Raw genomic sequence first — 72089 nt, forward strand, 5'->3', positions numbered from 1 at the left:
CTCTTATGCAAGCTTTAGCCAGATATTGCCAACTACCACAGTCTGCCAAGCCCCACCAACTCCCTGAAAACCCCGGGGAGTACACTGGGCTGTACCTAAATCTCTAAAAAGGTTTTTCTTAGTAAGTTTATTTTTTCAGAAACTTAAGTCTTCCAGATTGACCTATGCCACATAAGCCCTGAAGCCCAGAGTTAACACTTTCTACAAGAACATCAACCAGTTTTATGCCTCTACCCCATAAGGTCAACACCATTTTCCAGCAAAAGAAGTTAAAATGGTCATTGTCCAGATATCCCTGAAGATTGAGAAAAGGATCAAATGAGAAGGAGGAGGTTTAACTGAGAAATTTGGATTTAACCTATGACTGCAAATACTGACTGATTATATAGATATTTATTTTCAGTGTCTAGTGTTTTAGAATAGCCAGGAGGAAACATCTGAAGTTGTTGAACTGTATTCCAGTAGCCATGATCTTCCATAATGATTGTATAACTATATAGCAAAACGAAAACAAAAACAGAAACAAAAACAAAAAACAAAAATGTCTGTTGTCCATGTTTGCATGGATTTACTTCTGGATATTTTGTTCTGTTCCACTGATCTATGTATCTATCTCTGACAATACTACACTGTCTTAGTTGACCTACCTCTATTGTAAGTCTGAAAATTGGGAAGGGTATAATACAGGCAATTAATAAGAGGGAGAGTAAGGGGTATTGGGTTTTAGAGGTCCTCTTTTTTCTTTTCATTTCTTTCCTGAAGTAATGCACCTGTTCTAAAAATGATCATGGTGTTGAATACACAAGTATGTGATGATACTATGAACCACAGACTTTATACTTTGGGTGGATTGTATGGTACATTAAAAAAGAATCTTAATTACACTAAGCCATTTAAAAAGATAATAAATATAGGTTTTCTGAAAAATAAGGGAAAGGTTTTTGAAAGGAAAGGAAAAGAAATATTTTACCAACAGATCCAATATATTACAAAAGTGTATATATGAGAGTTGGTTATACAAAAGAATCAACAGTAATTATTTGATTGTCATTTTTATATTCAACAAATACTTTATAAGTTATTGGTATGTTCTGGTTCCCATGGATGTAATGGCTAGCTGGGGTTTGGAAGTAACCCCTTAATTTCTGTGGTCTACATTTTGGCCACTCCTTTGCAAACTGACAAAGAAGAGGCATTGTGGTTTACACAAAGAGGATACTTAAATCCTCCAGTTTGCTACAGAAGAATTCCACTGATTTTACCCTAATAGATTTAGAGACTCTCTGGTCATACCTGAACAGTTCCATTCCATCTTCCTGTTTGCCCCATATCAGGGATTCTAAATATTTAAACTCTATTCAGAGCTTAGGTTTTCTGGGAACAGATTTGCCCAGACTGATTCAGAAATGACATCCAAGTGTGTTGACTTATCTGGACTTCCCTATTCCTCATTGCTCCACAAACTTGGGGTTATTTTGTGTGTATTTGTGTGTGTGTGTGTGTGTGTGTGTGTGTGTGTGTGTGTGTTTGTGTGTGTGTGTTTGTGGGTTTGAGAGAACCCCAGTGCTCTCATTCTTATCTCTTTGATCTTTACCCAGTAAATAAGGGGCTCATGGTAGGTGGTACAAGTAAGTAGAGGTTTGACAGGAGGATAAGGCTATGACTGGGCATGTGGGAACCAAAGTGGTAGGTAAAAAAGAGAAGAAAGCTAGAATACAGAATATCAGTATGTCACCTATATGAACTCCACAGTTTCCAAGGGGCTTTGTCTGTGTCTCCCTTCAAGGTAGTCAGAATACTGTGTGCAGGATTAACTAGTAGGAGAGTGAGACAAGGATAAAGTCCAGCCCTGTGGTGAGGAGAGCAGCTGTGAGCCCATAAATGCTATTAAGGGTAATGCTATTGCACGCCAACTTGGCAATTCCCATGTTCTCACAGTAGGTGTGATGGATGATGTTGGTTTGGCAAAAATGCAACCAGAGAATGAGAAGGACAACAGGGGTGACAACAGGGGTGACTACAGTCACACTTCACCCCACCAGAGCCAATCCCACCTTGCCAATGAGAGAGCCTGTAAGTAGGGCTGTGTAGTGGAATGGTGCACAGATGGCCACATAGCAATCAAAAGCCATGGCCAGAAGAACAGCAGATTCAGATAGCAACAGAGCATGAACAAAAAACATCTGTGTGAGCAGCCAGGAAATGTTGATGGAGAAGGGCCCTGCCAGAAGATGAGAAGCATTTTGGGCACTGTGACAGTACAAAGGAGGACATCATTGAGTGCCAGCATGGCCAGGAAGAGATACATGGGCTCATGGAGTTTCCTGTCCCAGGCCACCACTGCTATGACCAGGCCATTGCCTATCACAGCCAGAAAGTACGTGAAGCTGAAAGGAAAAGAGATCCAGATGTGGAAGTCTTCTAATCCTGGGATACCAGTAAGCAGAAAGGCAGTGAGTTAGATGTTGTTACAGAGCGGCAACCAAAGTCTGTTACATGAAAAGTGGAGAAAAGGACTGGAATGAAAAATAGAAGAAAGTAGATTTTTATTCCTAGTCAAATCCTGACCATTCTTTTTGGTATGATAGACTGCAAATGTAACAATTCCATGTATATAATTTATGCTTCTCCAGCTCAACAATAATTTCTTAATTACAAACAAGATGTGATTTCTCTCTTTTCTCTCTATAACACTGTATAAAAGAAGGATAGAATTACTACCCCATTCTTCTGTGGCCAAAATGAATGGCAGAAGAAGGGTTAGGTGGTAGACTGATGAAGAACTGGAGACAGCATGAAGTTACAATTATTGCTTCTCATCCTGGGCTGCTCATTATGTTCCTTTGGCTTAATTTTTCTACAATAAAGAAAACAGTTCTACTCCTCTACTTCTCATTGAAATTTTTGAAGATAATTGTTGAAATAACATTGAATAAATTGTTGTGCAAAAGTTGTAATAGTATCATACACTAATAAGCACTGACTCACATGAATCATGAAATTGAGCCAAAGGAGACAAGGAAGATTTCAGAGGGCAGAACGTTCTCATTCAGAACAAGCTAATCATAATTATTCAGTACCTATCATTGAAAGAGTCTTACACATAGCAGAATGACTGCCATTTTCATGTCCATCAACAAGGTAACAAAAGTGAATTTTAGAAGTTTTTATAGCAGGGGTTGTTATTTTAATATCTCAAATAACATTATAGAATAGAAATAGTTTTTCTTTAAAATATGCCTTAAATTTCAAAGTATGCTCTTTTGGGGCCTATAAAACAGCCTCAATTCAATTGTCCAAGTTTGCAATCCAAAACAGTAATTTTTACAAAGCCACTTATGTGTTTATCAGAACTTTCAGACTGCAAGTCTTTGGAAGTTTCAAAGAGTTATGCATAATAAATACTACTGCCTTAAAACAGAGCCACCAAAATATGGCATTTGCACAGGCCTCACTTTTCATGAGTGGGTGTCGCACCACCAAATGGACTTAAAACTACCTTGCAAGATATCTAGCAATCATCCTTTGTGTTACTTGAAATCCTAACCAATATTATCCCAAGCCTTAATAAGTAAGGGAAACACACTATCACATTATCAATATGTATTTCTTATTCTCTCTTTCTTTTTCTCTCTTTCCTTCTGTCCAAAGTTGGATGAGAAGAAAAGACAAAACTGCTGGTCAAAGAGCACACACATAGAATAGATGTGTTGGCTTTAATGGAAGGTCTTATAATTATCTTGTTAAAACATGGAGGACTGAGCACAATTTCATGGGAGCCTCTTAAAACTGAGACTGTGCTTCATTTGTCTGGGTGTCTCCTAGGAGTTCTTGGCCTTTGCTGTATAACAAACACCCAGACAGTAAATGTCAGCATATTTTAGTAGAAGATATATCACAAGTCAGCATAGTAAAGAGCAAAACAGCATTAATAGTAAAAAAAAGTTATTAAAATTTCAAACATGCATCAATGCTTAAAATGTGAAAAACATTTTACTAAAAACTACTCTAAGCACTTTACATGGATTATCCAATTTAATGGTCACAACTACTATATGAGGAAGCTACATTATTATTCTTTTCTACATAAGAGGAGACTCAGGCAATGAAGGATAAACTTTCTCAAGGTGACATCGCTAATGAATGTGTAAACTTTGTTTTCAAACACAGGGATCCTAATTCCAAAACCCCCAGTTTCAACCTTGAAGCCACTTTAATTTACCTTTTAAATGAATGGCTTTTCTAAACCATTAGGAACATAAAGGGAAGATCCTGAATTTCTTCTTGGTACCTGCCACAGTGGTAGCCCTAGGTCTTGGATACGATGTCAAGACCAGCCTTATAAGAACTTAGAGGGGGATATTTATACATCTCTGTGGTATGTTGATATCTATTTAAAAAAACAAACAAACAGGGAATCATCTCTTGGCCTAGGAGGCTTTGGTTATTATATAGGCTTAAACCAGAGAACCCACAGTCTGTATTTGAATTAGCTGACTAAAGCATCTCTTTCACACTTGTGAAATTATAGTTTCCAATTTTGAACTGCATCTGATAATTTTATATCCCAGTCCAAGTTTCTGAACAATTGTGCACTTTTTTTTGCCAGAATAGTATTTAGTTTTAAGAGAATACTATAAAATTACCAGGTATCCTTTAATATGATATTTTCAAGTTTTTCTGAGGAAACTGTGTGACTGAACTTTGAAGAACTTATACTTTTCAAATGCAGCTATTTTTCTTTTTCTTTTTCATCTTTAGAGTGATAAAACTATGGTTCCAATAATAATATATTTCTAATCAGGGAGATTATAACTAGCTCTCCAACAAAACAGGCAATTTCCCATTTCTGTTGGTAAATTAGCACAATCTAGTATCTATTACTTCAATTTATGGGTCTAAAACCAACCCCTAAATTAATAGGACTCTGAAGAAGTCATGTTTAATAGCCAATCTCATATTATACTTGCAGATCAAAATGTTGATATATCTAATAAGGAACCTTACTTTCTTGGCAAAATACACAATTTTGATATCTAGAAACAAACAATTTCCCTGAAATTGGTGCCTAGAAAATTTAATTAATAATCTTGATTCTCCTTATTGATTGTGGAATCACAGCCAAAGAGGATGGTCATAATGGCAGCTTTTATAGTGATTGTGTCCTTAAGGAATGCAATTTAGATCACTGTGCCTTCCTGGCAAGATGGTTTTTTTCCAGGCCAACAGGGGAGTCTGTTCTCTGGGAAATGCAATTTTCTGGATTCTGGCTATAATTTCTAATGATCTCCTCCTATAATATCTACTCCTTGAGAATATAAAAGGAATTCAGCTTTCAGACTTACAAACTAGAAGTTCACTATGTGTTTACTGCAATACAAATGAGAACTTAGAAAAATATAAAGAGAACTAATGCCAATGAGGGAGTAGTGGATGCATGGAAGAATTTACAAAACAAACAAACAAACAAACAAAAAAACAACCACAGTGTGATGTCACATATTTTCTCACAGTTTCTCTGCTTCAGGAGCTCAGGCACTCCTTTGTGCTATTCTCTGCTCAGGGTCTAGCAAGACTGCAGTCAATGGATTTGCCAGCCAGTATTTTCATCTGTAGGCTCTATTGGAGAATATATTATTCTGCTATTTTCCAGGTTGTTGTCAAAATTTATATCCTCTGACTGTGAGGCTGAGGATCTGGGTTTATTTTTGGTGGCACTAGAGGCCAATCTCATGTCCTAGTGAAGACCATTAGTTCATGGAGGTCATCTGCAGTTCCTGTCATGTGGGCTTCCTTAAAATGCCTCCTTATTTCATCAAGCCTTGGAGGAGAATCTGTACTTCCAATCTGCTAAGATGGAGGAAGTGGCATCTTATCACCTTTGCATATATTTGTTCCATTCTATCGACTGGAAGCCTGTCACAGTTTGACTGCACTCAAGGAGTGGGGCTTACACAAGGTGTGGACAATGGTAGGTAGGGAAACACCAGGGATCACCTTAGAAACTGTCCAGTCACTCTGGGTGTAAGCTTTTGCTCCTTAACAGCAGGAGCACAGTCCAAGTCATTGTATATATTTATATTTAAATATTCTATGCTATTACCAGATGATTGTACTGTGATTTAAAAATCCATTTCTTTTTGGACATAGGCATATAAAGATGACTATAATGAGAATGATTGTATCTCAGTGAGGAAAATATCTACCATTATTGGATGATGTAAATTTAAATCAATGGATAAATTTGAAAATCTTGGAAGGAAAACAGTTACAATATAATAAAGAAAGAATTTCTTCCCAAATCTGTTTTATTGGGCTTGCATTCTATGGTCATGCATTGAAATGTATCTTCTTACTACTCTAAAACACCTTACCATACATATATATATGGTGGAATGCACTTGGCAAAACCTTAGGCTCATGCAAATTCAAGTACCCATATTTTCCGTGTCTGTACCTAGATACAGATTCTCCAAAAACATCATTCTGGGCAAAACCAGCTTGTTTTCTTTTGTTCCATTATTTTTTTAAAACTTTTTTATTCTCTATATTTGCTCTTAAAATACTTTACTTTCTTCAAAATCAGACCTCTTCTTCCCACAAATCTTGGTAGATTATTTTGCTGCAAAATCACAAGGAAAAAAATCAAAGAAAGCCACTAAATTGTGTAAAGTCTATGACCTAATTACACTGCTTTTTTTCTTCCTTCCCTCCCATAGAAAACATGGCTTAATACATACTCCAAACTCAATATTAAAAAATCTATAGTTTGGCATCAATGCAATAAAAAAATTGAAATAGGTATACAAAGACAATTTAGGGAAAACTGCCTTTTCAAATATTGAAGCACATTTTAATACTTCCATAGTAAAAACAATAGAATACTGGGGGAAAATTCATAACCCAAAAGTTATTCATGAATGCAATTATAGCACATAGAATCTCTTAATACATCTAATATTTGGGAAAAAAAGAAAACTCCCTTCAGATTCTAAGCTTACACAGTACATCAAAGTGAATTTCAGATAAAGAGTCAAATTACACATTAAATTTGAAAAATAAAAAATAATATTGGAGCATGAAAATAAGGAAAAATTTACATTGAATAATATAGATGCAGCAATTCTACAGATGCAGTTGCTATAACCAAAATAAGATGCCACTGGCAAAAATAATTTAGATGGGTCTTCTAGAGTAGCATGAGATCAAATTAGCCATGTCTGAATCATTGTGTCAACTGCCAAATTTAATATAATGAAAATAAAAGTAGAAATAACAGGTTCCTGTAGTAGAGAAATGAGAGTTCAATTTCTCAGGACACTAAAAGAATTTCTTTCATCAATAAAAAGTGAATTGATTAAAAATATCTATATTTGAATCTGATAAGTAGAGGTAAATATATGTCCATTAAATATAATTCCCCAATATTCACTAAAATATCATGTTTAATAAATTCTTTTGAATTCTGTGGTCTCAGCTAGTCTAAAAGTGTTCTTTTGAGGAAATTGAATCTGCTTTCAGTAGGATGTTTTTCCATATCTTTTTGAGGGTAACAGTAGCTTTTCTTTTAGCAGCTGGTGATATAACAAGTTCACTCATAAAATATCTTTTAAAGAAATGATTTAGTGACAAGGGCTATGAGTAGTAATGAGAATACATTCATGAGTGTGTGTGTGTTTATGTGTGTGACTTGAGAATTTATATACCATATGGTCAAAAAGAGTCCAAAATTCATTAAATACTGAGTAGCTGGGGAATTGGGACAAGTTGATGGTAAAAAGCAGTAAAATAAGAAGATTCCTATGGTGGGTATAAATGAATAATTATGATGTTACTCAGTGGTTGGACATGAAAACCCATGCAGATTTCTTTCATATGTAATGTTCAGTTTCAAAATTAATTATGTGTGTGTCTCCATTTCCTTTTGGAATGTGAACTCACAGGCCCTCATTTTGAAGAGCTCTGGGCAGTCACCTACTCCAATTCACTCATCTGAATTTACCCTGAAATCCTTCTATTGACATTCATTACCTCCAAGGTTGGAAACTATTGAATATTAGTCAGGGAACATTGAATAATACAAAATGCATACTGCCTTTCCCACTGAAACATGTTAACGTAACAGCACAATTAACTGATATTCAATATGTGCCAAATTCAGGTTTCAGGCTCATCTTTGTAGCTGATCTTACAAGATGTCCCTCTTATAGTAAATCCATCTTGCTCAGCCCAAAAATGCAATTGCTGGTCCCTGGTGCCCATAAAAAATGATGACATTTTTCCTGCTCTGGGTTATAGGCCTGAATTTTTGTCTATTTTGTGGTTTTCACCCCCAATAATTTGTGACCATTTATTTATTCCTTTATTCTTTCAGTACATATTTTGTGGTCATTTATATGCTGAGCCCCTTGCTGGTATGAATATGTCAGTGAACACAACGGACATGTTACCTGTCCTATCTGAGTAAGAACTCTACTGTGAAGGGAAAAAAATAAGGAATTTTTCACAATTAAGATAAGACCATTGAGTTCCAAAAATGAAGATTTTGCAGTATTAAAAAATGTGAAAAGTATGAAAGAGGAAATAAAATAACAATGGGAGAAAAGTGTGTCTATTTTCCAGAAGGTCTAGACAGAGGTGAGGTGAAAAGACACCAGAATTTTTAGAGGCACAGATGAGACACATTGCATTTATAACCTCCTACTTTACTGTCAACCCTACAGAAATATTATGCATTTCTTAAGCATGTGCAAAGAACATGCTTCTAAACATGTTATGGAAATTTTGGTGTTATTTTTGGAGTGGGTTTAGGAAAGCCTGGGTCAATCAGGAAAATGTTGATGTGAGTAATATGTAAGGCCCTCACACCTCTCAGATGTTAATGTTCTGATGCATGAAGTACCAATTTTCTCATTCTTGGCTAGACATGGGGCATATGAGCCTACTTAATGCACTGCTGTTATTTCTCCATTTTATGTCATTTTGATAACTCCAGCAAAACAAGAAACTAACTATAGTGGATGCTTTCCAAAATAAATGTACTTTTCTTTTACCAAATATCTTTGCTGAAACACTCTCCAACAGCTATTAGGAATAAACAAGCTACCTTTATTTCATTTTCTTACACATAATTTCATAAATAAGTTGAATGCTGATAATAATTATAAACCCCAACCAGAGTACAAAATGGAAGCCATTGCACCAGTTAAGCTCTGAATTAACCTGTTTTATAAATTTGTTGCCTATTTTTCTAAGCTGTAGTTGTGTGCACCATCAGTAGATATCAGAGAAATTAGGAAATATACATAGAAAATAGTAAAATACAAGAATAAATTTGTAAAGCAGTTTCTAAGCTCCACAAAATATTCAGAAGGTAAATCTGAGAAAATTCAATGGGATCTCAAGGAAGGACAGAAGAAAAATAAGTTTTAGCCTTACAAAACTTCAGTTGTGTAATAAGAAAAGGTATGGGGGAAGTCATTCATCAGGATTTAAATTGTGGATTATGTGGATTCAAAGTACACAATGTGATATAGTGCATGGCTGGTTTTATAAATTAAAAATCTTCCAATATATCTACTCATTTCCATGTGTATTAGGTACTCTTTATTTGTATAATGATTATTTATTTTAGCTAAGTTATTTGAGGGAATAAAGTGTCATCTCTGCTACAATTACAGTAAATTCCCCAAAATACGGGTGCATATCTCTCAGGTCTTAATGCAATATACAACAGGGTTGAGAACAGGAGGCACTAACAGGTAAACATAGCCCATGATAACGTGCACCACAGGTGGAATACGCTTCCCAAATCGATGAATACTGGACACCCCCAGCATAGGGACGTAGACCAGCAGCACAGCACAGATGTGGGAGACACAAGTTTTGAGGGCCTTGAATTGCTCTTCCCATGAGGCAATGTGTAGCACAGTGATCAGGATCTTCAAATAAGAGAGGAGGATGAACACAGAGTCCATGCCAAAGGTGATGAGAATGATGATGAGGCCATAAATGCTGTTGATGTGGTGGTCAGAACACAAAAGCTTGATGATATCTGGGTGCAGGCAGTATGACTGGGAGAGAACATTGGCCTTACAAAACTTCAGTCGCTTAATGAGAAAGGATATTGGGAAGATGACAACCACAGTCCTTAGGAAAATTCCCATGCCTATCTTGGGAACGGTGGCATTAGTCAAAATAGTAGTGTATCTGAGTGGGTTGGAGATTGCCACATAGCAGTCAAAGGCCATGGTCAGCAGGATGCCTGATTCCATGAGAGAGAAAACATGGATGAAGAACATCTGGATGAGGCGGACATCAAAGTTTATTTCATTCACACTGAACCAGAAAAGTTGGAGCAGGGTGGGCAGGGTGGCAGCACAGAGCCCTAGGTCACTCCCAGCTAGCATGGAGAGTAAAAGGTACATGGGTGTGTGGAGTGACTGTTCGACCTGGATAACTACTAAAATGACACTATTACCTACAAGGGCAATTAGGTACAGGGCACAAAACAAAATGGAGATCACTGGATGGGAAGCCTCCAGGCCAGGGAAACCAGTCAGGAGGAAGGGTCTGTAGTCACTGCTGTTGAAAAAGTCCATTGTGTGTAATTAGGTGCACAGGGTCAATCATCTTTTACTCTCAATCCAGAAAGTCTGGATTAGCACATCATCACCATAACCCTTTAAAATGAAAACCTCTATCTCATGAGCTTATGATGGGTGCTACATAAATGTCTTTTGTTGCCTTTTCAAACATAGAGTCAAAGAGAAACATGGAGGCCCTAGTAAACTTGTTACAAGGAATCATAACATAAAATGCAAATCAACTATAATGTCCCCATATATGACTAATTTAAGCAAGACATGAAATATTGTAGGTAATCATTATCTCTGAAATTGACTTCACAGTTTTCAGTATAAAATGTGCTCTGAGAGGACAACCTAAAACTAGTTGGGTGACTAAAATCTAGGGGAACAGGTACAGAGTAGAAATGTCTTCCTTATTCTTAGTTCTTAATATCTGTCTTCATGCACATTAAGAAAACGAAGTTGGAGAAACAAAGGGAAGATGTGGCTGTCATCCAAATACAGCCCATGCAATTACAGACTATAGCAGTCTCACATTACTGATTAAATTAGAGTCTGTTTCTACCAGTACACAACCCAAGATCCATGTTAGGATGAAATGCAACTCCAAATTTTCTCTCTCTCTTTTTTTCTCACAACTGAGTTTTAAAAGTAAAGACAGTAAAAAAAAAAAAAAGAAGACTGAGGTTGGTGGAGTCCGTATTCTAGCTCTATCTCTGATGCTTTCTATATGAGGTTGGCTAAATTGTTTCTACTTTCTGAATTTCAGTTTAATTAAATACAAATGTGGGATTAAATAAGTAAGAAATAAGGGATAAAAGCACTTGGAGAATCCCTGAGACAAAAGAAAGGATGACAATTTGGAATCTATAATAATTTGCATAACACATTTCAGATGTGGAGAAAGTTTTGGCTTGAATGATATGACGAAAAAAGGATGGAGAAATAAGCAATGTTTAAAAAATTTTATATAATTTCCAATTAATAAAATAAATGTGAAGATATTAATTTTGAGAATGTGTGTATGTATGTGTGTGTGGTTGGGGATGGTCAAAAGTATGGTTAAATTCGTATTTTTAAAAGATAATTCTAGGTGCATTGTAGAGAAATGGTTGCAATGGAGCAGTTTATTAATCTCAGTAGTACCTTCCCTTTCTCAAGGAAACCATAATTTGTAATAATAGTTAGCCTTACTGAACAGAATAATGCTATGTCCCTAGAATTTTAATACTAACACTTCACAAGATCCTCTCCATAAAATTTATGAAACCCCTATGTAAAAATGTCTGGTTAACCCTTATTTTCCAGGTGAGATCTTGGGCTTAGAGAAGTAATCTGTCTGTCCAGAAACAGCTATTAAGCTACAGGACTGAGGCTTTAACTCAGTAAAGAAAAGAAAATGTGTAGCCCCTGAATTTTGCCATGCATTGTGTTGATTTCCTTAATTAGCCACATCACTACATGAAAAGGAAAAGCACATGATCTTGGGTTCAATAATTTTGTCTCGTTGGACAATTTACTTAACCTCTTCAGGCCTAAGTTTTACAACTATAAATTAGAAATAAAAATGATAGTGGTAGTATTTACTGCAAAGGAATGTTGGAAGGATTACATTAGGTAATTCATATCAATCATTTAAAACCCAACCTGGTACATAGCACCTTCTTGTAAATATTGGTTATTATTATTTCTCAGCTGACAATGCTGCATGTTTCTTAGCTTCACTTAAACACCAAATAGATTGGATCTCTGGTTGCTGACTGTAGAAACAGTTAGGAAACATTTGAAGGTTATTCATTTCCTAAATAAAATCCCAAGAATACTTCCAAGATAATAACATGATACCCCATACTTATTTACTGAAGATCCATCATTTACATTTAACATCTCCATTCTTTATTTTGGAAATCTGGTGAATCACAGAGAAATTTACATATTTATAAAGAGGAAGTGAGCTAAAGGCTCAAGAGGAAACATCCTTCCATGGGCATTTGTCTAACAACTTATATAACCAAACCTTGGGAAAGAAATAATTCTAGGGATAATAATCACTTTTTGAATCCATCCCTTCCTTGATACCTCAGTTAGTAATGAAAGAGATACCTGGTTTCCCACGACAAATAGTAGGTCAGCATTTGTGGACCAAAGGCATAACAATTATGTTCCTAAACTTATATCTGGCAGAAGGAAGCTATATATCTTTGTGTGTGTATGTGTGTGTGCATGTGTGCATTTACCAGCCTGTTTCTGAATCCCCCTGAGCTCTTTCGGCATGAGAATCTTGCTTCCTTAGACAATGTTATTATGAGTAATTCCCTAGAGTCCACCACCAGGTAAAATGTGTTTGAATTGTTTTCCTGTTTGTATGAGCCCTTTGGATTCACATTAAAGACTCATGTGGATATTTTCTTCTGACCCTTTATAAGACATAAAAATGAACTTATTACCCCTACTGTTTCACTCCCCAAACTAGGAATTAATCTGTATCATTTAAGCCAATTTTTATGCAACTAAGTTCCAATGGAATGGATATTTTCTTATTGAATACGTAGGCTTGTCTTCATTCATTATTTTAGTAGTTATAGAATTTGAGAAAAACTTTTGCGTGGTATCTTGAGCTCTTTACCCTGTTTATTTAGAGAACTGCATTTTGTGGTAGAGAGGAGAGATCTTTGAGCACATAAAGAAAAACCAGCCATGGAGAAATACAGTTTCAATTAAATCTTTGTGATATGTAGAGTAATGCAGGGTAAGGTTGATGACCTGATGATACTTATGCTAGTTAAGGAAATATGTCTCTAAACCTAATTAGTAGGGAAATTATTGAAGAAATTTTGAATGTGAATTTTTATATTTAATAATAATGATAGCATCCAAATTTTGGCTCTTGAAAAATGACCCATGAGAAAGGTATAGGAATAACATATCAAAGATTTAGATGGGCTAATGACTTCTTTCTTACAAAGCATGGTTTTTGGCAGGAAAATAAATGACCTTATTAAAATATAACATTATGTGGTTTGTAACTGTAAATGGAATTTTATACTGATTAATGATTTGAAATTATTAAGGTTTTGGAACGAGTTGACAAACTGATTTTCCATTGACTCTGCTGATGCATCAGTCTCCTAGGGGCTTTTCATAAACTTCCTCCTTTGATTTAGTTAGTAGCATTACTTTGTATTTCCATATCACCTGGAGTATACATGTATGCATTTATTTACACGTATGTAGCTTTGTTTGTTGGTTTGTTTACTTTATCAGTCTCTCCCACCAAACGTATTCTTACTGTCTCCCATTTACATATCCACATTAGTTATTATTGTGTCTGGTACAGAGAAGACACTCAGATAATGTTTCCTGGCTGAAAGGATTAATAAATTGTAGAGTCCAGTGGATGTAGCATACCTGCCCACATAGGATGCATAGGTAAATGCATTATTTGGGGTCCCATTAAGGAAACAGAATTCATGCCAATTATTTTAACAGAGAACATATAACATGGTATAAATTACAGAGGGATTAGCAACTCAATCTCAAAATTCCAGCATGAGGATTGGTTTCATAGGATCACTTCTTTCACCAAGAATCAAATCAGTCAGAGAAATATTTAAATAACTAGTTACTAAGGTAGGATGATCTGAAAATAGAGGATAGCCAGGCAACCCAGAAAAGAACAATGACAGAAAAATACCAAATATTGGAGAAACAAAAGGAAGAAATGGTGTCCTGAGAGACAAGGAGTCAAATGAAAAAAATGGAAACTGGAGTCACAGAGGGAAGGAACTGCCCACTGGGAGATGGAGCTATGGAGGAGAGGCATCCAGGACTCTGCGGTGCACCCACAGCAGAGAAAGGGGTAAAGGGTATTCTCGACATTCCCCAAAAGCTAGGTGGCTCTATTAGTTTCACACAAAGTAGATATTAGAGAACATAATAACCAAATTGGTGATAGAATTGTTCAGATTTGGTTCTCTATTTGTTCAAATTATCAATGAGAGAAATTGTTGAAGTCTGCAAGGGTAACTATGGATTTGTCTAATTTTCTTTTCTTTCTTTATGTACTTTGATGCTCTGTTATTAGGTGCATATACATTAGGATTCTTATGTCCTTTTGATGAAATGACCTCTTATGAAATAAATTATTTATCCCTAATAATATCCCTTGTTCTAAAGTCCACTCTGTGTGATATTAATAATTTCTCTAGATTTTGTTTGATTGGTATTAACCAGGTAAACTTTTTCAAACCTTTTATATTTATCTCATGAGAATTTTCACATTTGAAGTGGGTTTCTTAAAGACAGCATATAGTTGGACTTTGTTTTATTATCCATTCTGACAATATCTGCATTTAATTTGCAGGAATCTAGATAAAGTTCAGAACTTAGTTAATAATAATATATCTATGTTGGCTCATAAACTGTGAAAATGAATCTTAAGTGTAAGATGGTAATAATAGGGAGAATTGGGTTTGTGATAGATGAAGATTCTGTACTTTTTATGAAACTTTTCTGTAAATCCAAAATTATTGTAAAATAAACAAGTTTATTATGAAATAGAAATGTTAATCTTGCCACCAAATATGATCTGCAATTCCAAGGTCAGGGTGTTAGAATAGTGGAAACCTGACATAAAAGATAGGACATATGAGTTGCTGCATTCAAAATCTTGACCATTCCTATTCCCCCAAACCATCTGAGCCTACAGAAGTGACACAGCCTTGTAATTAACAGCTATCACTACTGCCTTCTTCAGAGATGATGCAGAGACTCTGTCCCTGTGTCCTCTCAGGACATAACCCAATGCCCCCCTTGGCCTCTAGATCTCTACTAGGATTAAGTCTCAATGCAATCTGGCCAATGACATACTGTAGACCTAGGGAGCATGTCCTGGTGGGATCCACAAGTGAATGTAATGGATTGTATGCTGAGGTGTTTGATCGAAGCATACAGATTATAAGGTCAGAAAGAGAGTTTATTCTGCTGAGCTCATTCTCCCTAGACTCACAATTTAATGCACTGACATGGACCTCAGAAGATGGTGCAAACACAATTCTATGATGACTCTTTGAAGGATGGAAATATGATGGCTCATAGCAAATAAGACTGAAATGCCAGAACTGTGGGGGCTTGAGTTGGAAGAAAGGATTAAAAAGCCTATAGAAGTGGAAATGTATGTATGACCAGTAAACTTTCTGCATGAATATGAACAATGTTAAGAAGGATTGGAGGATTCCCTATAACCAAATCCATAACAAATGTGCTGGGGAGGGAAATACAAATGTCACTAAGGAGTTCAGTGGTAGATTTTATGTATAGGATTGATGAAGATGTAGGCTGAATGCTAATGATAAGATGACCCTGAAACAATGCCAGTTGCTAGTGTGACTCCATCAGAAGACAGGTAGACATAATTACATAATGAAGGGCAAGTGCATACATGACTTGAACTCACAGATATTTGTGCAGATTGTTAATAACATGGTACCTCAAGGACACAAATGGATGGGAATTCAATCAGAGTGCTACTCAATTTATAACATGTAATCAAAGTGGATAATCAGGAAGTCTGAGGATAACTGTTCCCAAAACAAAGTACAGTACCTTGACTGGCTCTTAGATTTCAACCAGTCTTTGGTCCTGGTGTTCACTGAGCAAAGAAGAGGTAGAATACCTAGGAAGAAGGGAATTATAGTGGCTCAGCATGTGTAGACAGTTAAAATTCCTCCATTCCTCCTGAAAAGGGACATATGGCCATTTACTTAGGATACTGTGAACTAGGGACATAGAAATACTCAAATATTTAGATACCTGTGTGATGCATATTCTGAGTTGGTTTTAAAAGTTGAAGACACAAAGCATCATCATGCCTCCCACTTCATTAGTGTGAGAATTAAAACTACGAAACTCCTAAAAGGAAACATAGGGAAGCATCTTCAGGACCTTGTATTAGGCAATAGTTTCTTAGACACTACACCAAAAGCAGAAGCAACAAAATAAAGCATAAAGAAATAGGACTTCATCAAAGTAAAACAACAACAACAAAAAACACTTGTGTATCAAAGGACTTCCATATGAAAGTAAAAAGATGACCTACCTAATGGGAGAAAATATTCATAAACCATATATGCAGTAAGGATTTATAATCTAGATTATATAAAGAATCCCTACAACTCCACAAACAGATACAAGAAACCCAGTTAGAAAATGGGCAAAAGACTTGAATAGAAATTTCTTCAAAGAACACATCCAAATGGCCAATAAGCACATAAAAACATGAGTATCATCAATAGTCATTAAGGAAATTCAGTCATAACCATGAGATACCATTTCACACCCACTAGAATAACGGCTATTATTAAAAATGGAAAAAGAAATGTTGGAGAAAGATGTGGAAAAATAGAAACACTCATTTCTTTTTGTTGGGAATATAAAATGTTACAGCTGCTGTGGAAAATAGTTTGACAGTTCCTCAGAAAGTTAAGTACAGACTCACTATATGTCCCTGCAAACCTACTTCTAGGTGTATACACAAAAGAGTTGAAAGCAGGGCCTGAAACAGATATTTTCACTCCATTGTTCATAGAGGCATTATCCACAATTGCCAAAAGACAGAAACAACTCCAGCGTCCATCCACAGATGAATGGATAAACAAATGTGGTATATACATGCAATGTCATATTGACCTGCAGTAAAAAGGAACCTAGTTGTGATACACAGGACAATGTGATGAAACTTGAGGACATCAAGTTCAGTGAAATAAGCCAAACATAAAAGGACAAATATTGTATGATATCACTGATATGATATAATTAGTATAAGCAAATTCATAGAGTCAGAAACAGGAATACAGGTTGCCAGGGTCAGGGTGAGGGGAAGGAATAGGGAGTTAAATCTTAATTGATCACAGTTTCTGTTTGGGGTGATAGAAGAGTTTTGGTATGGATGGCAGTGAAAGTAGCACAATATTTTGAATGTAATTCACATCACTGAATTACATAATTGAATTTGATTATAAGGGGAAATTTTAGGTTGGACACATGTTATTAGAATAAAATTATAAAACAAAATACAAAACACCACTGTTTATACAACACAAATAAGATTATACAACACAAATAGTGATTATAAAACACAATAGTTCTATTTTTTCCTCATGAAACTCCCCAAAAGAGTCCTCTATATTGAACAATCCATGACCTTATAATTTGCCCAAGTATTTCCTGGTCCATAGATGAGGCCCTTAAAAATATGGACTCTAGTTAATAGTATAATTATAATCATATCATTCCATCAATTGTAACAAAGATACCACACTTAAGCAAACTATTAATATTAGGGAAAAATTCATTTGCAATTGACATATATCAGAACTCTGCATTTTCTGCATGATTTTTCTGTAAACCTACAGCTTATCTAATAAAAAATTTAAAAATGTAACCCATTAATCTATTCATTCTTTCATCCAGCAAATACAAACCTAAACATTAATATCTGCAAAGTAATCCATTCAGAAGAGGGAAAGCAATGGTGGACAAGAGAGGAAGAAGGCCTGTCTTCTTGGGAAGTATATTTTAGTGGGGTGTTTCCAAAATGCTTCTAATGTCATTGAACCCCAAATCTGCCCATCATCCCATTTGCCAAAAATTCTTACTCATCAGCTCTAAGGCAAAACACTATGTGTATATTTCTACATTTGTAAAGATTTTAAGCAATATGTTTAAAGTCTCATCTCCATTTAGTATACTTATTCCTTTTAGGGAGCTTTAAGTAATTTGAGCCCTGCCTCCATAAATCTATACATGTATTTGTATAATCATAAATACAACTAAGGTAAGTTATATTTCTATTTCCTAGGCCTATAATAATATATTGAACATGATAGGTGCTGAATTAAACTTTGTTTAATGAAAGACTAAGTAAATGAGAAGGTGGATCATTTCTTCCCATGTTTGAGATGACTTCATGTAGAAGAGGTTGGTGTCTCCTTCTTACATTCTTTTCATCACTATGTGGCTTGTTATATTTTCAGTGGCTCAGTACACAAGAGTTATGATTAGAGATGATCCTGTTTCTCTCTGTACATCAAAGATTTAATGACGCTGGCTGACTCTGATGCCGACGCCACCCAGTTGGAAGAGATGCAGCATCCTTAGTTGAATCTGCTTGGTCTTGATGGTGTAAACAACTGGATTGAGCACTGGAGGTGTGAGAAAGTGGAGATAGGAGAGCAGCACATGACTGCCTGGGGAAGCCTGCTCCCCATATCTGTGGATCATGCAGAGGCCAATCATAGGTGTGTAGAAGAGCAGCACAGCACAGATGTGGGAGACACAGGTGTTGAGAGCTTTGAGGTGCTCAGCCTTGGAGGCAATAGACAGCACTGTTTGTAGAATGAGCCCATAGGAAGGACAGTGAGCACTGAGTCCACACCCAGAGTGGAGAGCACTACAAAGAGACCATAGGCACTGTTGATGCGAGTGTCAGCACAGGCCAGCTTCATGACATCTGGGTGCAGGCAGTAGGAATGGGACAGCTGGTGACTCCAGCAGTAAGGAAGCCTCTTTAGCATGGCAGGGGCCAGGATAAGGAGACTGATACTGTGCACTAAGATGGTCAGGCCCAAGCTGGCAATCTGAGGGCTTGTGAGGATGGTGTCATAGTGCAGTGGGTTGCTGATGGCCACAAAATGGTCCAAGGCCATTGTCAGCAGCACAGAGGACTCCATGATGGAGAAGGTGTGGATGAAGAAGAGCTGCACCAAGCATACGTCCAGGGCCACCTTCCTGAGCCCCAGCATGTAGATGGTGAGCACGGTGGGCAGTGTGGAGGCAGACAGGCCCAGGTTGGTCGCTGCTAGCATGAACAGAAAGTAATACATGGGCTGGTGAAGGGAGGGCTCTGACCTCACCACCCACAGGATCAGGCTGTTCCCTGTCAGAGATGCCACATACATGGCACAGAGAGGGATGGAGAGCCAGGTGCGCACAGCCTCCAGGCCCGGGAGGCCTGTGAGAAGTATGTGCCAGTGTGGTTGGAAGATGCCATAGTGAACTGTAGGGACAGAACTCCAAACATACGTGGAATCACGGGCCCTATAATCAAATAAATTGGTGGGTCAGAACATGTAATGGAAAACTATTCCTTACAAAACTCCACAAAATAGTCCTCTATATTGAAAAATTCATGATCTTATAATTTGCCCAAATATTTCTTGTTCCAAAGATGAGGTCAGTGCTTTGCACTCTGAATTTTGTTGTCTGTAGCTGAAGACAAAAGCTGGCTCTTGACAGGAGACACAGGTAGGTACTCACAGACCTTCTTCATAGAAAAGTAGACTGAGGGGTGAGAGGTGAACTTGGCACTGATCTGCTTTCACAGATATTTGTTCCTTTTTTTCCTTTTGTAAGTTTTATTAATGATTTTCCTACCCTCCACCTCTTTTTCTTGCAAGTGCCTGCATGTCTTCACACGATGTTAATGCACTTTCTACCCATGACTCAAAAAGAAAAAATAAATGTAAACTAAAGACTCCCATTAATTCTTAATTTGTTATATCCTCATATCGATCTTCCTTATTATATCCAGGTTAGATGCCTGCATTTTCATTCATTAATTAAACTGACCCAGGCACTGTTCTACAGGTAGAAATAGAACTTTAAAAGAGTAATAAGGCTCCAGTAATGAAGGAAACATGAGAGTCAAGACTATTTTAAATATGTGAGGAAAATAAAACAATATGGAAAGAGAACATGATGTTATATTAGACCAAGAGTTTAGGGAATAGCTCTCTGAGGAAAAGGCATTTGGGATAAACATAACAGCAAAGAGGAGCAAAAAAATTGAAGACGTGTGCATGTATGAGTGTGTCTATGAAAGGGACGAGATTTGTAGAGAATAGTGAGGAAAAATATCAAATTATTAGAATTTGATTTAATTATGTGACAGGATCTGCTGTAGCTCGCTTTGTGATAGACATATGAGAGGTTAGAGAACAGAGAGATCCAGAACCAACAACACTTAAGAAAACTGCATTTCACCTATTAAAAAAGACAAAGCAAACAAAACCAAACCAAACATTAAAAAACAAAAAACAAAAACCAGAATTCTCTGCAGTGCTGAATATGTATCTAATGACTCTGATTGCCTTAGACAAAGAAGAAGCCTTGCTCCTCACTGTTAAGCTCGGGCATGGTGCAGGCACGGCCAACAGCAGAAACAGGTTGGTTGATTGGGATTCCCCAAAGAACTTAATCATAGATGGTTAAAGAATAGAAAACTTATGACAATTGTAATAAACAAGAATGCTGTTTAGTGGCTGGTAGTTTGTTAGGAAAAGGACTCAACTGATAAGGGAATCTATATTTTGGTAATCTCTGCTGCTCCAGGAAGCTGGGCAAGTTGTTTTACCTTCACATATAGCTTTATGAATTTCTAGTCATTTACCGACAGATGCAACAAATCTGAAACAAGGTGAAGAAATAATATACAACACTGGCTGAGAATTATGCATTCAAGTGAATGGTGTGAATGTTCTTTATGAATTCCCCTTCCTGCTTGCACTCTTCAGTGTTTTTCAAACTCAGAGAAAATCTTTAACATTTCTTTAGCAAAGTGGAATATTCCTTGCTTCACTTGTAGTTATCACAAGCAAAGAAACAAGCAAGAAAATGCTCTCAGTGTAAACAGAATCAGGACTTCTAATTTTATTGCATTTACTCAGGCTTCGAGAAAAAGAGCGTTATGATTAAAAGGCACTGAGATGCTTATATATGTGGAATATGTCTCAATTATTATTTTTTATATTTTATATTCACCTGACTGTCTAGAAGAAGAATAGTGTGGTGAACTTGTGTTTGTTTGTGTTTGATTTTGTTGTCATTTTAATTTTTAAGAAATACTTGTTGAATAAAGGCATTTAGTGATAATTAGCATGATAGTGTGGTTGATAAGACAGGACACCTGTTTTTAATCCTTGCTACACCACACAAACACGGGGGGTGAGGGGTAGGAATCTATGGACAAATAATCTTAACTCAGAACTTCTATAAATTGGCATATAGTATAAAATTAATTTCATGTATATATTTTCACCCTTAATTTATTCATATAGTGCACAGAGTCTGCTAAGGACAATTAAATGTCACTGAGGATAGGGTTAAGTGAGAGTTATTTCACAGTGTACTATGAGCTTCTTGCATACAGTAGCTGTTCCTTTTAGCTGGTAAGCAGAGTTTTCTATCATCTCTACAGATATTTGGCTTCATGGAGCAGACAAAGTGGGAAGCCATGCTGGATTTTCCAATATCAATGTCTATTTTCTTGTGAAATCATATTAGGATTCAGGTCAAGAGTATAAAGAGCCCATAGAAAGCTGTGATAGTAATAAGACAATGGGTTTCATGTTCACAAAACATTCTCTTCTCACATTATGTACATACACTCATGTAAACTGCATTGATTTCAGTTTTCTCATCTTCTAATAAAAGGGGAATAAGGAAATTGGACAAATTCTTACAGTATGCCAATATCTAGAATTATCTGATGAGACACTACAACAATCAGTAGCACAGTTATTTGATGTAAAGTATTCCGTACAGAGCCTAGAAAGTAAATAATAACTGTCAATGTTTGAACTTTAATTATTTCTAAATGTACTTACCATGCTCAAAATGCAAGGAGCTCTTTCAAGGATGATTCTTCAAGGATTTACAAATAATTATAATTAATGTTGATCACCCTGAGTTTATTGATTCAGTCTGTATCTTTCAACCTTCCTTCTTACAAGAAGACATAGAGTGTCTTTTCAGACTATCTTCATACGTAGCAATTCCCTGTGCCATTTTTTCCTTCATCTTAGCTTTTCTCCCTTAAGTGGCAGAGAATTAGTCTGCCTAGCAATTCAGGTATACACATATAAGGCTGTATTTAAGAGATGGAAGACTTTTAACAGTGATTTAATAGTCCATCTCCAAATTCCACATTTAATTGTTTTCCTCTGCTAGGACTGCAACATTTGATGATTTCTTGGAAATTTATCCAGGAGCTCCAGGATGTTACCTGAAGGTGAAGAGCCTCATTTATCTCTCTAATTGTTTGCTAACCCATCGGTTTTCAGGATCTTAAAACATATTAACATTGTTCTTAAATGGGCACTAAAAAGAACCTTGGCAGACGACTTTTGCTCTTTCCTTGCAATGCCCCACCGTATTGACTCACCCACAAGGAGACATGGGCTGAAAGCAATTCTCCCCCTTCTCAAGAGTCCAATGGCAGGGATACCTAAATGGAGAGTAATTTTACAGCAAACCAGCCATCCTGGGAATGATCCCCTGAAGCAACTAACAGGCACCATGGGCTTTGGGACAGCAAATGACTTTAACCATGACTCTGTCAAACAAATTATAAAGAGACCCACTGTGATTGGGAAATCCTTGGGCCCTGCCCAAGTCTGAATGTTTTGGTTACTAAGTTCCCTTATATTGTAGTTAAAAAGGAAATGGTGTGATTGAGAATAAAAACTTCAAATAAGACAGACCTGAGTTGAAGATGTTTTCCACCACTTACAGTTACACAAGTTCCATAAATTCCCAGAACCTCCTTTTTCATCGGTGCAAAATATCATAGTATAAGCATTGGGAGGAAGTGGATGTAATGGTTAACAACATTGGCCCTGGGGTCAAATTCTATGGGTTTGTATCTCAACTCTGTCTCTTAATAGCCCTGAGTCTTTGAGTGTGTTATTTCACCTCTCAATGACTCAGTTGCCTCATCTTTGAGGTTTGGATAATGAGGGAAACAAATGTATAGGACTATTGTGAGGATTTGATGGGATAACTCACCAAAGAATTTATAACAATGCTTGGCATACTTACATAATAATCAATAATATTTAATATTTATATGAAATACAATTCATATAATTAAATTATGTGAAATAATATTGTGAGTATTTAATGCAACTTTATATATGTAAATCACATACCATAGTTCTTAAAAGTATTCATTGAATATTTAATCAATAATAATAATTATTGTAATTTTCATACAAGTACAATAGATACACTTCTTCTGGTTGCAGCAGAAATAAGAAAATGTTAGTAAAATAAAGACCTTTCCAACTCTGAGGATGTGTCTCTGTAGTTAAATAGAAATCAAAATACTAAACACAGCATTGAATAACAAGGCAAACAATTCATGCCCTCCATAATAATGTATTGTTTTACCATAAAATTGTAAAGCAAAACAAAAATATCAGTTTTTGTTGTGGGCACAGTACTTTGAAAAATGTTAAGTATGAATGTTACACTATATAGAGTACTGAGAAGCCTTTTAACTCATAGCTATATGCCAGCAAGAAAGAAAGTATATTGAATGTATACCCTTCAAATAAGCAAGTCTAATCCTGAGCAAGATGTATAAGGCATATGAGACAAGACTTGCCGACAATGTACAGCTGTGATTCCTGGTATGAAAGGAAACAATAGGTGAACTGCATATTCACCCTGACTTTCTGCCTGACAGCACTTTACTAGCTTAGACTGGGAAGTTGAAGGCAAATGAAAGCAAATCTTTATTTACTGAAGAGAGAGAGAAAAGAGATCAGATTTCAGATAGAGTGAGATGGATTAAATTTTGGGGCAACTACTGGATAGGAAGTCACTGCAGAAGGGAGGAGCCTGCTTAGATATCCATTTGAGTTTTTGACAAAATACCAAGGTGCACGTTTACAGGGCATGACTCCAGAAAGTTTGGCAAAGAACAACTTTTGGGAGGTCAGGATGGGCTCTAAAGTTGAATAGAGATTAGGGAGTTCATACAATACTGGGACATATTGGGGTTTCTGCAAGAAGAGTGGACAGATGTCTTGGAATACTTTGGGCTTTAATTTGAAATCCTAGAAACTCCATACCATACCATAATAAACACCCCCTTATAAAAGCTAAAACCAAAATGTAAAAGCATCAAAATGATCTTTCAGTAAGTTAACTGACTGCCAGAAGAAATCTTGACACTCTCTTTACATAAGATATATGACCCAGATTACCAAAAATGTAGCATCAACAATACCCAATACATGCAGAAAAAAACTAGACAAATAAAGTGGCAGAAAAATATTACTCAAAGTCGAAATAAACAAAACAGTAATATGAAGTGATCCAGGATGTGTAAAAGACTCTGGAATTAGAAGAAAAATCCTTCAAAATAGCTGTCTTAGATATATTTAAACATTCAGATAAAAATATAGACATAATCAGTTACCAGATGTGGAATAGAGAAATGAAAACTATATAAGTGAAGTCAATGATAATTAGAGAATGAAAAATATAATATCTAAATTAAAAGAAAAAAAATCACTTCATGACTTTATCAATATATTATCAGCATGTTGAAAACAGAAGAAAAATGAACTTGAAGTGAACTTGAATTTCAGTGAAGTATGGAGACAAGTAGAGAGAAACAATCCAAGCTAAAACAAAGCGGAAAACCACTGAAATAAATATTGACAGGGACTCGGTGAACTATGTACAAGTATCAAGTCTAAGAAAAATGTATGTCTAGTCAGAGAAGGGAAAAAAAAGGGAAATTGGGACAGGAAACAAGTTTAAGTAATAGTGGTTGAAAAGTTTCCATTATTGCACAATAAGAAACAATGCACAAATTCGAGAATATCAATAAACCCTAAGGGTCCTTAGCACTGAGAAAATTCCACCTGGGTACATCATATTCAAACAGCTGAAAATCAAAGACTAACATAAATATCTTAAAAGCAGCTAGAGAGTAAAGACATACTACAAACTAGAGAACAGAGATAAGAATGGACTCTGTATTCTCATGAGAAAAAAAATGCAAGGTCCCAAATAATGGAATGCTTATTCTCTTATTATTATTCTTTAAATTTTTCTTTTGAAAAAATGTTATATTTACAGAAGATCTGTATACCCTTCACCCACTTTACACTAGTGTTAACATCTTCTATAACCATGATAAATATTTTAAAACTGAGAAATTAAGACTGGTACAATGCCATTAACTAAACCAAAGACTATATTCCTATCTTACTAGGCTTTCCACTAATAACCTTTTTCTCTTCAACAACCCAATCCAGGATACTACCTTGTATTTTTTCATCATGTCAGTTTTGTCTCCTTCAGTATGGTTTCTTGTTCTTTCCTTGGTCTTTAATGACCTTGACATTTTGAAAGAAATATACTTGTCAATTATCCTGTAAAATATAGCTGCATTTGGGTTTATCTAATATTTTTCATGGTTAACTTGGAGTACGAATTTAGGGAAAGAACATCACTCATCACACTGTATCAGAGAATACATCATGTCAACATGACATATTACTGGTGATGCTAACTTTGATTATTTGGATAAATTGATGTCTGCCAAGTTTTTCACTATATAGTTGCTAATTTTTTTTCACTTTCTTACTCTGTTGTTTAGATGAAAGTCATTGAGTCCCACTTATGCTCAAAAGGATGAGAATTAAACTCTACTTAAAAAATAATTTGATCCATTTCAGTAATTAATAAATGTTTCAGGAGAGTAAATTGAAGCTATTGAATATCCTGTTTCTCCTTAAAGTTTAGCCTACTAGTTTTAGCCTTCAACAGTAAATTGTATTGGTAGCAATTATTATTGTGTTGTTGCAATACTAATTTTATATTTCCCTCATTCTTTCCACATTTATTATTTGGAAGTTTTCTGGAAGGATAGGTTATTCCTTCTTCCTCATTTCAGTTGCTTATTTATATCAGTATGGGCTCACTTTCAGATATTTGTTTTTTGCTTTGGGTTATAATAGAATAATAATGTTATTTAATTTGGTCCTAAATTTTTTTCCAGTTTTCATCATTGAGATTTCTTTCACATTGAGTCTCTTTGACATGACTCTATTTTTTTTTTATCACTTCTTTCTGATACTTCAAAATCAACTCATAATTTCCCTTCCCCAAACCCAGAAGCATCCATATTTCCCCGGAGTCCCAGTTTCTTTTACCAGATAAGGGTACTTAGGAATCAAGATCTTAGTGCTAGATGTGTTCTTGCTTTTTGAGTGTTATCTCTTCCAAGCCCTCTCAGTGGACAAAACTAGGAAATATATGTAGGCACTAGGTATTTGTGTGTGTGTCTCAATCTCTACTCCAGCACCAAGAGGTTCATACTAGACTCTCAGCCTTGCTTATTTCACCACAATTCTATGTTTGCTAAAAAAAAAAAGAACAACACACACACATAGAAAAGTAAACCATAAAGTGTGAACTTTGTTGTATGCACATTAAAAATAAAATTAAACAAAATATTGGGGATTGCAGGATGAAGGCATACTTGACAAATGGTGCCAACTTCATTACAAATATATTACATAATCTCACTGCACTTCATGAAAAACAGATGACCTAAATAACTTTGAACATGGTGTTTTGATTACACAGAGTAATTGTAAATGTGAAAAGAGTTTTACGATAACAGAGTACTCTCACCATATATTTGTGTCTCAAAGGGTTAAGGATCAGTAACATTGAAACTATTTAACATTGTACTAGAGATGAATCAATATGAAAATTAATTGTAGATAATGGGATCCAGATTCTCTACTGTCAGATAAAGAAATTACAAGTAAGAAATGATATTTTTAAAGTGCTATATGAAAAAAAAAAGCTTCCAACCTATAATTCCGATCTAGTAAAAATTATCTCAAAATTTAAGGAGAAATAATGGCATTTTTACATTAGCAAAGCTGCACTAGAAATAATTTAAAGTTCTTCAAGCAAAAGGAAATGCTCTCTGGTATAAAATTGAACCTTTGATAAAGAATGCAGAGTATTGCATGAGGTAAATATGAAGGTAAGTATATTTTGATTTTTTAATAATTTAATGACATGACAATTGACTAGATATTGCAAATTGTGTTATAATCATACAATTAAATACTATTCAGTAATAAAAAAGTAAACTATGGAAACATGGTTGAATCTCAGTATAATAATGTTGAATGAGAGATCTTAGTGAAAGAGGTGTGATTGAGCTATTATGAGAGCATGAACTATGGTCACCTGGTCCAAAAGAGAGTGTGGTGGGAGAGTAACAAAAGGTATCTTTAATATGGTGATGCTAACTGCACACATTGAGTGGGGGTGGGGGAGTGTGTCAAGGGAAGAGGAGCATTGGGCATGGCAGGCAGAGCTACAGGATAAACTGATGGTCACGTACCAAAAACCATAAAGAGTTTATGAGGCATTTCAATGATTTTTGTGGTTCTGACATGCAAAATTTAAGGCAGGATCTGTTGATAGATGAGTCAATTAAAGGGGGATTTTACTTGCCATGTTTAAACAAACATTCTCATCTCTTCTTCAAGTCATCACTTCATTGAAGTGTCTCTAGAAGTCTCCCAGTTCAAATGGGTCCACCCTCCCTGTGTCTGCCCTGTAAATGGTGCTGCCTGCCACCAAAACACCTGTCACACAATGGGGAATTATGTTTACTTGCCTCCTCTGCTAATTGACTTAAACTCTTCACACTGAGGAAATTATATTCTATTTTGTTTTATTTCAATAAATATGTTTTCAATGAATGACTACTTAAGGAAGAAATCAAAGATTGACAATACATCTTCTTTCTTATTTTCATGCCAACTTTGTAGATAATTTTACAATACAATTTGACTGAAAGTATTTCCATTTATGTGAAAGACTTACGTGACCTATTCCTGGTTATATTTTTAAGAGAGCAATTTCATCAGATAAGTTACCTAAATATCCTGCTCAGAAAGAGAGTCATGACAGAGTGTTGAAATCAGGCTCTCTAGTCTGATAAGGTTCTTAAGATTCTAGGCAATTGTCATAAAATTGGCCTCCCAAAATACCTACTGTGATTATTTTTTAGTCTTCCCTTAAGGATTAAGGGACATTGAGTTGTATATAAAGTCTCTCATTCAAGAAGTATAGCTTCTCATATTTTTTAACAAGGGCACAGAATTTCCTATGTATCTATTAGGAAGTGAGGAGCAATGATTTAAGTTCATCCAAAGGACTAGAAAATACTGGAGGCTCTGTCGACCTCTCATGATAAAGAAATACTATGATGCATAGTATTTATGTTGTGAGTCATTACACTGCAGTTATTACAACCTTTATTTCTTTAAATGTACATAAATATTCTGAAGTTCTGTTATTTGTTTCACATTTTTCCAGTGGAATACACATCTATATTTATTGTCAAAATCAGAAGGAAAGCATATTTTGATTTTATGTATTCAACAAATTTTCAGGAAGTACAGCAAAGTAACTTATCTTCACCTTAATTTTGGTAGGATTCTGTTTTCATGTGGAAGACATCTTAGATAACACTGAATTCTACTCTGTGATCTTGATTTTATCTGTAAACTACATTCTCTCCTGAGGCTGCCAGTTTCCTCTAGAATAACCTGTGGTAGTTTGAAGCTGTTATGTACCCCCTTAAAAAGCCATGTTCCTTTAATCCATTCCTGTGAGTGCAGACCTATTGTAGGAGGGACCTTTATGTTAGGTTATTTCACTTGAGATGTGACCCATCCCACTCCAGGTGGGTCATAATCCTTTAAATGGAGTCCTTTATGAGAGAGTAAAGTACAGGAAAAACAAAGAGAAGCTCACAGCGGAAAAGCCCCCCAGAGTAGCTGAGAGAGAGAACCATGAAGCAAGAAGCTGAAAGCAAGGAAACCTAGGAGAGAAGGATGAGCATACACCAGCCATGTTTTGGATAATTAATTAACTGATAGATCAAATGGAAGGTACACTCTGGATCAAGATGTCATTATGAATATTTTGTCCCTGTGGCTCTGAGGTTTTTGGGGTGAAGCATTTTCAGGATGCATACTCGAATCTCTTTGGTTTTGACACTGTAGACAATTGGATTGAGCATTGGAGGCAAAAGAAAGTGCAGATAGGAGAGAAGCATGTATACAGGAGACAGTAGCTTCTTTCTAAAGTGATGCATCATAGACAGGCTGACCAGTGGTGTATAGAATAGCAATACAGCATAGATGTGGGAAATGCAGGTGTTGAAGGCCTTCAGAAGCTCAGTATTGGAAGCAATATTCAATACTGTCTTCAGGATCAGCACATAGGAGAGGAGTATGAGAAGAGCATCCATCCCCAGGGTGGAGAGCATAACAAAGAGCCCGAAGCCACTGTTCACATCAGTGCTGGAACTGGTCAGTCTCAGCACATCAGGGTGAACACAGTAGGAATGAGACAGAGCACTCACAGGCTGGAATTGCAGTCTTCCCAGAAGCACAGGTAAGGGCAGATGGAGGGCAACACTATGGACCACAATGGCCAGCCCAATGGTCCTGATGTGCTTGGTTGTGAGAATAGTGGCATAACATAATGGCTCTCAGGTAACCACACAGTGGTCAAAAACCATGGCCAACAGCACAGCTGACTCAGTGACTGAGAAAGTGTGAATGAAGAAGAGTTGCACAAAGCAGGTTGAGGCTTCTATCTTCCTCTGGCCTAGGAGAAAGACAGCTGCCATGGAAGGTAATGTGGAAGCTGAGAGTCCCAGGTCAGCTGTTGAGAGCATGGAGAGGAAGAGGTACATGGTGTGTGGAGGCTAGGCCCAGTCTTGACAATGTACATGATGGTGATGTTACCCAGCACAGAGAGAACATAGATAGAACAGATAGGAATAGCTGTCCAGGAATGAGCACCTTCCAGGCCCTGGAGATCCATCAGTATAAAGCAGAAGCTGCTGGTATTAATGTTGCTAGGAATTTCCATAGTAACTGTGGGAAGGGATTGCTCTGGACAAATTGGGAATAAAACATAGAGTTACACTTTCACAGAATTTTCTTATCATCTCATCCCATAAGGACCAGTCTACAGAGTAACATTGCCCTTCCTCATCTCTTCTCATAGTACTAAATCCCTTCTCTTTAGAGGTTTCCACTAAAGAATCATACTGACTCTTTGGTCATTTGCCCTATGTTTCAGCAGCATATATGAGCCATTCTGATAAAGAAGATATATTTCTCATCCTGAAGACACTGCATAGTTTTAATAATACATGAGACAATCTATGATGAGAACATAGGACTCATGTGCTTATGTTAGATTATTTATGCTCTCAGAATAAAAGATTCTAAAGGAAACTGGATGAGGAGAATTGTATTTAGTGGTTTGCAAGTTTGAATGCAAAGTATAAAATCATAAACATTGCCTCTGAATTCCTGATACTACCAGATATATATTTTGTTCTGAAAGGGGCTCAGGACATCAAAAGTAAAAACTAGGAAAGCACACCGGAATGGGTTTGGGTTTGATGAGCACATTTACTGGGTTTAAATTCCTTCTCAATTCTAGATACAAGGTATTATCTACAAACTGCTGAGAGAGATGGTACAGATATGTGAGAGGAAGAAGTTGAAGATTACAAAGTATTTACACTTAAAAACAAAATATTGTGTTCTCAATAGCCTCTAGGTTTACTGAGCTACTTCTATGTACTCAATGTTAGGGATACAATGGCAGACAATATATAGTGTTTGCCTTTGTAACCTACTGGTAAACCCAGAACACATCCAAAAAGTATTCCAGGAGAGCAATGACCATGAAACAGATACAAGGTTCTGACAATTTTTTTTTTTTGCTTCCTACTCTCTGCAAAATCTCTTTTCTAAGAATGAGCCTGGGTACCTCAAGGATACTTATTAGAGAGGGAAATAAAGTGTTAAATGTGAGTATATAGAACTATGAGAAATCTTACTAAAGTATCTGGTCATATATGATACATTTGGTCATTTATCCATAGTTAATATTAAATGATTGGGTTTTTTTTTAGTTAGTGTCTTAGGGAAATTCTCTTAACAATGGAGACCTCAGTATTTTCTTTGGAAGTACATTATTTGGACTGTGTCTGAAAGAACCATCTTCATTATACTTTAATCTTTTTCTATCAAGTGGTCCCAGTGCTGCTCTGTAAAGTCATGAATATCTACAATCCTCACACTACATGTTGGACTAATCATATGTCTAAGGAAATCACAGCATAGAAATTCTGTGAAAGATGAGCAAATGTGACAGAATTGAAACAAGTATAGTAATCAGACAGTAAGCTAATATTGGCAGTGAATATAGGACAAGTGGCAGAGGAAGAATCAAAGCCACTTGTAAGGAGGACAAAGAGCAGAGGCAGACCTTTGAGATTTGTGAAAGGAAACAAAGAAAAAGGGAGTGTAAACCTAGGAGAACTGGGTTTTCTTGTGGGTCTACCTTTGAAGAGGATAAGGGTGGGTGGCTCTCAGAAGTTCTCTGCATTGTTCTGACAAAAACACTCTCTGAACCTTGGTTACAGAGGTGGAAGTTAGCAATGAGTCAATTCCTTACCCATAAACCTCCCTTGGACCAAGTTTACCTTTAGGCTGTTAATCATGATGTGATTTCAAAAGCAGGTTAAAACAAATTTCCCTAAAAATGTTTTCCAATAGACTGAAATCCTTATAAATATAAAAAGCCTTCCATTTTATAAATAAAAAATAGTCTGAGCTTGAACATAAAATTCCTGGGATAATATATTAACAAATTGGCATGACTAAATATCATACTCATTCCTGAAATACTACAAGAGTATGAAAGAAGACAATATGGTATTTAGAAGGTAAAGTCAAAGACTTGCCTAAGGTGACATGTGACACTTTGGTGATCAATTCACAAATGAGAAAAGCCTCGGGGATCACTTGGAAGTCCCTGTTTTGACTCTAATTTTAGGGATGTCAGAAAAGAGAAACTGCTACCGTCAGACTCAAACTTAAACACAGGGTAGAAGTTTAGCCTACAAGCCTGAATTTGTGCAGGAGTAGGTCTCAAGCTATATTATATATTCTGATCTAGTCACATCAGAAAAGCAAACTGTCATCTGCAAAAGGGAAAGGGGTCCCACAAAATACAAGACCCAGTGACAAAAGTAGGGTTACTAGTGATGTTGGGAATTAGCTGAGCCAGGAGAGAAGGGAGAGAAAAATAGCAGAGACTATTCATTCTGTGAAGTATGAGAACTAATTACTTCAACATAATTCAATGCCTACTACATCCCAGGTACACTGATGGACTCCAAGCAGAGGAAATGGTGAATTTAAAACCAAGTTCTGATAAAACTCAGAATTTACCTATGCTAGCTGTGGGTATCAATGATGAGGACAGACAGATATTTCTAGGAAGCCGAGACAAGGTGCTGAGTGTTTTTAAGGACTCAGTAGATGAATCAGGCAGAAGTCAGAAACAATGTATTTGCCTGGCTATTTCCCTGATGCTTTCTACCACTGAGAGTGAACAGGTGGGGGAATTATTCCTCCCACATAAACCTTAGACAAGATGTTTCAGTCACAGAGTAAGCAGGAAAACCCTGTATTTATTTGCTTTATTAGAGCTTTCCCAGGGAAAATTTACAGAAACAAAATGTTGATATTTTCCAAGGTCATCTTCTCCGACTCCTGCTTGGATGATCGTACAATGTCCCTGAAAATAATGTGCAACTCCATGACCTGGAAAGTAGCTCATTCTATTTTGATGCTTAGTCTATTAGGAACTCTACTTTCCTGTGACACATTTTGCACAAGTTGAAGAGTTCTAAGCCCCCACTGAAGGACTGAGTGTGTGGAGTTTTAGCTGGGTTAAAGACCTCCAGCCTGCTTTCTTGTCTTAAAAATGAGCCATTTTCAATTTCCTCTATTTCCATGGTCCTGAAAGGACTTCTCTGCTTTTACTATTCAGTAATAAATCAGCTAGAAAATTTTGTCATTCATCTGCATGTGGCAAAGACACACATTACAAAATGTCTGTGTATGCTCATGCAGAAATGCTAAAAATAAAATGACAGGTTACTAGAAGTCAGGACCCCACTTAGGACAAAGGTCAGGCTCTGCAGTGCAAGCTGAAGCATGCTTCTCCCTTGATAATGATCCTTCTGTATTTCCCTCTCTGACAGCCTCCTTGACATATGCTCTGAGCTCATAGCACATTTCTATGAACAGTGCCTGATATTTGTAGAAGATTGGGTAAATTTTATGTATTCTAGAATTCCTTGAAAATGCACATCTTTCTAAGACTTTAAACACTATATTACCCCTCTCTGGATATCTCCTTGGCTACACTTTTCTGTAAACTTTAGTGCTATGTTATAGTGCCAAGGCTACAAAAATGTAGTCCTGGAGATTCTTGCACTGTGTTAGGAAACACTACATAAGCTAAATCATGTCATTTCTTCAGAGATTAAATGTAGACTTACTATGATTTTAAAATTCATATAAGCTAAATATTATCAGTTACTTAAACTGCTCTTTTCAAGACAAGATCTCCATATAGATCTTCATCTTGGACCCCCATTTGTAAAAATTTGGTATTGCATCTATTATAATGTCATGTGAGAATTAGAAATCATATCACAATAAACCATCCTTCCTTCCTTACTCCTTCCTTACCTCTCTTCTTTTCTTTCTTATACCAATTATTTATATGGTATAATACGTGTGTCATATGTGTCATACATAAATGTAGTTTGACTTGCAGTTGATCTTAAACTCTAAGGACAAGAATTGATTGTTGAATGAGGGAAGAAAGACCAAGTATTTTTTCCCCAAACTAAGAATAAACCACATAAAAGGAGCACAGGTGCTCCATTAAATATCCTTTCTGCCTCAAGTATCCTCATAGAGTTTGAATCCATATGTGGGACAACCCATGAATTCTCTTGCCCTTCAATACCAGATACACATTGCAAATAGGCCATGGAAAAGTCTCTGTGATTTGATCTAGTCTAGACTAAGACATCCATCACTCACCAGACACCAGGGTAAGGACAACAAGCTCTGTGGATGGTGGTGCAGCTGGGGCCCTGTGAGGCACCCTTCCTTCAGTATAATGCCAGGTGAGCAGGTTTATAAAGAACCACTTCTGGCTTTCCCTAGAGGCCACATCCAATCCCTGAGGTATAGGTTCTCAGAAGAGCATTAAATATATGTGTGCCAGACAGGGCTGATTGTTGCTTATCATTATGAGTCTTTGCAAGATCTCTGGAAGGAGACATGCTATAAGCTTAGGATATGGAGCTAGTTCTCATTCAGGCTTCTTTTCCTCTGTTCCCAACCAGAGACCTTCTTAGCCACTTACAGATAGACATCACCACTGACTTACCCTGCGCCAGGCACATCCTACATCACATTTATATCCCTAGGGAATACATCCTCTGTCTCCTCCAAACACAGCTCACCCCACCTGTTCACTCATGCTCTCCCTTATCCCCCCCCCCCACCCTCCTCAGAGGAAGTTCATATTTTCTGAGGAAAGATTATAAGGGGGTCAAAGATGAAAAGATTTCACCTGGAGCTTATAAAATGAACCTGAGTTTTGTTTTGAAGCTGAGGAGAAAGTGATATAAGACACCAGTTCTGGCTATAGCTGTGGAGCTGAACAGGAACAGACTAGGGAAGAGGGATATTGACAAAGTTTAGAATGAGCCATTGGGGTTCTCTAGGGGTTACCATGACCACCTACTAGTTCAATGATTCACCAGTAGTAGTCACACAACTCAATGTGAAGTTTACACTGGCTAAGATTTAATATATTAAAGGACGCCTGCAGGAGCAGCAGGAAATAGATATAGATAACCTATAATTTGGTTAGAGACATGAAGCTTAGACTTTCAAGTATCTCTTCTCTCTCTGTAAGGGTTGCACAGGATGCACTTCTCTCCCCAGCTGCAAACCTCAGAGATGCAGGAGAGATGTGTCTACCCAGGGAAGAGCACCTGAGTTTTGGAGACCAGAGTTGGTCACATAGGCACAAATCTGTCATGTGACCAGCCCTGGTGCAGACCACAAACCAGGCCCCAGGTACACATCATAAATTTCATGTTCCCTTTACACATGCTACCAGCATGATTCATCTTGATCCTCTGCTTTGGGCATATATAATAACATCAGTTTTCAGTAAATATGTGAACCATCCAGGGGCTTGCTTCTCAGAGCCTGGTAAAGGGTCATCAACATGGCTATAGAGATAAGCAAGAGCAGGGCAAAACAGAACTGTTGCATTAATTCCTTTGGTGTAGCAGCATCTTCTGCATTTTCAAGTGTATGTAGTGTCCTCACGTGACATACATTAGAAATATTTTCATTAAGCATGCAGGGAACATAAGCTTCTAATGACACCTAAGAATAATTCTGATATTAAGTGACAAATTAAATAACAATGAAGGTTAGATTTATAATTTCAAAACAAGATTGGCATCATTATGGATCCTTTAATACTAGGGAGGGCATTTTTAAAAGATACTATAGTTGCAAAATAAGAACAACTTGCTAGAGAAACCACAGTAAAAAGTTTATTACTTAAAAAGTTATTCATTGGTTTCATAGCATGAAAATAATAATCATAGATGAACATATGAGATAGAAATAAAACAGCATTAAGGAATAATAGTGGTAGTTGGCAGCACAGACTTGAACCTGGAAGTGTAGAAGAAGAATGGAAAGGTTTGCACAAGTGTGCAGCATAATCAGGTTTGGATTTTGGAGACATATTTTCAGTTCTATTTGGAGTTGGTTTGAGAAAAAAGGCAAGGATGGCAACTAGGAGAATGGAGAAATATTCCTCTCAGTTAAATAGGCCAAAATAGAGGCAGGGACTGTGGGGATGTAAAAACGGATGATAGGAAAAAATGTTGAAGGAGTAGAATTTATAATATTGGGGAATGACTGGAAATTGTGAGTGAAGGAGAGTAAGGAATATGCCTGGTGCTTTTCAGATTTCTGTTTGTGATGAGGAAGTGAGTGGAGGTGCCAAATGACAAATGGAGAGCAAAAAATTGGAGCAGGAGTGAGTAGTAGTTGGGGATGGAGCTGGAGGCAATATGCTCCATTTTAGACTGGTTAAGTTTAAGATTTCCATGCAGTTTGCAAGAGGAGTTATCCAGGAGTGAATTGTATACTTTCTGGAGTTTAGGAGGGAGGTTGAGTTTGGTTATAGCTTAGGAATTCATCATCAGGGAAAGATGAAAAGAGGGCAGCAGCCCTTTTCAGAGGATTGTCATAGGAAGTGTAACCAGCACATGTAATGATTGTAACTAGCCAGAGATATCTGGGAATAACCAGAATAAAGAGGTGTAAGAGAAGCCAAGGAAGTACAGATACTTAGGACGGAGTGGCAAACAGTGTCACATATTAATGAGAGGTCCCATGGTAAGGATGTAGAATACAGGCTGTTCGATTTGGTAATTTTAGGGATCCTTGGTGACCTTTGCCCATTCAATTTCAATGGAATAGTAGGGGCAAAATTTGATTGCATTGGGGTGAAAGAGGGAACAATTTTCAGTTCACTTTAATTATAACTAAACTGTGTTGTTTGGGAATGCATAATTAAATAGTGACAATGTAAAGAAAAGTAAGGTATTATCTGTGTATAATACAGATGAGTGGTTTTAGGTAGGAGGAATGATAATGTTATTTTCAGGAAAGACTTCTGGGGAATTTCAGTCCCTGATAATTTACTATTTCTTTATATGGTGGTATTTACATAGATGTTCATTTTGCAGCGATTTGTTAAGCTACACCCTAATTTCCATGCAGTTTTTGCATATTTTTGAAAGTCCCCAATGAAAACCCAAAAAAGAAACTTGACAAGAGGGAGAAATTTAAAACAATGACTGCATATTATTTTTCAAGTAGTTTAATTATGAGCCACAGGGAAAAAATAGAATAAGTGCCTAGCAATTAGCCATATGATTAGTAAGAGCTTGTCTTATGAGAAGAACAACTTAAACACATTTTAAACTCTGGCAAAGCAGCTAGTAGAGTAGGAGTGACTGGAGAAAATTAATTTCAGTCAAGGAACTATAGTAAGATCATGCTTGGTAAAGAAGGTCTATTTGTTTCCTATTGCTGCCATAACAAATTACTACCAAGTCCTTGGCTTAAAACAACAGAAATTTATTATCTTACAGTTCTAGAGGTAAAATGTTAAAAGTCAGTTTTCTCAGGCTAAAATCAAGGTGTCAGGAGTTTGAATTCCTTCTGGAAGCTCTGAGGAAGAATATTTTTCCTACCTGTTCCAGCTTCTAGAGGTCATCTGTATTCCTTGGCCATGGCCCCATTATCCCATACTCAATGACAACAGCAGGGCATCCTCACTTCCCTCTGACTCCTGCCTCCCTTTTACAAGGACTCTTGTGATTGCATCAGACCCTCCTGCCCAATCCTGGATACTCTTCCTATGTTAAGATCCTTAACTTAATCATACCTGCAGATTTCCTTTTCCCAGATAAGGTAACATATTCACATATAATGGGGATTAGGATGTGGGCTTCTTGGTGGGCTATTATTCCTCCCACCACAAGAGGAAATGAAGACATTAGTAGCATAAGGATTAAAAGGTGATAAAAACAGTAGAATACAGGTGAAAATGGATATTACTCAGGTATATGAGGAGTATAGTAAGGGGATGAGCTGAGAGCCTCATATTGGTAGGAATAGCAGATAGAATGAAATTACTCTAGAAGTTCTCAGAGAGTGGGGTTCAGTCTATCCATGGTGGGAAGGAAAGAATATGCAGAGTCTGGAACAACCTCTTCATGGCTATTAATGGTGATGTGTAGGGCAGAGCAAAAAGAACAGTATTGCCTAACGGACTGAATCTCAGGGCTACCTCTTATCTGCTGGACAACAGTGCAATGGGGTATAGCAATGAAAATAATTATATTTGAACTCTATGTAGCATATGTGTAATCTCAAAAATGTACACTTTTGAGAAATGTAAAATTTAATGATGTTTTAGAATGCATTTAAAGCAACATTACAAAACATGTTTGTTATATATATGCTTAATACTATACATATACTAAATACAATAAAGCAAAGAAAAGAAATTAAACAATAAACTTATATTTGTATGCTTAACTTCAGGGTTAGAGTTTGAGGTCCATACTTCAATGAATTACAAAGAAATCTCATTTACTTTAATGTGTTTTACTATTGAAAATCTGACTCAAGTGAACCAAAACATTACAATTCTATAGAACCAAGTGGAAAAATTCATGACTGTTTTGTATATTGTATCTTTTGAGTGCTTGAAATATTTTCTAATAAAAGTAGTAATTACATATAAACAAAACAGGAGAGAATGGGATGGAGGGAAAGATTAAAAGGGTATCAGATGATTTTAGAAGGAATTTTATTGAAGGAATTATTAGAAGGAGATTATAATTCTCCCTTTGAGATAGGAAGAAAATATTTGATCATGCATTTAGAAGTAGATAAGTTTATGGTGTGAGCAGGAATGGAAGCTATGTCTTCTCCACATAATGATGATTGTCTTTTATTTCTTTGAAAGCAAATACTGAGAGGGGATGGTGGTAAGAAAAAGTGATTTTGAGAGATGTGTGAAAGTATTGAAATTGTAGCTGTGGATTAAAGAAAGAGTCACAAAGGTTTTAGTAATATACTGCCACCCCGGACAGGACAAACAAATTAGAGGTCATTAATTTGTGGTCATTTCAATATGAAAATATCTAGTTCTCTGTTTAATTAAAACTCAAACTTACCATTGCAAGAGTATAAAAGTTGAAGATATTTAATCTGATTCCAAAGTTAAGTTTACAGTTGAAAGATACAAAAATCAAGACAGCAAGAATATTGATGGTGATTTTTATGTAGTATGCGTGGTTCATTTTGAAAAATGAAGACAATGATAGTTGCCGTAGATGTAGAGAAAGGTGAGCGTTTGAAGGGTTGGGAATAGAGATTTCAAGGACAAGGTCCAGGTGCTGGGAAGTCAGGGAGAGACCATGCTTGAGAGTGAGGGCATTATGTTATAGGCTAATTTAGAGGACTTAAAGATTATGCTGATTCTGAATAATAATGAATTTTAGGGTCTGGCAACAGAACTCAGATAGAAATTATTGACATTTCATGAGGAATAAAAATGGGATAAATGAATTTTTCCCCATCCTTTACAATATGAAATATAAAATTCTATACTTCCCTGACCAAAATATTTAAGCCCATAGATAAAGAAATAATCAAAATTTTTCCTTTTTAACAATTTTAATTTACTGAAGTGCTTTCATTGTTCAATGTATAATCATTCAAATCATGGAATGGAAAACATTTTAAAGTTCATTCAGCTTAACATCCCATATAATTCAGAAAAGCAAGTGGTCAAACAGAATCATTATGGACATTTGGAGTAACAGTGAGCTCTCTGTTTTATGAAGCATTCTATGTCTGTTTGGAAAGCCCTCATTTTGAAACTAATCTTTTTTGTAGTAAACCTCAAATATGTAAACAATCCTGGATATCAAAATTATTTATTACATTTTTGGAAGATCTTCCACACTTTATCTATGGCATTCAACAATGAAAATAAATAATTTAGGCATTATTTTATCAGGGATAAAGTTAGTTGCAATATTGATAGTGGTGACACTGAACATATTGATAATTATAAATATAAAAAAGATTAAAAAGTTGATGATATTTACAACAATTTAGTGGGGAAATGAAAAGCTTGCCTACAGTTTCACCTGAAGTTTCCTTTACTCTCTGTTCTATATTGCAATGTAAGGCAAGAAATTTTTTAAATTTTCTTTGCAGCTAAATAGTGTGGATCACTTATCCTCAAATATATGTGTGTGTGTGTATATATATATTTATGTATAGTGTGATGTATAGCATATTGTACTAATGCTTGGTAATGTAGCAGTGTTTTGAACAAGAAAAGTTTACCTAATTACTAGGCTGTATATGGGTCCATGGATATACAGAAAACATAATGGTTATGATAATTACAAGTAAAATGACAATAAGGAAAGTGGTATTAACTGTGGCACACACAAAAAATCATAACATGGAAAGGTATTGTGTGCATAGTTTGTAAACAAAATTCACATTTTATTTACATTGTAATAAACTCTACAAAATTGATTTCCTTCACCAAAAATCAATATTTTCTGTATTATTCCTAAAGAAACTACAAAACACTTATTTTTTGTGGGTTTTCCAAGTTCTGCTTATAAATCAGGATGAGGCAGTAGATATAGTCATGGAAATAGAAGAAAACAGACAAATCAGCTAGCTGTCAGTATCCATGGCCTGTGATTCTATCTTGACCATGAAACATAAATGTTTAAAATATACCTGCTAAAAAGCTTATGAAGTGTTGGCTCAACAAAGGAATGTAAATAGCAACAATCAGATGTAAGAAAAGGCATTTAAACTTTAACTGTAACTTGTTCCTTTATGTTTATCTGATAAAGACAAAATCTACATTGAAATCCTTGCATGGTGAGCTCAGTTTCTCTCACTCTCTAGTAATTCCATTAACTGTCCAATACAAATTTTTACCAATATATTTAAAAGTCCTTCAAGCTAAAGATCAATAGTGACCCTCATTGCAACATTTTACAAAATGGATTCCTTCCTTCCACACCTCCTCAAAATTTATTTCTTCAAAGTACTGATAACTGGACTGATAACCTGACAATCAGAGACACAGTGATGATTAGTATTGTGTTTAAAATAATATAACTAAAATAATTCCAGAGTGCCACTAACAGAGATCACGCATAAATGAAATGTGGCAATTTCAGTGCTATCTTCTGGAAGAACAGACAGGTCTTCAAAGCATGAGAGCTCAAACAGGGACCCTTTAAATAGGTAGATTATTAATGACAAACATATTCAATCGGAGACCTATAGGAAAAGTTAGTCAGTGATTAAGCAGCCTACATACACCTTACAGCTTTTCCTCCAAATGTAAGAGAAAACCTATTTTAAAATACACTTAAGTATTTTCAATGGTTTCTGAATTACCTGTAGGAAGCTCTATACAACTAAGTATAGAGTTTGATGTATGTATTCACCATCAAATCCAGATCACATGTTTTATATCAAAAATTTATGTTAAGCAAAGCCATGTTACTTGAACTATGGTCTGTCAAAGCATTCCTCAGGTATGCTCTGAGACACTTTTGTCCATTTTCATAGCATTCATTCTCAACCCTCATCACAGGAAGAATGCATAAGACCTTCAACAAAGCATAAACATTAGGAAAAAACTTGATGTCAGGCAGATGGAGGGCTTCATAAATGGTGGATAGAGGCTCTATATCTTTCCCTCTGTGTTTCCACTTGATTCTCCAGCAATGAAGCTCGGCTGAGAGTTTGTCAGGATTGGGTAAGTCACTTCTGTACATGTCAGCATGGTGTTCCTCTGACATATTGAATTTGAGCTGTCCCATGACAGAGGGCACTAGAGATAAGCATTTAAGAGCTTTGAGGTGCTGTTCTGAGAATATATCTTTAAGTTCCTGAATAATGTGCTCCACTGTTGGAACACTTAGGGTTTCTTTATGGTAACTCTTAGAGGTTAATTGAGATTCCAGGTTATCTTGCTGAGCTCTGCAGAATTTGCAAGGGAGTTTCATGTGAATATCAAGTTTTGTTGTCAAATTTGTGGCTTCCTCAAATCAAAATTCATGATAAACTTCAGTATTTTCCATCACTTCATTAAGTGAATGTAGCACTGCAGTCAAGCTGCTGGCTGCAAAGAAGCCATCAGAGGTTTGCCCCTAGAGATATTTCCCAAAGGCTCTTGTAATATAAGATAGGACATTCTTAAGAACAATGGTAACAATGAAATCAAAATCTGTTACTGCACTACAGAGTACAAGTGCTTGGCCAGCTATGCAGTGATTCCATCTAATATTTGTGTCACTATTTATACCATCTAAACATAAAACAAGTGCTTGCAGGAGCTCCACTGAAATTTCAAAAGCATCTTGCCTTCCTGTCCATTGAGAGTGGCAAATTCCTTCAGTTCATTACCCCTTTCTTCATTGCTCTGATAAAGGATGGAAATTACATTGTCAGTTTCTAAAAGCAGTTGCAGTGATGGATGAAAAAAAGAGGAAACTTTCTCAATCATTCCCAATGCAACAGATACTTCCATAATAGGCACCAATTCTGCTAACCACATATTTAAGGCACAGGAAGAGCAGAGTGTATAGATAGCTTGGGGATATTTCTCTAGAAGTCTAGAAGCAACAGCTTTCATATTGGAAGAAAATCCACTGAACCCAATGTAAGCCTGTCCACAACACTACTCCATGTTTAGCCCCCACTTCTCAGTTATTGTAGTGTGAAATTTCACAGCCAAAATTTCTGCATCAGCTTCACAAGGCAGGAAGCCCACAAATTCCTCTCTCAGGTTATGAGATTCATCCACAAACCTCACCAACACTGGGAGGTGCTCTTCCCCTGCTCTGTCTGCCACATTATCATGAAAATGGGAAAGAAATGTGAATCTTTCACTTCCCCGAGGATTTCTCTTCACAAATGCAACACTTGCATATACCAAGCATATGTTTCTGTTGTGTTTTCGAATAAAACAACATGTTAACTGCTGCTGTCTCCAAGTGCTTTCTCAGAACCTCTTCACCAGAATTTATTCAGTGTTCCAGCAGTGCTTGAAAGTTACTGGGAGTAAAGAGAACTTTAGGGAGTTCATCAGCCTCATGTCCATCCAGATGTATGTTCTGTTTTCCCATAAGAATCAAAATGTCAGATAAAGATTTGAGGTATTCTTTATTTTCTTTCTCTGCAAGCGTTTAGGGTAAGATATCTTCATCGTGTTCTTGACTCCCTTCTTGTGAATTTGGGTTCTGAGCATTGCTGTTATTTGTTTCTTTATGTTTTTGTTTCTGTTCAGAAATTTCATCATTTTTTTTTTTTTATTTCAGTGTCCTGATTTCATCTTCACCAAGTTATTGTATTTGTTTTCTGTGTCTACTATGTGGATTGTTCAAATGACTGGTAAGATCAAATACTTTTGGTGTAGCATTGTTTTGAAGAACTGTCTTATAAGGACTAGTTCTACAGATCATAGAGGTCTCAAAGTGTTTGGCACATAACCTTAATGTTTATTTAGCTGAACAGATGCTTTATCTTCTAAGTCTGCTCTCCTATAATTCTCCACCCACTTCTTGCTTGTGGCTGGGTCTTGTGGGAACCTGAAGAATGCCGGGTCAGACTGCCTGCTCTTGTGCATGCAGGTGGGGGCAGCACAGAAGTTAGGCATCATTACCCACTCACTGGCCAGCCCAGTACTTCCCTCCCTGCCTCCTCAGGGCAGCCTGCCAGCCCACTGGGCCAGGAAGGGCAGCCAGGTTTGCTGGATGGCTCTGCAGGGCTGGCACACCAAGCTGTGTTTATATTTTAATGTGATGCATAAATGTATGCATAATCTAAGGTGAATGGGGAAAACAAATCATGAATAAAAGATATTTTAACACAGCAGCATATCATTGTGCTGAATTCAGCTTAAGGCACCTGTGCTTTTTGGTGTCACATGAACCATCTCATTTACTAAGAGTCATAGAATAGTCTCCATATTATTCCTGGCTAGAAATGAGAGTTCAGAGGTGGTATAAATAATTCAAGAATCTTCAGTTATTTGCCTGGTGTCAAGTAGTTCTACTTCTATAAGCGCAAAATTTAAGGGCTCCTTCTACAAGCATAAATAGTCAGCATAAAATAATTAGGTTGTATAGCACTTTAGAAAGCTACTTTCAGTAGTTTCAGTCATACCATGAAGTATGCTATTTATTTTTAGACTTGCTTTTTGTTAAGGGTGCTCATAAGAAATAGTTATCCCAAACTTATTTCAATCAAGCAGGCCAAAAAAGCTCTTTCCTTGTATTTGTCATAACTAATGCAATGGACATTGCTTTACAAGAACTGTCAACAATATTTAGCATGAAGAATTGTGTAAGGCAATTAAGACATTGCAGTGGATATATACAATAAATGTAAATACTAACATACTGAATGAATAGTTACTGAATTAAATTGGTATATGAAAATGGTGCAAAATCTAATGAAGTTTTGTCTTCTGGAGGACTGAAGAAAAAAACATAAGCTGTGTTTTGCAATATGGGTCCAAAAGTCTGTGCTAAATAGTAATTAGGAAAAGGAAAATTACATGATAAATTTAATCAACAGCTACAGATGAAACAGGAAAGCACAGTTTGTGCATGTTGTGAAAATACAACATACTAACACTTTTACTAATTTTTTCTCCTATGGACATAGAGAGATAGACATAAATAATCATTTAAGATAAAAGTTTTGGGTTCAAAACTATCAATTTTTTACCCATTATCCAAGATTTATGTTACAGATGTGATATGGGATTTTCCACATTCTTCCTTGACAAAGAGTTTCAGAATTTTGTCTCTTATCTGCTTGGTTTTCACCACATAGACAATGGGGTTCATCACAGGAGGAATGAAGAAATGCATATTGGCTATGGCCGTGTAGATGTGTGATGCAAGCCTTGGGCCAAAGTGGTGCAGCATAGCGAGGCAGATCATGGGTGTGAAGAAGAGGACCACAGCACAGAGGTGAGAGATGCAGGTATTCAGGGCTTTGAGGCGGCCACCGTGAGATGCAATGCTCAGCACAGTTTTCAGGATAAGCACATAAGAAAGAAGAATGAGGAGAAAATCAAGTCCCGTGGTGGAGAGCACCACAAAGAGTCCAAGGATGCTGTTAATCCTTGTGTTGGAGCAGGAGAGTTTTATGATATCAGGATGCAAGCAGTAGGAATGAGAAAGTACATTGGAGTGACAGAAGCACAGCCTCTCCAAGAGGATGGGAAAGGGCACCTGTACAGTCAAGGTACACACAAAAATAGCCAAACCTATCCTAACAATTATCCCATTGGTGAGGATGGAAGTATAGTGCAAGGGATGGAAAATAGCAACATATCGATCAAAGGCCATTGCCAGTATGACAGCAGACTCAAAAACTTGGAAGGTGTGAATAAAGAACATTTGGGTGAAGCATAAAGAGTGAGTCAGCTCTCGAGCATCTAACCAGAAGATCCTCAGCATTGTGGGGTAGGTGAAGAGGGACAGACCAAGGTCAGAGGCAGCTAGCATGGCCAGGAAGAGGCACATAGGCACATGGAGGGACTGCTCCCACCAGATAACTGTCATGATGGTCACATTGCCCACCAGGGAAATGAAGAACATGGCACAGAAACATATGGAGATCCAGGTGTGCTGAGTCTCCAGCCCAGGGATGCCTGTCAGCAGGAAGGTGGAGAATACGGAGCTGGTGCTATTGACAGGAAATACGATGCCTGAACCACACAGATTTTCTAGAATGAAAGGCATTGTTGCAGAAATAAATGTTAAAATCTGGTTTTATATTTTTACAATCTGAATGCATATACCTTGGAATAAATGACTACCAGCCTCATGAGAACTTTTCTTGAACTGACCTGTGTTTCCAAAATGAAATCAAATGCTGATTCCTAATGTATACAATGTAAGCCTATGATTAGAAAATATTACCTTCTCTATTGATCTATATATTAGTAGTTGATAGGAAAGAGAAACTCTTACTTTTAAACTTGATTTTTAACATATCAAAGTCATAAAATTGATATAACATTATTTTAAAATAGAAAATCAAAAATAAATCATTTAAAATAAAATCCTGAATAAAATAATGTACATCCATACCTTGCACCATGATTACTGTAGTACAGTATCCCATGGAATTTTTCACTGCCTTGATCAACAAAATATGTTAGACCAATGGATCATGGTATGTTTTGATATGTTACCTTTTTCCTGCAAAAAGATGAGAAGTAGAAACTGAAAATAATCAAATTGAAAATTGTATATGAGCTTAAAATACTAAATACATTTCTTCTGTCTAAGAATAAAATCTCTGACCTCATATTTTAGATGATTTGCAATTGTGTTTATTTTATACCAATTTTTTCATTATATTTTTACAAACTAATATTTCTGTTGGTTTGAATTTTTTAAATGGCTCTTCACCATCACACAGTTTCAGAAGCACTGTGTTATATGACCACTCATTGCTGAAAACAAATAATTTTTTTTTAATTACAAATGGATGGAAACAAAATAAAAAATATTTCTATTCATTCATGATTGTTGATTGTGTAAAGCTCACTCAAAGGGTTTGTAAGTGCTAATCTTATAAGCAGTGTTTAAAATTTTAATTAATAAGATATAAATATTGATGATGTCAACAAGATAGCTAAGCAGGAACCTCAAAAATCTCATCTTCACACAGAAATATTGTACAACAAGCAAAAACTGTCAGAATCAACTTTTTCAGAATGCTGGAAAACAGGCAAAAGTTTATAACAAACAAGCAAATGCTGATTTAATAAAAAACAACTTCAACATGCTCCTGGCATTCAAGGAAATTTCTGTCAAAATACTAGTTGAGTACAAGCTAAAGTAACAGATTTCAGTGACCACACACAATAAGAAATACATTCTTGGCAAAAACAGGAAAAACTCAGACTACCACAGCATTCAACAAATAAAAAATAGAAAGAAACAAAACAGCCAAGCCTGGGAAAGAAGGAGGAGCTTCCAATTTTCAGAGTTACAACTTATAATATCCAAATGTCCAGATTTCAACAAAAAAATCACAAGGCACATAGAAAAAGAGGAATAGATGTCCCACACAAAGGAATAAAATAGAAAGATATAAACCATCTCAGAGGAAATCCAGACATTGGAATGACTAGTAAAATATGTTAAGTCAATATAATAAATAAGTTCAATTAGTTAAAGGAAAACATGGACAAGGAACTAAAGGGCATTATAAAAATTTATGACATCTCAAGACAGCATGGTTGCTAAATTCTTTCAGGGGCAGCTTTCCCTTACATGTCCAAGATCCAGAATGCCTGTTTCCTGGTTTGTACTTCATTATTATTCATTCAGGTATGTCCTGAGGATAGTAATCTCCTGAGATAATTCCCTTCTCTTCTTGATCTGAGGATTATCATTAACCCTTTTTACTTTCTAGTATTGTTGTGATAATGGCCCAAATACTAGGTACTTTATTACATCAGGTCAGTTGAAAAGCCAAACAACCACTATAGAGTTTTCACATAGCATACTCAGTAAGTGTTGGCATCATGTCAAGTCAATTTAAAGTCAATTTTAAAAGTGCATTATGTATGTCTTTGGAATAGCCATATATTCTAATAAATTTTTGGAATTATCAAAAATTAATTGTCACCCTGCACCAATCAGGATAGCAGAGTGAGAAGGTATAGAGTTCCATCCCCCTACAAAAGCTTTAAACAACCAGTAAGAACTAGCAGAAATATCTTTCTCAAAGTTCCGGGAAAGAGTTCAAGAATTGCAATGACAGGATATGAACCAACTGAAGAAAACTGAACCTTAAAATCAGTATAACCTCCTGCTGCCCTTGCTGGCCCCTCCCTCACCCCTCATGAGCTCAGTGTGGCACCAGCCTGCATTCCCAGTGCAAGTCCCTGTTCTCAGTTCTAGAGGGAGCAGAGTAACCTTTATGCACATATGTGAACATGTATGTCTGGACCAATCTGCTGGGTAGTGGTCTAAGGACACTCATTGTAGGCTTGCTGCCCCAGAACTTTCCATGCGAATAGAAGGTAGTTCATAGACTTATCTTACAGAACAATGGGGGAAAGCAGTCAGGTGATGGCTACTTGTAGCAAGGGATTGCTGGATATAGACTTATAGTGCAGTACCAGGACCACAAGGAAAGTCATGTCACCAAGGGAAGAGGGGGCAGTTATATCTCTGTGAACATGGGAATTTCTAGGGCCTTGAGGCCCAAGACAAGATGCCTGTGCAGAAGGGACCACGGAGGACTATGCACTTTGGTTTCAAGCTATTTTCTGAAGTCATTATATGGATAAGCTCTGAAGGAGATGACTCACACAGATCAATCTGCAAGACTGGGAAAGGTGGTTTCTTTTTATTATATTCTTTTATTGTGGTTGTTTTTGTTAGGTCTGGGAATTGTTAGCATTCAAGGGATGTGCTGTCATAACGCCAGCTGGAAACTTAAGGAACAGACACCTCTGAGTCTAACTTACAGCAATAACACATTGAAACTTTGAAATGCCCAGATTTCAACTAAAGATTAAAATTCCAAAAAGAAAGAGGTAATGAGAAGATCAAGGCATTAGAAACAATCAATTAAGATTGTGCCTGAGACATATCAGAAAAAAAAAAAAAAACTTTTAAAAATGGTCCTAAATATGCTCAAAGAACAAACAACAAAGAAGTAAAAGAAATTAGAAAAATAATAGACACACAAAGACACTATCAACAGAGAGATGGAAATTATGTAGAGGAAGTAAATAGAGGAGGACATCATGGTAATTGGAAGAAAATATTCCCTAGAGAGCTATAAAAGCAGATTAGAGCTGGCAGAAGAAAGAATCAGTGAACCTGAAGATAAGACAATTGTAATCATTCAGTCAAGGATCAGAAAGAAAATAGACTAAAGAAAAATGAACAAAATCTGAGGAAATGGTGGGATCCCATTAACTACATCAAAGTATGCATTGTGGGCATCTCAGAAGAAGAAGAAAGAGGGAAACCAACAGAAAAATATTGAAAGTTATGATAGCATAAAATTTCCCAAATGTAACAAAACACATGAATATATATCCCAGATGCTCCATGAATTCCAAATAGGATAAACCCAAATAGATCCCCACCACAACATATTAAAATCAAACAGTTGATTGTGAAAAACAGAGAATTATGAAAGCTGCAATGCAGGAGCAACATATCATGTACACAGGAGTCACAGTAAGATTTACTGCTGGTTCTGCATTGGAAGACATGGAGTCAAGAGGCAATCGGATGCCATATTTAAACTGCTGAAAGGAAAAAAAATGCCAAGTAAGAATTCCATGTTTGGCAAACCTGTCTTTCAAAATTAAGAAATTCCTGGATAAACTAAAGCTGAAGTTTGTCACAATTAGACCAGTCCTGTAAGAGACGCTAAAGGGAGTTAGGGAGTTCTGCAGGTTGAAAGGAAACGTAAATAGACAATAGATCAAAGCCACATGAAGAAATAACCTCTGGTAAGGGCAATGAAAAGGGTCAACATAAATGCAAGTACTATTTGATTTTTGGTCTGTAACTCCACTTTTTACTTCTTTTAGGATGTAAAATGCAAAGCCATAAAATGTAATCATTAATCAGTGGTTTGGAAGTCATGATGTACAAATGTAATTTGTGACAAGAACTACATAAAGGTGGGAGAAGAGAGGGGTATAGAAACATAGTTCTTGTACACTTTAGAAGTTAAGTTGGTATCAAAGCAAACAAGATTTTTTATACATTTAGAATGCTAAATTTAGGGCCCTTGGTAACTACACAGAAAGTGTCAGAGAATATGCAAGCTCATGTAGACAGAAAGAGTAGAATATAGATTGCCATGGACAGGGGGCAGGGGATGGGGAGATAATGCTTAATGGATATAACGTTTCTGTTTTGGAAAATGGGAAAGTTTCAGTGATAGATTCAGCAATGTTAATGTGCTTAATACCACTGAATGGTATACTTGGAAGTGGTAGAGATGGTAAAATTTATGTTGCTTATACGTTCTCACAATTAAAAACTAAAGAGATAATGACAATTAAAAGCAATTATGTGATCCTGGATGGATCTAATCTAATAAGGGAGAACAAAAGGCTCAAAAGGACATTGTTAGGGCATATGAAAAAAATTGAAAATTGGCATATGAAAGTTTTGTATTAATAATAAATTTCTTGAACTTGATAAGTGCACTTAAAGTGGTTACATAATTGATTGTCCCTGTTCATAAGAAACACACATAGCAATATTAAGGAGCATGATGCATACCACTTACACTCAAATATTCAGAAAATAGATAGATTAGAGAGATAGATGGATAGATAGATAAGTAGTTAGATGGATAGAATGATATGGCAATTGTGGCAACATGTTAAAATTGGTGTATCTGAGTATTTGGATAGCTGGGTTATGTTTGGAGTTCTCTGTATGGTATTTGTATTATATTTGTCACTGTGTGTAAGGTTGCAATTATTTCAAAATAAAAAGTAAAAAAAAAAGTTAGTTGCATCAGAGGATCCAAGTTGAACTCTAGTTTTGTTACATTCATATTACATATTTCAGACATAAAACACTATTGAGTGTATGTAGAAAGTATGTTATTAATTTTAAATTATAAATTATATCTGCTTTCCTGTCATCATCAAGGCCCCCACACCCTTTTTACAAACACACATATATATTCCATGGTGCCTTTGTGATGAGTACCAAATGAAAATATGGACATGATCTTCAGGTTAGCAGAACCAACTGTTTCAATGACTTTGAAAGAATGATCAAAATTCAATGGAATTCAGCTAGGAATGCTCTGTCTATAACACTAAATCCTCCTTAAAATTAGTTATGCTCAGGAAGTGAAAAGGTACTTTTATGTCTTTCACTGCTTACTTTTGTACATATAATATCACATTACCCCCACCAATGTAGAAAATTAGTGTTATCCTCATTGTTATCTTTGAAGAAAATGAAACTCTGTTAGAGTAATTTGTTGATCCCATGTCTGACAAGGTGTAGGCAATCAAAGATTCAAAGGTCATTCTGGTTTCAGAGCATATCCTCTTAATAAAATATACTGCAAAATAGTATCAAAGTTATCATATGTACAGCTCTAACTTTGGTTGGATAAATTATCTCCTATCTCAGAGGAAAGCATTTGTTTCTATGGAAGGGAAGCAATCATATGGGAATCATTCAAGTGCAAATATGGGTAGACCAGCTATCTCCATGAGTTCTTCTCAACCTTAGGCTTCCTCTATCCATGTGCTAATAAATTTAAGGCATGCATGTGAAATAAAATATCCCTGACCAAGGTATATTATCCAAAAAGTAGGAGTAGCTTGCCAGTTTTCTGACTTCTTTGTTTAAATGATGGTAGCATTGTTGGAAAATCCATGTTATTTGTAACTTCTTGGCTCATTAAATTTTTCTTTGTGGCTTTGATTTTTAAAAAATGAACAATTTCCTTTCCACTCAAAGTCATAATAAATCCTTTGGGAACAGTTTAGGATAAATGTAAACTGGAGTAGTATAATAAAATGAGAGCTGCTGGTCTCTCCAGTACAAAAGGAAGCTCTAAGATGTCCAAAGTTTAATATATACCCCCTCCTTTCTCAAATCCCTTGGGACACAAATTAATTAAGTTTCTTAGCTGTGGTAGTTGGGAACTCTCAGGGTTTTGTTTAGTCTCAGCAGAGCTTTCCAGGCACCTGGGAGACCATCTCTTGTTGGTCTGTAAGGCACCATTAAACCATCAAGCCCTTCAAGTACCTATTTCTCCACACTGAGCTGTGGAACTCTGTGCCTACAAGGAAGGACCGTCCTGCAACAGACACATCTGAAAGTGAAGGGGACATTTAATGTGCAGTGAGTGAAGTAGTTCAGAGGTGAAATAACAATTACCCTTGTAATCCTGACAATGTCTATTCAAGTAAATTGGTATAATCATAACCAGCTTCCAAGAGTGAAATAACTTCCAAGAATGGCTAACGTGGCTGTATTAGGATGTGTGAGATTTGGAGATCAATTGTTTTTGAGAATCCTGTGTTTGATAAGTAGTGAAATTTTAAGGTTAAGTGAGTTATTTTATCTACGTTGTCTTCTAAGCAATAATTATTCTAGACATGATAAAATTAGAGAATATTTGCTATCCAGTGCTCTATTGCTCTTCCCTCATAAGCTTTTTCGTGAATAGTGTATTTACACAGCTAGATGTTGGACCCCTCAATTTCATAGACTAGGTTTGCTGTTTCTCATAATTTTCCCCTAGGTCCTGAAACCAGTGTCTCAAATATATAATTTGAAAATATATAGTGGATTTGACTAAATCATCATTTTCTAATTTTAGGTGCTAAACCATGGAGAACATCATATGCTTTTGCAAATTTTAGAGTGTTTTTCCCATTAAGCAAGAGCTTTCCCAATGTAAATTTTGAGCTTATATCTACCAATATTTGCCATCTTCTTTATAATCTAAAAGTCATTCAAATGTTAATTTGTGTTTTGGAAACATCACCTTTCAGTACTGAACTGTAATTGCCACCAAAAAAAATACAGAATTTACTTAGACGAAGAACCATTCTGCTAGTATTTTGAGATATCTTAACATGTAATTTTAACCTTCTAGTAAAATGCGAGGTGGTTATAATATTTTTGAACATGAATTTTCTTTAAAGACATTGTAGTTTTGCAGATATTGTGCCTTTACATAGGAAACATGTTTGCCTTCCCCCAACTAATGCTTCAGTGAAGCCTTCTCCTCTGCTCACAATTATACACACACACACGTATACAAAAAATCTTATATAATTAAAATTTATGTGTGTTTTTATAGATGGTTTTAAATCTCTGAATCAGACTTCACTATATTACTCTAAAGTACAGTTTCTAAGTTTTCTTTGTTTTTCAATTCTGTCATCATTGTAGGATATTATTTTCTGTTTTATATCTAATCTTTCTAAATACTCAAGATAGGTATGATTTACAGACTTTGATAATAAGGAATGCTAGTTCTCAGAAAGGTTAAGTGACACTTTTGGCAAAAGGATGGAATGATACAACCAATTTTTAAACCATAAAAATTAGGTGTTCTTCAAAAATGCTGTTTTATTTTTCACTCATGTTTGAATCTCCATTGCTTAGATGGTGCTTCAAACAAACAAGGTTCTCATTAAAAATTGTATAATTTTAAAACTATGTGATATTACATAACATAAAATGAAACAACTCATAACCACATTGCATAACCTACAAGGGGAAGCAGGGGAAATAGAATTTTCCTTCCAGCAACTGACATAAAAATGGGTTTATAACTAGGTCTTCCTTTTGAAAAACATAAAGTAAATAAAAGAAGCAGGGTTGATGATTCTGGAATTTAAAGGGTTATATTCAATTCAAGGCCTGAAGCTGAAGTTGTGGTAAAGCAAGAAGCTTCTATGCTGACAACAAAGATGCACGAATGTGTGTGAATAAGTGTGTGTGTTTATTAAGTGTTAATACATGTGCATATGTATAAGTGAAGTATGTTTTTAATAACTGGATATGTTATGTGATTTTCACCTAACTCTACCAGTGTACTTCTTATTTAATGAGAATAGAGTCTTTAGTAAAGCAAAGAAATAGCTTTTTAAAAATCTATCAAAAGCATGGCTTCTGTTTGACTTTGAGAAAAAAAATACACATATAAAATGCATTCAGTATGATTCAATATGAAATATACATATATTGTTTTATACATAATATAGTAATTAGTTAGCTAGTTTGTTCATAAGAATTTAATTACTAGGATCCAGGCAATATGTACTGACTTCATCATTTTTAGTTATAACTTATTAGAACCTTAGAAAGGATAGATACTAATACTGGCATTTTATAAATGCAGAATTAGGCACAGAGATTAAATTACTTCTCCAAAGTCAAACTGGTAATAAGGAGTTGGGCCGAATTTTGGACCTGGGCAGTCTGTTTTCTGATCTTGTGCTCTTTATAACTATGATATTAATAGTAAACTAAACAGGTGTTAAATAGATAACTGTTTTATCAATGATATTTCTGAAGGAAACAAAAGAAAATGTAGTAAAGCTTGGGAGAGATTAATACTCATGCTTCAGATATATATTTGATGTTCCTACAGAGCATCTGAACAGAGCAATCTAGGGGTCAGTCTCAGTCAAGTATGTACTATATACTCAGAAAAGGTATCTGGGATGAAAATGGAAATTTGGGAGTTAATTGAAGCCTTGAGTATTCAAATTGCCCAGAAATTGTATATGAATTATAATAGCAGAGAACCAGCAGAGAAGTAAGCTGGGGAGAAATATAGAAGGCATGATTTTTGTCCAAAGGAAGCTTTAACTTTATAAGGGAGAGAATATATGTATGTGTTAGGGAAATTTGGAACAGAGAGAAAAACAAAAAACACACTGCTGACAAAATATTGAAGATCTTTTAAATTTATTTTTAATATGATATGTGGACCATCTATATGACAGTCAAGTGGGTGAATGTGTATTTCTGGTAAAGAGAGTCAAATTATTTCACAAAGTAGAGGTACATTTCTTTTCTGAATAAGTTGAAGGAAAGGAATTAGAGAAAATAGTCCAAAGGACATGACTTTCGCTAAATTTTGGATTTATTATTATTGAGAATCCATTCTTCAGACAAAAGGAATATTTATTTTTTGAGTTAAAGATATTAAAATATAATTCATATAAAATGAAATTCACTCATTTTAACAGTAGAATGTCATGACTTTCTAAAAATGTTAAAATCATGTAATAACCATATCAGCCATGATATAGAACATTTTGATGTCCAGAAAGTTTATCCCTGACAGTTTGTAGTCAATCTCCTTGATCCTCTTCCCCACCCCTCAATGCCTGGAAACATCTGATCTGCTTTTTATCACTCTGACTTTGTCTTTTTCAAATGTCACATAAATGGAATCATACAGTATTTGGTTTTTTGTATTTCTTTTCACTTATATTACTGATAGATACTGTTGCCTCTATCAGTAATTTGTTCTATTTTACTTTTAAATTTTATGGATATGCCAGTTTCTTTATCCACTGAAGAGTGTACATATGTTTGGTTTATTTCCAGGTTTGTTTTTTTTTTTTTGCTAATATAAATAAAGCTGCTATAAATAATATGAATAATTGTATACAAGTGTTTGTATAGACAGGTGTTTTCATTTCTCATGAGTAAATTATTAAAAATGGAATTACTAGGTAATATGTTATATGTATAGGTGCCAGTTTAACCTTCTAAGAAACTGTCACCCTGTTTTCCAAAGAGACTGTACCATTTTGCATTCCATCAGCAATGCATACTTCCAGTTGACCCACATCCTCACTAGCACATGGTATTTTCAGTCATTTTAATTCTAGCCATTCTAATGGTATCTTACTGTAGTCTCGTTTGCATTTCCTAATATATAATGATGTTGAACATCTTTTCATGTATTTAGTTGCCATTCATATATCAAAAGAAAGAAATAATTCTGAAGCTAAAAATATTAGATTAATTTTGAGTACTCCATACCTTACTTTTATAGCTCCATGTATAACCAATATTTTAACTTTTTCTTTGGCTTTTCAACTTTCTTGACATGTGGTTTCTTTAATATAGGGCTGCAAGCACCCTGAAACTGTAGTCATACCTGCATCTCACCATGACAGCTTTTAATGTCACTGCTTCTAATTGGCCCATCTTCTCCTTCATTGGTATCCCTGGACTGGAGGTGGCACAGATATGGATCTTCATCCCCTTCTGTCTCCTGTACCTGGTGGCCCTTGTGGGTAATGTTCTTCTCCTTATCCTAGTTAAAGCAGAAAAGAGTCTTCATGAACCCCAGTTCTATTTTTTGGCCATGCTCGCCTACACTGACCTAGGTCTTTCATTGTCCACAATTCCTAGTGTCTTGGCTATCTTCTGGTTTGATATCCATCATGTTGGTCTGGATGCTTGCCTGACCCAAATGTTCTTCATCCATACCCTTTCCTCAGTAGAATCTGGGGTCCTGGTGGCCATGGCTTTTGACCGCTTAGTAGCTATCTGTGAGCCATTGAACTACACGAGGATCCTGACACATTATACTGTTGCCTGCCTTAGTGGAGCCGCCCTCATACGAGGTGTCACACTGATGACCCCTCTGCCTTTTTTCCTCAGGATCTTTCCTTTCTGTGGGGCAAATATCCTCTCACATTCTTACTGCTATTATCCAGATGTGCTGAACCTGGCCTGTGGAGATGTCACTTTCAGCAGTGCCTATGGATTGGTTTTTGTACTCTGTACATTTGCAGTGGATGTTGTCTTCATCCTAGTTTCTTACATGAAGATCTTGGGCACTGTTATGAAGTTGGGGAGTCAGGACAGAAACTGGAGATCACTGTGCACAGTGCTTGTGTTTTATATGCCCCTCATCAGCCTGGCAGTGCTGCATTGTTATTCCAGGGACACTCCCCCAATTCTATATACAACTATGAGCAATGCCTACCTCCTTATGACACCACAACTCAACCCTCTTGTCTACAGTCTCAAATCCAGGCAGATCCAGGCTGCCCTGTGTAAGCAATTTTTGGTGCCATGTGTCACTGCTGGGAAATGAGATTTTCTGTGGATCAGAAGGAGCAACCAATTAGTAAATGTTATTCAGAGTCTACTATGTGCCAAGTATTATGTTAGGCAACATGAATATAAAAATGAGAAAATGCAAAGTTCTTTTCCCCAAGAAGCACATCAGCTAAATAAGGAAGTGAATGGAGGGGACAGAATAGTCAAATAAATGGTTAATATCTGTGGTCAAGAATAAGAACTCTATTATAGTGATTAAGGTGTAATGGCTATAGGAACCCATGCTCCATGTATTTTGTGTGTGATTGGATGAGAATCATGTTGCTAAAGCTGCTAAATTAAGGGGTGTAGCTCTGGACTATACAAGATTAAGGAGGAATGAATATTTCACCTGATTCTTAATTGCCCTCGTGGCTAAGTTGAGGTATTAAACATCAAAAATTGATGATAAATTTTTGACTATATGTTTGATATTTCTATTTTTTATAGTTGGATATTGGTTGAAGTTCTGAATGTTCTAGCCATTAACAAAAAAAAACTGTCTGAGAAGAAATAATCTAAAAGGCTCTGGAAATGTTTATTTTCTACTCACTTCATTATTTTATTTAAAATTTATATGTTATTCAGATTTTGTTTGTTAACCCATTCCATATCGAGAATAGGTAGGGTCTTTTCCTGGTTTCAGAAATAAAGATGCATCTTCCTTCTCTAAAATTTGCAAAGAGGAAAAATGAGTTAGTTCATTCTCTTGTGGGGTGAACTCTTTTCAACTTACAGTCATAAGCAATTGAAAATTGGCTTGCTGGGATCAGGGTAGAAGGCAAGCAGATTTAATTGCCCATTGCAATAAATAAGCATGTGGTATCCTTCACAAGAATTCAAAGCTACTTTGAGAAAGTCTGGGATGGATTCCTAAATGATAGCTCAAGTAATCAATCAAAAATATTTTTAATGTCTGTTTGACATATTTACTATTCACATATCTTACATTCTGCTAATGACACTCAGCTAGTATTTGTGGAACAGAAGCAAACCCACAATGGAATATAATCAGTGAAATTATGGGGCTTAGTGAGAGGTTCCATATGAATGCAGAGGAAAGAAAGCCAGTGAGAGCTGGGTTTGTTAGGAATAGTTTCCTGGGAAAGTTAGAAAGGACTATGGGGAGGAAAACTAGAAGCTTGAAGTTATCTAAATTCCCAAAGCATTCATTTAACCATGATCTCTTAAATAGTAATGGTATGGATGAGTTCAAAAAAAAAAAAAAAACAAAAAAAGGGATCTTTGCCCTTAGTAAAAGATTAAGAAGAGTAATGATCCTCATTAAAATTATACACACACACACACACACACACACACACACACACACACACACACACACACACACACACATATAGGACTAATAAAATGTTTCAGCATCTTTCAAGGCCCAATTTAATCTTTTTCCTTATAGTAAGTTTTTCCATTCAGAAGCCTCTTAACTTCATCTTTTTAAAGCATGTATATAGAGAAATGTGGGCCATGGCTCAGCAATTTAACCAATTTTTTGAAGACAGACAACACTTTCCCTTTTGGGGAACTACTCACTTTTCTGTGTGGTTTGATGGTACAAACAATTTCAATATTGTAATACATCTCTCTTCTCAGATTTTAGTCACAGAGATTGACAATTGAATAGATAATTGTCTTCCCCTGGAATTTTTATACTGGAGCTAGTGAAAGAGTTTGCTTCTAGGACTGTAACTTTGGAAGGATATTAAACTACTTGTGATAATTGGGTACCCTGGCTATGTGGAGGAAGCTCACATGTATTAGGAAAAGATGAGTACAAAACAAAAATTGAAACAGATCTGAAATGCTGCTTCAGAAAGAGAGAGAGAACAATGTTATACTGTTGAGTCATTAGACTAGGGGTTTCTGACATCCCTCCTTTGATCCTGGAACATATCCTGGTAACCCTCCCTGGCCTGTACACCCAATAAATTCCATATTTTACATAACCTTTTGTGGTTTGAATTTCTTTACTTGTGAATGAAATAATGGGCATCTAATATGAAGTGTCTGAGCTATTTATTTGATTTTGTGTTATATTCCTGCAAATTTATTCTTGTCTTATCATCTTCAATAGATAAGTCCTTAATGAATGGCATCTTTTGTCTGAGTCATCTGTACCCAATGTTTGGTCCATGGTTAATTCACAAAATGTGTTTAAAGGTGGAGAAGAAGAAGGGACAGAGGAAATATGTGAGGAACAAAGAGCAAAGGAACAGAAGTTAGAAGAAGTTTACATGGTTACTAAATCAATAAAGATTCATGAATTAATGTCTAGAGGCCTTGATTAAAAGTAGATGGAGTAATGAACGTAGTGTTTGGCTCCATCCTATGGCAATTAATTTGGAGGCATCATAAGCATGTGTAAAGTATTAGATCTCTATCACTGATGTGCAAAGACAATATTGACAGGTAAATATGATGTATACAATTTCAAATTAGGCAAACCTTGTCTGAAACCTTTTGCACATTTTCAAATACATATGTTTTAGGGGAAACTATATAGTGAGGAACCTCTAAATATATCTATGAACTAGAGAACAATAATGTTATTCTCTGGTCACCTTTAATATCACCATCTGAATGTTAGAAGAATTTATTCTTTTGTATTTATCTTTAAATCCCAACTTGGCCTTTAACTTCTACCATACTGTAAGATTTACATAATAATGGTTAATATTTATTGAATGGTTACTATGTGCAAGGCATGGTTGTAAACCCGTTCTATAAACTATCATATAATGTAATTATTATAAATTATTACATCCATAGAGAGTAAATACCATTATTAACTCAATTTCACTGCTGAGAATAATGAAGTATAAAGAGACTATGTGCTCTTTGCCGCATCTACTGCGAGAATGAAGACCATTCTCAGCAACCAGACTGTCGACATTCCAGAAAATGTCGACTTCACGCTGAAGGGACGCACAGTTATTGTGAAGGGCCCCCGAGGAACCCTGCGGAGGGACTTCAATCATATCAATGTCGAGCTCAGTTTACTTGGGAAGAAAAAGAAGAGGCTTCGGGTTGACAAATGGTGGGGAAATAGAAAAGAGCTGGCTACAGTTCGCACTATCTGTAGTCATGTACAGAACATGATCAAGGGTGTTACACTGGGCTTCTGTTACAAGATGAGGTCTGTGTATGCTCACTTCCCCATCAACGTTGTTATTCAGGAGAGTGGATCTCTGGTTGAAATCCGAAATTTCTTGGGTGAAAAATATATCCGCAGGGTTCAGATGAGGCCAGGTGTTGCCTGTTCAGTATCTCAAGCCCAGAAAGATGAGTTAATTCTTGAAGGAAATGACATTGAACTTGTATCAAATTCAGCTGCTTTGATTCAGCAAGCAACAACAGTTAAAAACAAGGATATAAGAAAATTTTTGGATGGTATCTATGTCTCTGAAAAAGGAACAGTTCAGCAGGCTGATGAATAAGATCTAAGAGTTGTGCAGCAATGGAAACAACAAGATGCCAGACCTATTTGTGATTTTAAAGATGCAATAAAATTCATCTGTTAAAAAAAAAAAAAAATTAAAAAAAAAAAAAAGAGACTATTTTTATATTTATTTTAGTCTCTAAAATAAACTATGTTACTATGTTACTATTTTCCCTGAATGATGTAGTTGATAAGTTACAAAGTCCTTATTTTAGTATAATTGGTACTTGCTTATCTTCAGCTAAATGTAAAATCCAAATTTATACTACCTGAGGAACTCAAGTACACATTACATGGAGGGGCAAATTTCAGGCATACTGCTTTTTTATATTTTTGTTTTAATATCTCATTGAATTTTTATTTTATATGAAACTTAGATCAGGATGATTGCAGAATGAGAATGGTAAAATATAAATGGATTTAAATAAAAATTGGGAAAAATAAACCCTGTATTCTCCCATTTAGAATATTTCTTCCTACAATAACTCTAAAGTCTCAAAGATGATAAATATCTGTATAACAATATTAATATTTGATTTTAAACATATTTGGGCCATTATATATATATATATATACACATACATATATACTATCCATATTATCTTATAGAAAATTTTTGTTGAACTAATTGGATTTAAATGGGAGGCTGTAAGGTAAATTATATGAACTCTAAGAATGAAAAACCTAAAGTGAAGTTGCAAAAGGTTTTAAAAATCTCTTTCCAGGCATAAAGTTTAAAACTAGAATGTAATCTCACATGTCCAGAAAGGTTGCAATGAAAAGATGCACAGATGTAACAAAGGGAATACTTCAGCACACAGGAAATGAATGCATATTCCTCCTTTTTATCACCACCCCGGTTACTTTTTAATCAGTTCCTCAAAGAGTCCTCACTTAGTTCTTTTATCCAGCATCATGTACACTGTCTTCACAGTGTATTTCTAATCTGTTTTATTTTCACACTATACACTAATGGGGTGAGGACAGGTGTGAGAAAAAAATTATTTGACATGGTGGCTTGAGGGAGAGGAGAACAGTGGATCAGTGTTAAGGCAACAAGTGGGATATAGAAAATAAGGACAGTTAAAATATGAGAGATTGAAATGTTAAGTGCTCTCAGCCAGCCCTGCCTGGAAGCAATGTCCCAAGACTGCTTCCCAAGATCAGAGCATAGGACTGATCAGGAAATATAGAGTCAACCTCAGAGGAGCAGAGAACCAAGGCCAGCCCATAGATGATGTTCACACAAATAGACCCACACACTAGCTTAATCACATCAGGGCAGAAACTGAATGAGTGGGACAGAATGATGTTCTTAGAGAAAGAATATTGTTTGAGCAGATTGGCAAGCAGGTCATCAGGGACACTCCCTTGGCCACAGCAGCCAACCCCATCTGAATAAGGTGGAAGTTGGTCAAGTCCACCATGTAGCACAGTGGGTTGTCTATGACAACAAAGCAGTCAAAGGACATGGCCAGCAGGATGGCTGGCTCCAAGAAAGATGTGTGGATGAAGAACAGCCAGAAAGCCATGGAACTCAATCTCTTGTTAATAGAGAAGGAAAACATTGTGTACAGTGGGCAGTGTGGAGGCTGACCTGCCTGTGTCAGTGGCTGTCAACATGGGCAGGAATACATATTGGGCCTCATTATGTGAGTGCACTATGTGAGCAAAGATGCTGTTCCCCAGGATGACAAGCACATAGGTGATGCTCAATGGGATGGAGATGCAGACGTGAGCATCTTCCTGTCCTAGATTGCCTAACAGAAGGAAGAAGGGCTGCTCATAGTAGGTTCCATTGAACATAGACATGATAGAAAAACCTAGAAAAGAGAACATGTATAGGAAAGTCAAGTCCTAAGATTCTTTCATCATTTAGTCATTTTAAAATAGTGAGAAGCAAGGAGAAAGAGAGAAAGTAGGTAGCACATCGAGAACACTGCAAGTAGAGTAGAAGGTACACAGATCTGAACCCTGGGCTATGCAATATGTATACGCACTCTTTCTTTGCTGGTGGGATAATTAGAAGGACTAGAGTTGAGGTTAGAGCAAGGGAACCAAACAAATGGAAGGTAACTAGGAACAACATTCACATTTGCTCTATCAGACATATAGCATCATGTACACATGACCATTGCTCTAACTTGCCAGTAAGACTGCTGGACACCAATGGGTTTTGCCTGCAGTTTTTTACGTGTGTACAGAGAATACGTGGCACCAGAATGATACCATAATTGATGTCATGAATGGGTGGCTAAATTGATGTCATGAATGGGTGGCTGATTTAAGTATAACAGATTGTTATCTCAGGCATGGCATGATCATAATTTATGACTTGTTTTTTTCATATTGTTTTGTCTATAAATGATACTATTGTTTATTCTATCACATAACGCATGCATAGTATCTTTAATATGTGCTACAGTTTGCCAAATTACCTACTCTCCATACTTAACTGTCTCAGAAGCTACTTACTTGCTCTTTTTATCTATTCTTAACAAATGACATTCATTCTGCACATAGCTCAGAAAATATTGGTTCATTCACTACCTATACTTAATGCATCCTGTGGGTTTCATCTACCTCATTTACTTTTCTTGTATTCTGAAGAAGAATTGACTATTCAATATAATACAGCAAACACACATTACTATTGTGAGGGATGCAAAGTTTACTCAAATATGGTTTCTACCCACATATCCAGACATATGGCAGTGCTTGGTGAGGGTTGTGTACAAATAACAGAAAAGCAAATAGAACTACTGTGATGCAATGATAGTGATATGAGATAGATCTCTGCATAAAATAGGACAAAATGAATGAACTGTAATTGCGTGCAGCAGACAGCAGTTGATAGAGGACATTTAATAACTCCCACATATGTGTTGTACACAGAACACCCTACTACCTTCACACATTTCTGATATGATAATAGCCATGAGAATTCTTTCATAAAACTCTGGAAAGAAGTATTTCAGTAAAAAACAACAGCACCTTCTCATCAAGTTGCTTTGTAGTATTAACTATCACCTACAGGCAACCCCTAATAACTGGAGCCATTGCCTGTTTTTAACCTCCAAATAAGCATTTATCCCCATTACTTTAGAGGATATGTGGAATAGAGTCCTCTGTCATTTCAGGAATGAAATGATGGCAGCCCAGTAAAGAGAAGAGGCTTTTTAAATTGTTGGTGGCTAAGAACTGCTCTCAACCTATATTTCCTAAACTAACATAGGTTATTTATATTACATCATTCTTCTTGATTAACAAAGCAGATCATTCAAACAAAAGAAAAAAAAATGATTGATTTATACAAAACTGATAAAGAAGAAATAAATAGCAGCAACTGTTTGTAGCCACAAGACTCTGATTCAGCCGGTATTAGAATGTAAGCTTTCTGTTCCTACTACTTTCCTATTTTAATGACATTCCTTTGTTAAATTATATGGAATGTATATACAAATGATAGACATATAGTGAAAGGGCAATAAATGAGGATTTAGGCATCTCAGAATAGTTCAAGGGGGAAGTGGAATGTGAGCTGGAAATTGGGGGATTAATAAACTTTAACATGAAGGGGAGAAAATGGGGATAATTCCAGGCTACCTGAATCATGAGAATAATGGTATGAACTTCAGAATATACCTTATTGGGGGAGAGTCCTAAATGTACCCTCCTGAATGGAATGCAGATTTGTAAAATGGAAGAAAGGTAAAATAAGATGGAACAGTTAGTATGGTGACTCACTGGAGACCATAAGTACATGGACAGAAGTTCAAAAATGATGTACTGTATAGTCAAAGGGGAGAAGAGGATGTGGTTTCATGAAGAGTCTACCAAACATCAGAATGCAAACTCATTAGCATGAAAGGGAGCTGATTCCAGACAAACTACCTGGCAGCTCTTATACTGATTAAGATGTCAAGTAATGAGAACCTAAGCAAGAGTGTATTGATATAGTAGGGTTGGGGGGATATAGACAAGAACATTTTTAAGGAGGAAAAAAAGTTAATTAACTTGATAGATAAGAAAAAGTGACCATCCCTCTCATTTTACACCAAGATTTTAATCCTGCTTTCCTGGCAGTAGAATAATATGAAAGGATAGGTCAGAGTGTCAACAGAAGCTAGGTTTTTGAAAGGAGTGGTAGGGAAAACATACATTTTAAAATAGTTTAATTTGCCATTATTATCTTTAATTGCCTTGTTATAACTATCAAAAATTTTGCAGACTGCCTCATCATCCATCTTACTTTGGCTAAGCCACTTGCCACAACACTTACTTTGGCCTAGTTAATAAGCAATTTCCCAGCCCTGGTGCAAAAACTCACCCAGAGCTTAAACCTGCATCTGTGGCTACCACCCACACTCCTCACCCAAAACCTACAGCTGGTCCCAAATGATGAGCTAACCATCCCCATGGCCTTCAGACTTCCAGTCACTTCCCCTTTTTGCGCACATTTGCTTTAAAACTAACCAAACCTTGACAATTCCATGAAATGTACTAACCCCCACCCCTGGACCACAATAAAGGCCTTAGCCCATGGACCCCTCTCTGTGTGTCATGTGTTCCCCACTTGCTGGTCGAGCCACCCAGACGATCATGCATCCTGTTGACCCTTCATGGCCCCCTTCCCTCTCTGGGCCTTGTAACAAACCATCTTTTCTCATGCATTATGGCCCCAGTTTCCCGTTTCACACCTGAGTGTCTCCCAGACTCAAACTTAAAATTCAACATAACTAATTTGAAACAGATCTGTAGATGTTACAGGCACTAGATTGCACATAGAGGTAGAAGTCAGTTTTGGCAAAGGGGATATCACTAATATGGAGCTGATAACTCTAATTCAGAATTCACAATGCCTATAATGGAAAGCACAAACAAGAGCAGCAGTGCTAATTAGTGATGCTTGGTAGAGATCCACATTAAGGAACTTGTAAGAGGGAAAGGAGGAATGAAACAGAGAATACATAGTAGGAAATTAGGAAAAAGAAAAAAAAAAAAGATTTTGAACTTCCCAACTAACCAAGAACTGAGAAGTTTTCAGCAAAGTCAGTGCAAGTAAATAAATATTGTATACTTAAATCCCGCATGTTATACTTGGTGATTAGAAAGTCTGTTGGTAAAGGTGGTTTTAGGAGAATAGCATACCAGAAAGCAAGACTATAAAGGAGTTCATCTAGGGGTGAATGGATAGTGAGTAACTGATTGTGGAAAAATAAAAATTATACAATGTTACATTAGAAACAGTACTAGATTTTTTTACAAGATAAGAGAGATACAAAAGACAATTTGAAATAGAGTTTAAAAACGTAAGCTCTTGAGTCAGAAAGACTCACAACTGAATTCTGTTGTGTTTGTTTTGTTATGTTTTGGCTTTTCTTTGTTCTGTTTTGTTTTTTCCATGTACTAGTTTTGTGATCTTGAACCAGCTTCTTAATCCTTCTGCTGCTCAGTATCCTCTTCCATAAAATGGATGGATCAGTTGGACCTCATCACACTCCCCTAGCAGAAGACTTAGAACTAAAAATGACAGAATTAGAGTTGGAACTATTGGAAATAGGGAACTGTAAAAAAAAAAAAAAAGATAGGACTTAGGAAGAAAGAGGGGAGCTGGGGGGTGGGGGAGAGTGAACATCTAACTTTCAAAGTGCTAATTGTGGAAAATCCTTTTGTTGTGCCATACAAGAAAGCAATACAGTATCAAAGTTACAAACCCCTATTTTTTGTCACTGCACAACAATATACATGGAACTGCCTGCTCTTCTAATGTATACTTGTGTTTTCAGCAAATACAGAAATATCACATATTGTTTCTGGGGGAGCCTGACAAGAAAGGACATACTCAGGTATGGAATCATATTTCTCCCAAGTCCGTTTAGGGTTGTGGAGCAGTGGTCCCTTTGATCACTCTTTGGAGGAGAGAAGGTCTTTACTGGTTGTTAGAAGAGGTGAATTACTTCATGGATTAGGCATAAGCAGCTAAATTACCTGATAATTCTCATCCTAATGTGGTATTTCCAAGTATCTCCACAAAAAAAACGCATTTGACTTTCTGGTAGACTTTGAAAGAGAAGTAAAAGAGTACCATTATGAAGGGTCTGTGGAAACTGACATGGGGCATTTGAGAATAAATTCTTAAAAAAGAATAGCTTAAGCCAACTTGAAAGGTGAAATCACTGCCCTCCCCACTACGTGGGATCAGACACCCAGGGGAGTGAATCTCCCTGGCAACGTGGAATATGACTCCCAGGGAGGAATGTAGACCTGGCGTCGTGGGATGGAGAACATCTTCTTGACCAAAAGGGGGATGTGAAAGGAAATGAAATAAGCTTCAGTGGCAGAGAGATTCCAAAAGGAGCCGAGAGGTCACTCTGGTGGGCACTCTTATGCACACTTTAGACAACCCTTTTTAGGTTCTAAAGAATTGGGGTAGCTGGTGGTGGATACCTGAAACTATCAAACTACAACCCAGAACCCATGAATCTCGAAGACAGTTGTATAAAAATGTAGCTTATGAGGGGTGACAATGGGATTGGGAAAGCCATAAGGACCACATTCCACTTTGTCTAGTTTAGGGATGGATGAGTAGAAAAATAGGGGAAGGAAACAAACAGACAAAGGTACCCAGTGTTCTTTTTTACTTCAATTGCTCTTTTTCACTCTAATTATTATTCTTGTTATTTTTGTGTGTGTGCTAATGAAGGTGTCAGGGATTGATTTGGGTGATGAATGTACAACTATGTAATGGTACTGTAAACAATCGAAAGTACGATTTGTTTTGTATGACTGCGTGGTATGTGAATATATCTCAATAAAATGAAGATTAAAAAAAAAAAAGAATAGCTTATAGAGATGTTGTGGTCATAAATCATTTTTCCTATTTTGAACACTATAAAGCTATTTGGTGTTAAGGTATAAACACTGTTTGTTGATGGGTATGATGTATTCCTGAATACTATTCATATGAACATGGTGCACATATTGAGAGGCCATAGTTGCAAGAAATGACTTATATGTAGCTTGTAAATAAACTGAAATATCAGGAGTAGTTAGTGTTATATCTGTGGTTAAACAAAAAATCATGCTGATGCTTCTCCTAAATATAGTTTGACCACATTCACTTTCATTCATATAGGTAAACACAACCCTAACTGAAGACTTCCTGCTCTGGCAATTGAAATGGGCTCAAAACTTATTTCTTTACATCCAGTCCTGTCCTGTTAAGCCCTTCTCCACACAGTAGCCAGAGTGAGTTTTCTAAAATGAACATATGATCATATCATCCCCCTATTTAAAAATCTTTGGCAACATTCCAGGGTCCCTCACAATCGGCCCTTACAAACATAGCCAGCCTCATTTCACCACTGTTTCAGCCACATTCCCTATTTTAGCAATCCAGGTTTTCCTCTCAGTTTCTCTCTCTCACACACATAAAACATCACTCTTGTGGTCTCCCCTCCAGCTGGAGTTCTCTTCCTTCTGCATTTCTCTGGATAACTCCTATTCAACACATACCTGTACTGACACCTGTGTGTGTTCCCTGGTCTCTGTTAGAACACACACACAATTAAAGGACTGGAAATTACTATTGGCATTGATTTTCTTTAAATCTAAATCTGTAGATTGTCAAGCAAGTTCAAAGCAGTATCTCAGTTCTATTATATACTGGCTTAGTAGATCCTTGTATCCCAGGTGTTTTCGAATGGAACAAAAACATGTGGGCATTTCCTGAAGACTGTTAGGATTGTACAAGTATAATTCAATCATACTTTCTCAATTTCTCATTTACCTTTCAGTAAATTTTAAAACAATAATCATATTTGTGTAGACTAAAATGTTTTCTTCTCTATGACAATGACTGCCTGATGCATGAGAACCTTGTTGAATTTAGGTTTATTCTTCAGAGATTTATAAAACTGTTAAGAGATTTCTTCTTTTTGGAAACAAACAAAATTTCTTTCAAAACTGCTGGCTTTTTGCTCTAACTTCCAACAATTATTTTCTCAGTCACTCAGCTTGCATTTAGTTTTTCTTTCTCACAGTTAACAGCCATCCTTATCTTTGTCAAGCTCTCCTTGGAATCATGGATTACTACTTTATCTCTTATATTTCTCTTTCCTGGTTTTCACAATCACTATTCTGGAGAACATTATGCAATAAATTTTTCTAAATATTTAGGAGTCAAACTTTCTTTATCTGTGTTTAACTGAAAATATATTTATTTTGCTCCCACACTTGGTTGATAGTTGAAATGCTTATGGAACTAGATTTAAAAAAATAAAAGTTCTTTATACCTTGGAGGCATTATTTTACTGTTTTCTAAGGCATAGATTTAATAATGAGAAGTGTAATGCTTATCTGGTTCTTTCTGTTTTATGTTATTCCATTTTCTTTCCTTTGTTCTTTATTTTTTCTTTGTCAATACACATTAAGGATATTCCCTTTATCTACTGTGTTCTCAAATATCATGGTGATAGGTATGAATTTATTATCATTATCTTTGTTATGCCTTGTATCCCCTGGACAAGCAGCATCAGCATCACCTGGGAAGTTAACAGAAATATATGTTCTCAAGCCCCAACTCAGACTTACTGAATCAGAAACCCTATTGTTGAATCTCCAGGAACAGATGTTTTAGTAAGCCCTCCAGGCAATTTTGATGCAAGCCAACTTTTGGAAACACTTGTTTTACCGAATAAACTGTTGTTTCTTAAAGCACTATCTTTCCAAATCTTTCCATGAATATTAATTAATTTAAATTTCTTTTCCAGTATATGAATTTTCTTTATCTCAGAGTTAGTTGATATTCTTGCTCATGCATCACATGTTATTTCTAGATCTGAAAATGTTATCACTAATATTTATAACAATGAACTGTGTTTTACAGGTTTCTTCTGCTGTATTCATTTTATTTTATTATTAATTTTGATATGTCTCTCTCATGGATAGGATAGAATACAGATTTGGAACTCTGGCTGTAAGGATTGGTCCAGTTGACAGATGTCTTCACTTGAGGGTGGTCTGAGAGGAACTGGCTTGACTTTAGTTCATTATCTACTATGGATGAAAACTTTACTCCACCTGCAAGACTGACATAGACACTAATACTCCTAATCTTTTCTAAGTATTTTCAATATCTTTACTGAATATACCTCAGCATCCTCCCACCCCAAGATAAAGTTTTGGTGCCTGCATTTTGTGTTTCTTTACCTGGCTTGAGGCAGAGAATATGGGGAGACAGGAGAGTGGAAGAAATATGGTGAGCCAATTGATACAGACATTTAGTAAACAGAATTCTGAATACCCCAGCCCTCTGATTCTGTAGTTTCCTCTTTGCTCACCAATTTTTGTGCTTGCTAATCTGCACTAGGGGCCTCTATAATATTCTGTGAAGCAGATATCTTATCTTTGAAAAGCAATTTCCTCATGCCTATTTTGGAATGTTCACTGCACACTTCATTTTATCTCATAATAGCTTTCATTCTCTTCTGTCCTAGAAATTTGTTGAACTTGCTCTTTCAATGAGTTCATGTTCACCTTTTAATTTAACCTTTTAGAATATGTTAACTCTCATTTTATTAGAATCTTGGAAAGGATGAGAAATAAGGGTTATCTAAAGCTATGGGAAGGATTAAGGAGAAATAAATACTTGTGTACACACAATTTTGTTGTTTTGATGATCTCTACAACTTCATTTAAAAAATCCTTTAGTGTTCTAGTATCTGGAGGTATAACACTTTATTTAACCAAGCCCATAGTTTTGTACAATTATATTGCTTCTAATGTTTTCCTTAGTAAAAGAATATTGCAATACTTTCTTGTTGCTGAATTTTTTCACTTATGGTATTGCTTAGTAAAGATGAAGTTGAAGTTCAGGGTCCAATGATATACACAATTTAAAGCTTATAGTGATTTTTGTTCCTATTACACTAAATGGGAGGAGCCTCAACCAGCTCTTCTTTATCCATACCTTTTCCTCCAGTGACTGAAGAATCTTCCTCACTAAGACCCTTGACCATTTTGGAGCCATCAGCCACCCACTGTAAGAACTCAGCATCTTTTTACACCCATGGGTCGTCAAGATGTGATTGATGACTTTCCTCAGTGCTGTGACTCTCCTGGCCCCACTGCCCAGCCTGATAAGAAGCTGCCATTCTGCAAAGGCCAGACAACTTCTTCACCACAAGAACATCCTCTATGGACAGGCCTTAGTCCTTTGTTCCTCTGGATTCAACTCCTTTCTCATTACTCTCTCCTATGACTTTATTTTCCATGTTGTGCTGAGAGTTGCCTCCCAAAATTACAAGTTCAAGCTTCAAAGCCCTTAAAACTAGCCATCCTCACATTTTCATTGTCTTCATGGTGATGCTTATGCAGTACCTCTGACGTCTTACCTACAGAGATGGCAGACCTAGTTGTCTTGACACCTCCTATGTTCAGACATATTCTACAGTCTGAAAAACAAGCACTACTGTGCAGTCCTTTAAAAGACCTTCAGGAGTCATGGAAGTTGGAGGGCTCTTCTCTCCAATAGTGATTTACAAAGGAGTGTATGATTAAATTCTAATTCCAAAAATAAAATGGCAATAGATGGTACTATTACTCATAATTCTAATAACAATGATACTTTTAGGCATTCTGCTTAGCATTTGGCATGCTAATGTCAATTACTCCTCAAAAACATTTTTCTCATTTTGCAGATGTGGAAACTAGATCCCTGATATCTAATACCTAAGATCATAATTTATAGCTACATTAATAATATTTCATCACCATTTTGCAAAATAACATTTTCCATTTCAGGGAGATAAAGAACACTTATCTACTAAGTGATGGAGGCAGGATTCGAACTCCAGATAGTCTCTATAAGAATAAGTTCTATGTTCCATAAACTATTAGTATTCAGATAAACCTCCTTCCATTCACGCCAACTTGGCCTAAGGCTTCACAATTCAGATGGGTGCTTTAATACCTAATTCAGAGAATGATTTGATTAACTTTCACTTTTTAATATTTAATGAGCAACTCTAAATGAAGCCTGTAGGACTTCTCTAATTATCAGATGCTGCATTGTTAGATGATGATTCTTTGGATAAGGAATTAGAAATTTACAGGACCAAGATAACATTTTTCCCTTGTATTATTGGCTTATCCTGGCTCCATCCCTGTTCTCCAGGAGATGACTGTTAAATGTCTTGTCTCTATAGTCTTTCAATTTGTACATTCCACATGGTTCTTTAAAACAAAACAAAACAAAAATATAAATGCCTATATCCCACATTGGTTTCCACTTAACATTTTATTTCACTATGTGATATTGCTACATAGTTTGGCAACTTTCTTTGTAGACCTTGGGTTTTGCAAATATTCAGAAAGACAGGGCATTAAGGGTAAAAACTTTGAAGCAGTACAGATGTGAGTTTAAGTCCTAGTTCTACTACTAGCAGCTTTACTTGGCAGTGTACTCTTCATGCATGTATAGCTTGATAATCAAAATATTATGTCTTTAAACAAGGCACATTTTGTTTCTTTTCTAGAATCCAGTATTCAAAGGGAGTCTGATTTAAATGAAAACGAGGACAAACAAAATTAGGTTAAAATGATTTCAAGTAATTAAGTATAGCAAGATCGAATGATAATGTAGTTGCATATCTTAAAATATTTATGGACAAAATAAGCCTGCTTTACTGGAACTAATGTATCCATATATATTTATATGATAGTTCATATAACATATGGTGGTTTTGAAACCCAAGTGCAACTATATTTAATTTGGGTGATGGGCAAATTATTCAGTATCTTTTAACTTTGTTCTCCTAACCTTTAAAATGGAGCTTACTAATAAAATTTACTTCATTTAGTTTATGAGAGGATAATTTTAGTAATTAAATAAAGGTTAAAGCTTGAGGTATTCAAGAACTGAATTTATTTTCCTCTTTTTAAGAAT

The 72089-nt window shown here is 36.1% G+C and overlaps 4 protein-coding genes and 3 pseudogenes across 4 annotated transcripts; 2 read left to right on the plus strand and 5 right to left on the minus strand.

Moving 5' to 3' along the window:
* The window catches only part of LOC119537147, a 5061-nt pseudogene extending 2603 nt beyond the window's left edge, over positions 1-2458 (minus strand).
* Positions 2459-9710: 7252 nt separating this feature from the next.
* On the minus strand, positions 9711-10601 carry LOC119537148 (olfactory receptor 51I2-like). The gene has a single exon (XM_037839725.1). The coding sequence runs from the start codon at positions 10599-10601 to the stop codon at positions 9711-9713; it is 891 nt and encodes a 296-aa protein (XP_037695653.1).
* Positions 10602-18683: 8082 nt separating this feature from the next.
* Positions 18684-19638, minus strand: LOC119537149 (annotated as a pseudogene).
* Positions 19639-29397: 9759 nt separating this feature from the next.
* On the minus strand, positions 29398-30365 carry LOC119537150 (annotated as a pseudogene).
* A 14434-nt stretch (positions 30366-44799) lies between these two features.
* Positions 44800-45810, minus strand: LOC119537151 (olfactory receptor 51G2-like). The gene has a single exon (XM_037839726.1). The coding sequence runs from the start codon at positions 45808-45810 to the stop codon at positions 44800-44802; it is 1011 nt and encodes a 336-aa protein (XP_037695654.1).
* A 9934-nt stretch (positions 45811-55744) lies between these two features.
* On the plus strand, positions 55745-56680 carry LOC119535777 (olfactory receptor 51I1-like). The gene has a single exon (XM_037838140.1). The coding sequence runs from the start codon at positions 55745-55747 to the stop codon at positions 56678-56680; it is 936 nt and encodes a 311-aa protein (XP_037694068.1).
* A 2856-nt stretch (positions 56681-59536) lies between these two features.
* LOC119537535 (60S ribosomal protein L9-like) lies at positions 59537-60195 on the plus strand. Its single transcript, XM_037840030.1, has one exon. The coding sequence runs from the start codon at positions 59559-59561 to the stop codon at positions 60135-60137; it is 579 nt and encodes a 192-aa protein (XP_037695958.1). The 5' UTR covers positions 59537-59558; the 3' UTR covers positions 60138-60195.
* Positions 60196-72089: the final 11894 nt, after the last annotated feature.

Source organism: Choloepus didactylus, chromosome 6 (genome assembly GCF_015220235.1).
Source record: "Choloepus didactylus isolate mChoDid1 chromosome 6, mChoDid1.pri, whole genome shotgun sequence".
Taxonomy (NCBI): domain Eukaryota; kingdom Metazoa; phylum Chordata; class Mammalia; order Pilosa; family Megalonychidae; genus Choloepus; species Choloepus didactylus.

Bases quoted from the DNA above. Each gene is read 5' to 3' on its own strand.
- LOC119535777 (XM_037838140.1), top strand. From the start codon at position 55,745: ATGACAGCTTTTAATGTCACTGCTTCTAATTGGCCCATCTTCTCCTTC.
- LOC119537535 (XM_037840030.1), top strand. From the start codon at position 59,559: ATGAAGACCATTCTCAGCAACCAGACTGTCGACATTCCAGAAAATGTC.
- LOC119537151 (XM_037839726.1), bottom strand. From the start codon at position 45,810: ATGCCTTTCATTCTAGAAAATCTGTGTGGTTCAGGCATCGTATTTCCT.
- LOC119537148 (XM_037839725.1), bottom strand. From the start codon at position 10,601: ATGGACTTTTTCAACAGCAGTGACTACAGACCCTTCCTCCTGACTGGT.